Source organism: Benincasa hispida, chromosome 4 (assembly GCF_027475165.1).
Source record: "Benincasa hispida cultivar pf3 chromosome 4, pf3_genome.v1.1, whole genome shotgun sequence".
Lineage (NCBI taxonomy): Eukaryota > Viridiplantae > Streptophyta > Magnoliopsida > Cucurbitales > Cucurbitaceae > Benincasa > Benincasa hispida.
In genome coordinates, this window is record NC_143481.1 from 31710031 (window position 1) to 31782119 (window position 72089).

The following is a 72089-nucleotide window of genomic DNA, read 5'->3' on the forward strand; positions in this document are numbered from 1 at the left end:
CTAACTACCTACGTGCACGTGGCCATACTAAGTACCATTATACCTTAGGTACTTCTGTTCAGATACCTTCTCAAATGTCCTTCAGTATCTAGTTGGTTTGGTACCTTCTCAAATGTCCTTCAGTATCTAGTTGGGCGGATACCTTCTCAAATGTCATTCGGTATTGCGTTTTAAGTAAAACTAGTCATAAATGACTTTCTCTCTTTAAAGTATGTAAAGTATAACACATAAAAACATGGCTTTAAAGGTACTGATGCATGCTGAGTATATTTAACACATATACATCTCTTTTCAACAATTTCTCACACATGCATGCATTTAAAACATAACTCATGGTATGCTTGGAAATTACTTTGTAAAACTAGCTGGCATGAGAATAATCTTCTTTAGAACATGCTTTCTATAACATGTTGTAATTAAACATTTTAAGCAAATGTTTTAGTCAAAACGTTTTAGCCACTCACCTTGATTGCTTAGGACTTTTCACTCTAGTAGCTCCCTTTTCTACCTCAGGCTCCCTTTTCACCCCTAGAATCCAGATTCAATTTGCAGCTTAGATTTCTCATAGTTCTGGACCTTATTTTGAGATACTTCCTTCTACAAACATATTCTAAAATATCTCAGGAAGCTTACCCCAAATGTTTAGCTCAGAACTTCTCGTGGTTTGGCCGAAATCACAGAATCTTCAAGACTGGCTCAAACTGATCTGACAGCCTGACCCTTCTATCTTCTTCTTAGTTTACAGCCCGATCCCTTCGAGCTTTTCCTCCGGAAGCCCTACCCTGAAAACTAGACTCTTAGAGATTTCAGGTGGCTTTGAAATCACTCTAAACGCACAAGTAAATTGGGAGAACTCTTCGTCCCAATTTGATGCGTCCTCTTCAGACTTCACTGTCCAATGCGTCCTCTATGACTAACGCATGGATTTGGCTCCAACGCAAGGTTTGCTCTCTCTCCCACTCTTTTTACGGTATTTCTGAATTGTGAACTAAAAATGAAGTCTCTTGGCTCTATTTATAGGCGTCCAAACCTTTTCCAGAGTTGACACCACCTACTTGGCTGCATGGCCAAGTGTCTCCTTCTCACCCCATCAACGCAATGCTATGGTCATCACAAGCTAAGTGTCTTCCTCCTGTGTAGCCAACACATGAGCTTCCAATCAGATGCCACCACCTCAAATTCTTAAGGCTTAAGGCTTTCCTTCCAAGATGACACATGGTTTTGATGATGTTCTCCTACTGATCTCATCCCTTGTATGCATCCAACTCTTGGATGTTCAACACATAATCCATACTCAACGCATAACCTATCATCAATGCATAACAAGCCAAATCACTACCATCAAAATTCAACTTAGCCATCGCAAGAGCTAACCATCACCAAGGCATAGGGTGATCGTCCATCCTCTACGCATGGCTCACTAGGTAGCATCGCACGGCTTGCTTGGCATGGGCGCATGATGCTGACCACCAATGCATAGGCGCGCTGCATAGGCTGGTCGCTCGACGCATGGGCGCGCTGGTCGCTCAACGCATTGGGCGTGCTTGGCCGCATGGGCTGCACGCGGTGCCTTGATGCTTGGTCGGGTGCTTTGGCGCATAGGCGTACTGCTTCGACACATGGGCGTGCGACGTATGCTGGCCATCGCTCGCTCGCTCGGCCGCATGGGCGTGCTTTGCCGCATGGGCTGCGCACTTGGTTGCATGGCAGGGCACCTTGACGCACGGCATGGCTGCTCGACAGGGCGCTCAATGCATGGGCATGCCCGCTCGACGCATTAGTAGGGCGTCTGACCGAGGCTGCTCGATGCATGGGCAAGGCATCTGGCCGAGGCTACTCGATGCATGGCATGGGCGCTGGCCGAGGCTGCTCGATGCATGGCATGGGCGCTGGCTGAGGCTGCTCGACGCATGAGCTGCCTTTCCATGCATGCCTCGCCTACTCGTGTGCCTTCCAATGCATCATCACCCTTTTCCTTCTTCAACTGCATGCCTTCACCAACAACCCTTCCAACGTATCAACACCACCCACACAAAATTCTATACTTAGCCAAATTTTCCAAATTTTCCCCAAAAGTCAAATTTCCAAATTTCCTCTTTTCTTCTAATTTTCCACTCTTTTCTCTGCCATTCACACTAGTTTCCACATCAACCTACTCATCACACTGATCTCAATAGGGAATATACTCAAGTAGAGAAATTAGGATTTAGGGTTCACACCATAGGTATGTCCCCCTATGCACTGGTATTTGGTAAGGCATGTCATTTGCCTTTAGAGCTGGAGTATAAGGCACTGTGGGTGGTAAAGAAGCTGAATTTTGATTTGAAGAAGGCAGGGGAAGCGCAAAAAATGCAATATGTCGAGCTAGAAGAATGGAAGAACAACACATATGAAAATGCGAAGATTTATAAAAAACACACCAAGCGCTGGCATGATCAACGCATATGCGGTAAGAACCTCCAAGTCGGGCAAAAAGTCTTACTCTTCAACTCACGTCTACGACTCTTCCCGGGAAAGCTAAAGTCACGTTGGTCCAGACCGTTTATAATCAAACAAGTATTTCTGAATGGCGCGGTTGAATTATCAAATGATGACGGAACCAACATATTCAAAGTCAATGAGTAGCGAGTAAAGGCATATCATGGAGAAGGTTGGCATCGCCAAGTCGACTCCGTGGAACTAAAAGAACTTTGAATAAAGAAGGAAGTAGGTGGTCCCTACGTTATCAAATGATCGCAATCTCTCAGGGACGCAGGTTTTGGGAAACATTGATTCTTCAACTCTTCTCCATTATTCGGAATTTTTACTATATCTTTTCAATCTTGATCTATCCTTACTTTACTATCACTATCTTCTATTTATAAAAAAAAATGCGATCACAAGTTTTATTTTGTTTAAAATAATTTGACCCTCTCTTTGTTTTTCTTGCAACGATCGAGGCATTGGATTGCAAAGATGTTACGCGATAAAGTATTTATCTTACTCCATCACTACAATTCAAAGAAGAGAGATCGCCGCAAAGATGGATGCATCAATACAATATGGGCGACAATGCAAAATTTGGGGGTGTACTCTTCCTTATCTTTATTTCCAATTTTGCGCTATCACATTGCATTTTAGTCTTCAAAGTTTTATCACCGCATCCTCTTTAATTACCGCAATCATTTGACATAGATAAATTTAGTGAGTTATTGCATTCTGTTTCTTTGCCAAGTATGATTTCAATGATGAAAAATATGCTTATATTTCTTTTGTATACATTAGAGTCAACTTAATCTTAAGATAGTCACCTCATGAAATATTTCTTGAAGTTAGGGTTTTGCTAGCTTTCTTTCAAACTCTCTTTACAACGCATTCTATGACTATCGCATGACTTATTTTAATCTTTTGGCAATAAAGACATTGCCGCATTTGAAATTTGGGGTGGGGTATTTGTTTTCGACCTTGTTACTACAAAAAAAATTGAGAATAACAACTCCACTGTCAACGTAATGGAAACCCATGTTGATAAGAGTTAAGTTGTGAAAGGCACTTACCCGTAGTTGGATGTCCGCATGACACACGCGGGGGCAAGCCAAAACGAAAGTAAGTCACCAGAATCAACGCATAAATCAATGACTGCAACTCCACTGCCAAATTGGTATGAGTTTAGTCTAAGAAAGAGTGCATTGCTCGTAGTTGAATGTCCGCATGACACACGTGGGGGCAAGCCAAAACAAAGGCAAGGCACTCGGATCAGCGCAAGGTCAGGAAAAAATAGCAATGAAGAAAATTTTTGTGCAAGGATAAAATCATTTGACACCCGGTAGAAAATTTTCTTTTTGAAATAAATCATGCGATGTTCCGGAATTTAGTAAAGTCCTTTTGAATGTTAAGCTTGCAATCCCTAGGTCTTAGAAATATTTTAAGAAGAGACTTGAATAAGACTTAAGGAAGTTTTGGTATATAGGATTTGAATGAAGTATCCTTGAGAAATCTAGGAAAAAACTTTGCGGTTGACTTTCTAAACGAATCTTTAGCCTATGCTTGAGGACAAGCATTGTTTAAATTTGGGGGTGTGATAACGGGCAGAAATGCACGTTATCATAGTGCTAAGTTCTTAAACAATGTTGGATTGCGTTGATGAAATTCTAAATTGCATCCATTAAGCATAAATTCTATAATATTGCGGTCGCATGCGTTCAGCGCATTAGAACTATTGATTTTTGTATTTTTGTGCAAAATATGCATTAACACAATGCAAAGATTGCGATCATAGGAATTCATTGGTCGAGCGCAACTTCACCGCAAGGCTTTGCGTTGATTGTGCTCGCAAACATTCGCCCAAGAAGGATCGCCGCAACTTGATCAGCGCAACATGGTGGGCACATCCGGGTGAAAGGATAATTAAGAGCGATGGGATAGAAAGCTGATGACAGTCGAATCCAAATTAAGTTGACAGCCGATAACGGTCACAAAGTACATTCAGTTTTATCGGTAACAATTATCTGGCACATCAGTCAGGAATTAAAGCTGTCCCATCTGTACAACTAGGAGAGAGAAGCCGCCTTTCACTATGGATGCTCTATAAATACCAAGGGCATTCTTCAGAGAAGGGGTTGATGAGTTAACCAATTGATTAGTTCATGCCTCTATCCATAGTTTTCTTACCATTTTAAGGCGGAGCAAGAGAAGAGTGGTGGCATCGGAGATCGCTCAGGGCAACTCAAGAGAGAACCTTGGGGCATAAGAGCAGAGAGCGGGCTGACTCTCGCGAGAGTGATATTATCTTTAGAGCACGAGTAGAAACAGTGTAAATGCCTGGCAGCAAGAAATTGCTACCAGGCTCTTTATTATACTTGCATTGTTATTTTGTACTTCATCTTCATATCTATTCAATGGAAGTTCTATTTCTACATCTGCTCACTCTCTTAATACGCATGAGTAGCTAAACTAGTCGAATAGGTTGAGAAGAACTAAGCTAACATGACCTAGGAAGTTCATTGCTTGCGATTGTCTTGTTTTATGCTGTGCAAAATACCCTTTAGAGTTACTCGAGAGAGAGTCTAAAGAAAAAACCTAATGTCTCGAGAGAGCTAGGTTAGAATCTGGACTTGAGAAAGCAAGATTAGAATTGCATAAACAAGAGATAGGGACTTAGAGATAAGCTCTGTCTATCAACTTGCATCGCATGCATCCTAGAGATGGAAATGATATTATATGGTCGCATATTTGTGTGGTTGTCATGTTGCCATCGCATAAATAGAAATAGAGGTTTATGTGTAAACCCTATAGACTTATCGCATGTATCGCATGCATTCTAGCCTTAGAAGCCGTGGTATTCACACCGAGAGGTGGTTTACTGTTGTATGCATGTTGCATGATCGCAAGCATGAACGCATTCTAGGGAGTGTTAGCCGAAACCTTTCTCAACTCGTTCACCGCATATTCATCGCATTTCCCATTTACCAACTCTTTTCAAACTTCGCTGCATTTGTTATTTATTTTTCAACGTAAATAACAACCCATCAATTTATTTATTTAACCAGTTACCGCAAAGTCTTCATAAAAATCACCAACGCAATCTATTTTCATAAGTCCCTGTGTTCGATCCTAGACTTACCAGGAAACTCAGAAGAATTTACCCTTGAATTCCGCTGGGGAAACTTGAGTGCACAACGCAAATCCATCAACGCATATCATCCATATTTCCACTTCATAAATACGAGCATCAGTTATGCCTCTAAATGACCTTCTCTCATTTTGTTGCTAGAATCTAGTGCCACACAACCTTAGGGTTGATGGAACATACACATGCACAACGGAAGCAATTAAGGATCTTTAGACTCTAATTAGGTTAATTTCATAAGAATAAGCATGTACTTTAACATAAATTAACGGGTTTAAGAGTACAACCTTTGTAGCTCCAAATTGACCGCCAATTCCACTCCAATCTCCTCACGAGCCGGCTGTGAACCACCACGACAGCCTTCCCAATTATTCTCCGATCTTAGAATGGGATGGTGGGATCTGGTGAGTGACTAAATTAGGGATGAATTTAGTATAGAAATTGAGAGAGAATTGAGGACTTAAATACCAAAACTCTTTTAGAATCTCTAAATTGCCAAGAAAAAATGTTTATCAACTAACTTGAAAATCTTTCACTAAAATATCCAAGAAGATTAAATTTCACATAATCACTCAATTTATAGTGCAATTACATGCAATTCATGCAAAATTGAGTTAACCACATTTTGACACTTCAAAATGCACTCAATTTTAGTGGGATTAGTAGCTTGTCGTAGAATCAACGCCCAGTAAATGGAATTACTCATAATTTCATTAAAATAGGATTTTCTCACTCAATAAAATTGTTGTATTTTTCCACTAAGTGAAGTCAATTTTTGATCTTTGACTTTTGGAGTCAACATTTGACTTTAGTCAAATTTTAATTAAATACAATTTTAATTTGAAATTAATTCAAAAATGATTTTGGAACTTCCCACTTAGTGTAGTCAACTTTGATTTATGAATTTTAAAGCTTGGTGAAGTCAACATTTTGACTTTTAACGTACTTTGACTAATTCTATTTAATTTCAAAATTAATTCTAATAATTAATTTAAAATTAAATTAATATTAAATAATTAATTAAATAATTTAATTGATTTATAATTATTAAATCCAACGCTAGTCCCTATCAATATGAATCTCTATTCATAGTATTGATATTTAAATCTTATATAAATATCTCCAACTCTCTCTTTATCATTCAATTCCCAATTGAATGATACGTTGTTAAATATATCGCACATATTTAACACACCTATTCCCTAATTTGAATTCGAACACTTCGAATTCACTTGTCACACTATTCTAAGGTTTAGTCCGATATGAGCTAGTAGAGGGACCTCAAGGACCTATAGATCATGAATTCCAACGATCTGAGATTAACCGGCTAAACTCTTTAACCCAATTAACTAGTATTCATTAACTATCGAGTCACTCCACTAAAGTCCAGTAGTTACACTCCCTCACTGTAGATATATTTTTGTCCACTCAATATAACTATAATCAATGAGTCAACTATTCACAAGTTGTTTGTAATAACAGTTGGGTCAAAAATTATTTTACCTCTGAGATTATGTCTTGCTCCTTAAGTCCCATTGATCCTCTAATGAACAATTGGTTTGTGATCCAATCACCAAACCTAATCCCTCTTGGGCTAATGAGAGGGTGAGGCCCCTTGTTTAAGACCTAGAGTCAATACTTAAGGGAACAACCTCTCTATTATCCCTAAAAACGAGTAGGAGTAAATTCCATCTTGCACCTTATGTCCCCAGCTATCTATCCGGTCTTATCCCTGAAATGGGGGGCTTATTGAGTCGGCGCTGATGAGTCAACCCTCACCCATGCAAATCTAAGGATAATCCTGAATAAATAGGAGTTCATAGTTAGCTCAGGATTAAGGTCAAGTTAACTAGGTCATCGCTTTGAAATAGTCAATCTTAAACAGTAAACAACGTTATGAAGTAAGAGTGACTTATTTCTTGGTCCGGTCTTGTACAAAATCTTTGCACAGGATGCCCCCACTCGCAAGTCTCTACATGAGTGGTTCAGGATCACATCGTTTGTAGCACTTTACAACAATTGTAATAACTACAAAGTGAGTCGCATCCAATAGTATCCTCAAGATAGGGTGTCCAACCTTATCCATATACTATAGATCGTTTTGGCTATCTACTCAAACTTGATCCACTCTTATGTCTCCAAATAAAGTCCAAGTATGCATGTTAGCCATGGATCTTAGTTTATTGGATTTAGGTTCTTTCTAAAACGAAATGAGCAATTCATACATTCAATAAAAATTTTATTGAGTAAACCTCAGTAACATCTTTATTGATAACAAAATAAGTTTATTGTTTACGAACCACGAGGTTTAAGACATAAAACCCAACAAGGGTATACGTCCAAGCTTCCATTTATACCTAGTATGTGCCCAATTGCTCCCATTTCTCAAAGCATGCATCCAAGAAGTCTTCCTAGGGTTTCTTGGTGCAACTCTCCTCAAGGTAGTTGTTTCATGCTTTGTTTATACTTCTCATGTGCCCAAGATAGTATTCAAATAATCTTCTAGGCATCCACATTTCCATCCATGCATCCAACATAGTCCCTCTATGGACTTACTCACTTTGATGAGTTGAACCTACTTATGTGATGTCCAACACTCAGCCAACTTTAACTATGTATCCAATACACCCTTACTATGCATCCAAATAGCATGTTCAATCCATCCTTCCTTCATTTATGTATCCAAGACCAATCTCTTAAGGTTATGCTCCCAAAGTGATCCATCATGTGGTCCAATATAGTGACCTATGCATCCAATTCAACCCTAGGCATCCAAATTGGTCCAACCATGCGACCACACATATAGTGACCTGCGTCCAATTCAACCCTAGGCATCCAAATTGGTTCAACCATGCGTCCAAGTGATCCTTTCCTTGACCAAACTTGTGTCCCATGCTTTCAAGAAGTAACCTAAGTTCTCTTGATAAGTATTTTCTTCGTCTACAAGGTTTGAACTCGACTTACTTTAACTATGCTCTCAACCTTGGGATGATCAGTTGAATCTCCTCAACTACGCTTCCAATCTTAGGATGATGAGTTGAACTTCCTCAACTACGCTACAAGTTGAACCTTCTCAACTACGCTACGAGTTCAACTTCCTCGATTATGCTATGAGTTGAACTTACGAGTTGACTTGTTCAACTATGCTACCAATGTTGAGTCCTACTCCTTTCTTACTAACACTTAGTCAAATTTCTAACTTCCTACTTCACTATTGTGCTATGTGTTCAACTCTTCTGAAAAAAGTGCTCTCTGAACCGAACGTGAAAGTTGTTTTCCATCATATGGTTGTTTCTGTAACTCCACTCTTGACCTTCCAATCTTCTCCTATGTTCAAAGCATAGTTTGATCACTTAATCAAGATTATGACTTCATCCTATAATGCTTCCAACTTTTGCATCCCAACCTTTCCTCCCAATATTTAATCAAAATTTTCTCCTTCTTCTCTTCTAGTTCAAAGCATACTTCACTCATAAGTTCAACCACATAGTCCCAACACTTAGAAATTTTCCAAGTACCACTGCTTCCTTCAAAGCATAGTTTGGACACTTAGCCAAATCTTTACCTTTCAAAATCTCAGCATGCCTTCCGACTAAGTATCCTTAACTCCAATGATTGTTTAGTGATCTTTAGACCTAGGTGGAGGGAAAAGAGATCAAAGGCTTACAAGATAGACATTTGTCATAAAAAGGTCTATTAGGTATAGACCTCAGATAGTGATACGTAGTAATTGAAGTTAAAACTTTGTCATATTTGCACATAATTTGTGCTAAAGTTGCTATTGTTTAATTTTGTATTATATTGTCATGTATAGAAATGCCCCTAAAGTGTAAAAACCATGGTCTTAAAAAAGATTTGAAAAATAATCAAAGTCTTTCCTATTTTGTAATAGTTGGCCATTAGGATTGAAAATGGCTGGAATGGTATTCTTATTATGTTGTTGGATTGCTGAACATGACATCATTAAAGTCGTTTTTGGTTCAGGAGTTCTCAAACTCACCGTTAGCCACATGAATTTTTGAACATCGATTCCATGATTTATTAATTCCCCACACCATGGTTCTATGACTAACAATTCTAATCATGGGCCCAAATACTTCCCAAGTATTTTGATCATCCTATAGTAATTAATCCTTCTCAAATCTTTATTTTCCATACATCTTTTCCTCATAGATAATAATCTCTAGACATTTCTCTTCATGCTTTAGTAATATTTGAGAGTGATTTTGTAATTGTTAAAATCATTTTTGTCATATTCAAAATCTTTCTGAAATACAGGTTCGATATCTCTCAAGTTAGTTTTATATTTAACTTTACACTTTTAAATACATTTTTCTTATTTGTCAAAATTGTTTTTTAATGGTAAAAATATATTTTGATATAATTTTGAAAATCATTTTAACTATTTTTTAATCATTCAATAAACTGGAATTGCTTTCACATTTAATAAAAAAAACTTATATACATATTAAATTGAACAAAATTAATTGCATTATCATAAATCTCTTTTTATGGCTATTAAGTAATAATTATTTATGAGCTAAACAAATTTAATTTCTAATGAAAACAAATTATTTTAAATGATAAATTTATTGAACATATTTATAAATAATAGTAAAATATCCTGAGAGTGTGATAAACTATTATTGTATTTATTAGATATAAATAGATATAGATAAACAGTATAATAGACATTAAAATTTTGCTAGATTATTTTTCTATTTTCGAAAACCTCTTGAGAAACCAAAATTAATTCCATAATATCATTAGTTCGTAAATTAAAATGGGAACTAGAAGGGTTTGGAAAAACGAATATGCGTGCCTGATGTCCCGATTCTCAAGGCCTCATTAGACCACAAATCAACGGCCACCAAGCCGCGTCACACCGAGTACAAGATCCAACGGTTCAGATAAACTTTATTTTTTTCTTCCATCGGCGTTCGTTTTTATTTTTATTTCGTCATTATATTTCAAGGGCCAGCCTTCACCACGATTTCCTGTTCTACCTCTCTGCCGAAGCTCTTCAATCTCGTCTTCTCCGAAAAGCCATGGGGAAAGGTCCAGGTCTCTACTCCGACATCGGCAAGAAAGCTAGAGGTTCCGTCATTTCTTCTTCATTCTCTTGTTCTTGTTCTGTTTCTCTTTGTATTTACTGTTCTTGAATTCGTTGAAATGATTTTTCTTTCCCACAGATCTTCTTTACAAGGATTACCAGAGCGACCATAAATTCACCATCACTACTTACACTTCCGGTGGAGTTGTGAGTTTCTGATTTTTTGTTTTTTTGTTTGCATTAGATTTTCAATCGGATTTTGTTGCTTTGGCAGTGTTCTTTATTGCAATCAACGAATCGTTGTTCCTTCTCTATGCTGTAATTCTTTGTGTATCGTTTGTGTTTGGTTCTTGAGAAACGTCTGCAATGGAAAACTAACCGACTCACTGAACGACCGTCGGACCGACTGACCTCGCTTCTTTCTATGTAATTAATATTCGTTCCTTGGTAGGTAGGTCGGAAGAGCCTAATATTTTTTTGGAAGATTCAAGAATTTATTTCTGTTAGTCTTGTCATTTTCAAACCGGGTGTCGATTTTCTTTTTAATTTCTCTTTAGTAAGTGCTACGGCAGAGAAATTAGGAGCTGGAGGATTCTTGGCATTCGTGTCAAGTGTGTTACGTAGTGTTTGTTAGAGGCTGTTGAAGAAAGAATGAAAGCATTAAAAGATTAGCTATGTACTTTCGTTTTTTCGTTGTATTGGATGGTTTAATATTTTATAATAGACATTTGTGTTTGCGTTAAATATGGTGCACCATTTTCTTAAATTACTTAAGCCGAGTGCAATGTTTTTCACGAGCACTCCCAAGGAAAAGCCCCTTTTTAGCTAACCACAAGAATTTTGATACATTGAAAGCTCCCGTTTGTCTAAATAATCTCTAACGCAAAGCTCTAATTTCTTTAAATTCTCATTATATTTAGATATTCTTAAGATTGTTTTTGTTTTCATATATATATAATAATAGGCATATATGGTGAATGCCATAATTTATTTCAGGACATAATGTATAACCCGCATTTATGAATTTGTTGTGAGACTATCATTTGATTCTCTGACCCTTAAATGATGCAAGTATGTGTCATCTTTGGTCTTTGTATTTCCTTTCTTTTATTACTAAACTTTCTCTTTGATTCACTTTTTAGGCTATCAGTTCAACTGGAGTTAAGAAAGGTGAGATATTTTTGGCAGATGTAAGCACTCAGCTGAAGAACAACAACATCACAACTGATGTAAAAGTTGACACCAACTCCAATGTAAGTTTAAATGAGTAAACATTTTATAAGGTTTCCATATGTTTTGAAAATATAGGTTCACTGAATAAGTTTGTATAATAAGATGATCAGAAGTTTTTGGTACGTAAATAGTTTCCTTTGTATTATGTTAGAAAAACTAGCTTGTGTAGCTGCTGATGTGAAGTCTTAAAGTTAAATGTTTATTTTTGCTTGAGCTGTAGGTTCACACTACTGTTACTATTGATGAACCGGCTCCAGGGTTGAAGACAATTTTTAGCTTCCGTGTTCCTGACCAGAGATCTGGCAAGGTAGTAATAAATTTACTTCTTAAATTATGTAATGTTACTAGGACAACATCTAGATGATCTTTTGTAGTTTGCTAATAATTGGTTGAGATGGGGATGAATTCTTCATTCCCCATCGGCCATCCTTGCCCGCAAAAAGAACTCCTATCTTCCAAGAAAGTCTTCTTAAGATGAGGCCTGCATGGGGAGCGGCTCTTGTGGATAATTTATTGGAATGTCTTGCAAGCATATTTTTTCCTATTATTATATAATTTTATTGAAAGAATTAGTTAAGTTGGTTTATATTTTCAACTATGTTGAACATCTAATAATTTGTGTGTAATTTACTTTCATTTCTGAATGTGCGTACTGCATATTAGATAGACTATATACTAAAATATAAACTATCATGTAGCATTGATTATTAAACAATTTACACGCCGATGGGCACATGTTGATATTCTTGTATCTGATTTATGATCACTTGTTCAGGTTGAACTTCAATATCAACATGAATATGCTGGAATAAGCACTGGCATTGGTCTGACTGCCAGCCCCATTGTTAACTTCTCTGGTGTTGTTGGAAATGACAAACTCTCACTTGGGACGGATTTGTCATTCGACACTGCTTCAGGAAACATTACTAAATTGAATGCAGGCTTGAGTTACATTCATTCTGACCTTATTGCGGCACTTACCTTGTAAGAAAACAAGCTCTTTCCTTTTACCTCTATTTTTATACCTTTGTTTATTAATTGGAATTTGACTTTCATCAAGGGGAAAATGAAAGAATACACTGTCAATATCCACAAAAAGTAGGCAACCTAAAACAAAAGGACTTCCATAAAGAGATTCCCTTCCAACAGTTGTTTTTATCCTCATTCTCAAAATGATATTCTTTCAACAGAATGACAAAAATGGAGCACTTTTACTCGGATAAATCAATTCTTAGTGAGAGATTTATGCTCTCTTCAAAAGATGAACTCTTAATTTGGAATCCTTCACTTCAGAACAAAGTTTTTTTTTTAAAAAAAATAAAAAATAAAAAACAAACTACTTTGCATGTTGTATGTCATATGTGCCACAGAAAGAGGCCATAGCAAAAGAAACCAATAGAACTTAAAGCTCTTCTGTCATAATCAAGACCATACATATGATATAAGGCAATTTGTGTTGATTTACAGGAACGACAAAGGTGATGCTCTCACTGCATCCTACTACCACCTGGTTAGCCCATTGAGCAACACGGCTGTTGGTGCAGAGCTGTCACACAGCTTTTCGAGCAATGAGAACACTCTCACTATAGGCACACAGCATGCTCTTGACCCCCTGACTTCAGTAAAGGCTCGGGTGAACAACTATGGTAGGGCAAGCGCTCTAATCCAGCACGAATGGCGCCCAAAATCCTTGTTCACCATTTCAGGAGAAGTGGACACACGGGCTATCGAAAAGAGTGCAAAGATCGGTCTGGCATTGGCTCTCAAGCCTTAGGAAATCGGTTCCTCCTTGGAGTTTAATGTGGGAGGGTAATAATAAGGTTTTATACAGCATAGAGACTTTCTTTCTCATATTTTCAATTTTTCCCTGCCCCAACTGGAACATTGATTGATCTTTTCCGCTAAGTTTTTCAATTGGTTGCATCTGTTGGAGGTCTTGGGTTGTGAAAATGATTGACATCAACAATCAGTGTTCTTTTGCCGCTGATGTGAACTTCGCGGTAGTTTTTAAGTTCAATTGAAATCATTCACCTCAGGCTACACACTTTCAGAGGCTGTTTAACTAATTCCCCAATACAAAGCCACCTGACAACAAAAGTCGGCATTAGACCATTGTCTCAAATTGATGTCGAAAATTGTTGGTTTTGAAAGGTTTTGAGATGCCTATTGTGACCACAATGGTTCGTAGTCGGTACCAAGAAAGAAAAAAGAAAAATGTGAATAAGAAAGAGAAAGTAAAGGTGAATTACTGCAAATGAAGTGGTGCAAAAAGAGAGATGGAGAATGGAGAAGGAAAAGAGTGAAAACAGAAAAAAGGTTAAATTACCAATTGACTTTTAGGTTTGGTTACATTGCAAATTTACAATGATTTCAAAGTAGTTAATCTTGTTTCTACTAGTAAATTTCAATTTTTTAAAATTTGTAATTAATAGGTATTTGATGTATTCAATATCTGAAAAAGTTGATTAAAATTTGATCTATTAGTTATATAATTGAATTTTATGTCTTAAATTACCTGGTTAAATAAATTACAAATTTACAATGGTTTAAAAATTGTCAAATTCTGTAATTAAATAGGTATTTGATATATTCAATATTTAAAAAAGTTATTTATTAACTGTTCTACTTATAAAATTAAATTTTATGTCTTAAAGGAATTTTAAATTTTAAATTTAATGTTTAATGGATGAATTTTGGTATAAAATCGAGAAATTTAGGCCTGTTTGGTTCAATTATGTCTATGTTTCGTGAACATGTTTGGTAGGTAATTCGAATTTTGTTTCTAAAAATCTTTTTCAAAATTTGTTTCTAAAATCTATTTCGAATTTTGTGATCTAAATGGTAGAAATTTTGAAAATAACATTTTTATGCTTTCTTGTATCTAAAATTTGAATTTTAAAATTTAAATAATCTTAAAAACATTTAGAATTATAGTATATGTCATGTTATAAATTCAATTCAATTTTTAAAAAGTTAAAATATCTATCATGTAATATACTATAAATTAGGTTAGATTCCGAATTCGATCCCTATAGCTAGGATAAAGTTAAAAGTTAGTTCATAGGTTTTAAATTTTAGATTTTAGTTTTTATGGTTTGATAGATCTTCAATTCAAATTAATTTTAAGATCTAAATTTTAACTTCTTCCATGTTATAGCGACAAATTTTTCAATTTATCCTATAGATTATATATTATTACATAATAATAATTTTACGATTTTTTTAACATAAAATAACTAATTTTACGATTTATGTTCGTAAATAAATTAATAATAGTTTATTATCCACTAATATTTAGTATGTAATTATAACTAATATGCAATTATTTAAATTAGAATTCAATTTCTGAATTTTGCTATGAAACATGATTTTTATTTAATATATTGTTTTCAATACCTTGTGTTCAAATTTTTCGTTTTCAGATTTTCTACCAAACAAGTCCTAGGCATTTAATCAACACAAAAATTGAAAGTTCAATTATTTCTTCGTTAGGCATTTTCGAATAGTGAAATGAGGAGAAATAAATACAAATTTAAAAAACAAAACTGCAATCAAATGTTTTCAAAAGATACAAATTAATTTTAAAAAATTAAAACAATGCAAATTAATCATTTTTAGGTCTCATTTAGTAACTATTTAATTTAATTGTTATTTATCATGATCTTCATTTTTCCAACTAAACATTTAGATGGTTAGTCAAACTCTTAAAACATAAACAAATTTTAAAGTACTATCTTTTACAAAAAAAATTAGCTTGATTTTTAAATATACATCTAAAAAGTAAGATTTTTTTTAAATAATATTTTTTAATAAATAATGACAAAAATAGAGTTGGGGGGAAAGTATTCCCAAAAATAGGTGTTTAAGTCGTGTATTGGGTACACGATTACACCTAAATCATGTACCGGATACACGATAAGGCCTAAATCGTGTACCGGGTACACGATTTCCTGCCCACCTGGCACGCCCAATCTGGTGTGGCAGTCATGCAGGTTTGACTGAGAAAATCGTGTACTGGGTACATGATTCTCTCGCATTAAAACGTCCGCCAAACCCTTCTTCTTCCTCACCGAAACGACGATTCTTATTCCCTACAGCCGTTTTCCCTCACTGAAACCATCGATCCCTCATCGAAACCATCATTGATTTTCCTCACCGAAGGCTCTATTTCACCGAAATCTTCCAAATTTTCGATTTTGCTCAACTTTCAGTCCTCCATTTGATCTTCACCGAATCTAGTGGTCGTGTTGCTCGATTTTCCTATATTTTTTGCTGCCGAATTTTGCTTGGTATATTTCTTTCTCTAGTTGGGCTGATCTGTATTTATATATATGTTTTTGCATGTTTTTGGGCTGAATTTTTCTTGGTATATTCCTACATTTTTGTATAGTTTATGTATAGTTATAGTTTATGTATGTATAAATAGTTATAATTTATGTATGTATAAATAGTTATAGTTTATGTATAGTTATAGTTTATGTATGTATAGTTTATGTAAAGTTTATGTATGTATAATTTATGTATAGTTTATGTATAGGGTATTATGTAGTTTATGTTGTACAGTTTTGTGTATGATTTAGTTTATATATAGTTTGTGTGTGATTTAATTTATGTATTATTTAGTTTATGTATAGTTTATGTATGATTTAGTTTATGTATTATTTAGTTTATGTATGATTTAGCTTATGTATGATTTTGGGCTGATCTTACATTTTTTTAATTTTTTTAGATTGATTTAAACTTAAAAATCTTATATGTATAGCTTATGTATGATTTAGTTTATATATATGATTGATTAAACTTAGAAAACTTGGAAAACTTAGAAATTAGAGTTTGTTGGGTTAACATATTAACATATTTTTTTGTCAACTATAACAGTTGAAAAAAACATAATAAATATGTCGATGTGTCCTGAAGATTTAGTAATTCTTAAACCTGGAAATGATGGAGATAGTGACATCGACGTTGAAGTGGATGAATTATTTGGAAACGACGGTAGTGGTGAACAAGATCTTGAGTTGGTACCGTCGGAAATGTTCAACCAAATAGATGGGGAAATGAAAAATTCAACATTTGAACTAGGGTCTACTTTGGAAGAAAGGAATGTAGGAGTAGATAACTATATTTTAATACAGAAAGAAATGTTATTTAATACCAAAGAAGATTTACAGCTTGCTGTAAAAAAATATTGTGTGACGGAACACTACCAAATTGTCGTAGTGGAATCAAATCAGGACCTTTGGTATGTTAAATGTAAATCCTGGAGTGACGGGTGTGCTTGGAGGCTATGGGCATGTCAGCGCAAAACTCATGGGATGTTCGAAATTACAAAACTTCAAGGAGAACAATCATGTTTGTTTTCAGAGTTGACACAGGATCATTCATAGCTGGATTCAAATTTCATGAGTATCGAAATTCAAAATTTGGTTAGAGTTGATCCTGGAGTACCTGTGGCCCTACTTCAAGAAGCCAATATGGTTATAATGTCAATTATAGACGAGTGTGGCAAACCGAGAGAAAAGCGTTAATTGCTGTGTTTGGCGACTGAGAGAAATCATATTCGGAGCTTCCATATTGGCTGAGTGTTGTTGTTCATTACAACCCAGGAACACGAACATACTGGTTTTTCCTTCCCTCTGATGTGACAGGTACAACTATTTTTGGACGAGTTTTTTGGTCTTTTGGTCCTACAAGAGAAGGGTTCAATCATTGTAGGCCATTAATCCAGATTGATGGAACTCATCTATACGAAAAGTATAAGGGGAAATTATTGACAGCCTTATCTGTTGATGCAAATGGACATATATTTCCCCTTGCTTTTGCTATCGTAGAAGGTGAGAATTCGTCCAGTTGATCATGGTTTTTGTGGGCATTGCGTGAATATGTTATCCAAAGGGTATTTGTTTGATTTCTAACAGATATAAGGGTATTCTTGCTACAATTAATAATGAAGAAATTAGTTGGAGTGAGCCCAGAGTGTACCATCGATATTGTCTTTGCCATGTTGCCAATAATTTCAATACAAAATACAAATCGAAGCAACTAAAAAATTTGGTGTTTAAGGCCGGAAATCAACACCAAAGGCGTAAGTTCATTCGGTGCATGAAAGAATTGAAACAATTGCACCCTGAATGTCTTGAATTTTTTTCATACATTGACTTAGAAAAATGGACACAGTCACATGACGGTGGGTACCGCTATGGGTGGATGACCAACAATGCAGCTGAATGCTTGAACGACGTTTTTAAAGGTGCTAGAATGTTACCCATTACTTCTTTGGTTAGGGTAATATTCTATCCCACAATATTGTATTTTGAACGCTGGAGACAAGAAATCAGTGAAGCACTCGATCGTGGGGACATATATACAGAATATGCCCTAAAGAAACTGAAGAGGTGGGAAAAACGAGCATCGGCACATACGGTAACATCCATTGACAGGGAAAGTTAAACTTTCGAAGTACAAACGGGCATAAGTATGATTTCTCCCTACAAAGGACGGCACACCCAAGTTTTAAGCTTGAAAGAAGGGATATGTTCTAATTGCAGTTTGTAATTACATGCATATGACATACCTACCACTTATTGATGAATGCTACAAATTGTCCAATTTCAAGCGTTGTTATGAAGGCCGCTTCCATCCAATTCAACACCCAAATTATTGGCCAGAATTATCATTTACGAAAGTTCGTCCAAATGCAGACTTACTCAGAGAACAAGGTCGGCCAAAAAGTATGCGAATTCATAATGAAATGGATTGGAGAGAAGCAAGCCAAAAAGTGCGATGTACAATTTGTAAAAGAGAAGGACATAACAAACGCACTTGTCCACACCATACACTGGGTGCTTCATCGTCTTCGGGTCATTAGGATTTTTATTTTTATTTTTTTACTTGTATTCTTTATGTAATTATAATTTTCATGTAATTGTATATTTCACGTATTTGTATTCTTTATGTATTTATAATTTTCATGTAATTGTATATTTCACGTATTTGTATTCTTTATGTATTTATAATTTTCATGTAATTGTATATTTCATGTATTTGTATTTTTTATGTATTTATAATGAATTTATTTAATGGATTTATTTAATAAACTTATTTAAGTAATTTGATTTTCTTATGTACTTTTTATGTATCTTTTATGTTATCGATTCTATTATGTAATATAATTTGAACTTTTTAGGAAATGGAGCCTGGTCCTTCTAATCTTATCCAATTGTACCAACAAGACACGGATCGTTCACAGGTAGTATAGGATAGTTTGTCCACTATAGTGTTGAGTTGTCAGAGGAGGGAGGCGACTGCACAAAGTACTATCCCATTTGATCATCGCATTATTCCATACGTTCAAGAGGCTGGTTTTCTTGGGGATGCACAGATTGGTTTCCTCTAGCTTGATTGGCACCTGATTATTGCTCTAATTGAGCGTTGGAGACCAGAGACCCACACATTTCACCTACCCTGTGGGGAATGCACTATTACGCTATAGGATGTTGCCGTATAATTTTGGTTAAGAGTGGACCGGCAACCACTGACAGGCTCACTATAGTATGACTGGAAGAACGTTTGTGAAGAGCTCTTAGGCGTTCTACCAGAGGATCTGAAGGGATTAAGATTGAGTATCCCTTGGTTGATGTCCCAATTTCCCGAATTACCTCCCGATGCCGACGACATCAGCGTACGTAGGTACGCACAAGCGTACATCCTGCAGCTTATTGGAGGATTTTTATTTGCCGACAAGTCAAATACTCTGGTGCATCTCATGTTTCTCCCATTATTGTCTAATTTCGAGCACGCTGATACATACTCGTGGGGTAGTGCATGTCTTGCATGGTTGTACAGAGAACTTTGTCGGGCTTCCAATGCACAAGCGTTGGAAATAGCGGGGCCACTGATACTATTACAAGTGTGGGCTTATAATCGATTTCCAATCGTAGCACCACAAATCCAACTACACGCCCCAGATCAATGGCCAGTTAATGCCAGACATTATTTTATTTATATATTTATTTCATTACCATTTTATGTAAGAATATAAATTAATTGTATTTTTTATAATTTTAGATGGAGTGATGTATTAGCTGCCTCTGAACAGTCAATAAATATGTTGCTCGTGTATAGGAAAACATTCGACATGCTGACGCCCAATCAGGTAGTAAATATATATATAAAGAATATTTTAAAAAAATTATATGTATACTTATTATTATTATTATTTTTTGTCAGGTTATTTGGACGCCATACTCACAGATTTGGTCATCCTTACCTAATTATTGTCGTGATGGTGAAGACATTTGGTTGACTGTTAGCCCTCTTATATGCTTCCATATAGTAGAGTGGGTGTGAAACCCGGATCTCCATTTTCCTACTTAAGTAAGTGATTAAGGGGTTAATTAGGAGGAAGTTAAATCCTATGTTATGTAAATAATCTAATAATTTTACGATTGTCATAATAACTGTAATAATTGTCACCTTCTGTGGATCAACAATTAGTAAGAGTGAATGTAAACTATAATGGTTAGGTATTATAGTTATGATAACCATATTTGATCCTGGAGTACGAATAGAGAGGACCCTAAAAGGATAAAAAGAAGAGAAAACCTTGAAGACTTAAATCCTGAATAGTGAAGAAAGGATTGAAGAACTGAGGAAAATATAGAAAATTATTTGGGAAAATTCGGGTGGAAGTTGCACGGAGATAAACCATATTCACAGTAGCTAACGAGATTGGAGAGAAGATGGAGAGAAAATGGAGAGAAAGCGAGATTGGAAAGAATGAGATTGGAGAGAGTAGTTTGAGTGAGAGTTTGAGCGAGAAAGTGGGGGAGAGCGAGAGTTTGAGCGAAAGGGGAGAGAGCGAGACAAGCGAGAAAGTTGGAGAGAGCGAGAGTGAAGAAAGCGAGAAAGTGGGAGGGAGCGGGAGTTTGAGCGAGATAGTTGGAGAGAGCGAGATTGTGAGTGAGAAAGTGGAAGAGAGCGAAAGCAGCCTGAACGCCTCATTCGAACATCACGCCTACGCGATCGAAGGAAATCGCCTGTGCATCGAACGGGCGGGCATTTATGCATTGAACTTGGCCACGATTTTATAGATTATGCATTGAAAACCCTAAATTGAATACAAACAAAGATTGAAGATGCAAGGACAAACGTCAACCAAAATTAGGTGTCTTATTAAGAGAAATTTTTAAACCCTAAGAAATTGTGGTGGATTTATATGGAAAGAACACCTTAAGCCAAAGTAAGGTAAGCTTGTGTTGATGAGAGGAGAAGTAACCACTTGCCCATGCAACTAAGTAAGTGGTGTCAATACCATAGGAGGTTTGGACGCCTATAATAGAGCCTTTGGGATTTCATTTTCAAATCACAAATCATAAAATTCGTAAAAAAGAGGGGGAGAGTAGAGTGCATTGGACAGTAAAGGTGAAGAAGAATGCATCAACTTGAGACGAGAAGATCTCCCAATCTACTCGAGCGTTTGATGTAATTCCAAAGCCATCTGAAAGATAAGAGAGTCTAGTTTTCATGGTGAGGCTGCCGGAGAAGAAGCTCTAAGGAATTTGGCTGGAGAATGAGAAAAAGACAGAGGGGTCGAGCTATCGGGTAAGCTGGGCCAATCTTGATGTTTGGATGATACCGGCTAAACCACGAAGAGTTATGAGCTAAGATTTTATGGGGTAAAAAGGGAGTTCGAGGTAGAAAAGGGAACTATTAGAAAGGCTCTTAACAAATTAAGGTGAGTGTTATAGCTTTGATAATTAACATATAGTGTGAGTGTTATAGCTTTGATAATTAACACATAGCGTGAGTATTATAGCGTTATAGTTTCAATATATCGTGAGTGTTAGGTTGCTTTGATAAATAAATGCATAGTAGGAGTGTTATTATAGCTTGGATACGTATTGTGATTGTCATATAACTTTGATATATTATGAGTATTATATAACTTTGGTACGTATGATGAATATTATATAGCTTTAGTATGTGAAAGCATATTGTGAATATTATATTATATAGCTTGATAAATAAAGAATATTGTGTGTTTATACAGTGTTGATAGTAAATGCATACTATGAGTATTCAATTAGCTTTATACTCTGATATTGGAGTATATGCATATGTAGATGCAAATTACATGCTTTGGTAATATGATGTTGCCATGATATTGTTTGTGTGTGACTATGGAAACTGCGATTATGCCTGGGATGTGGTTAGCATGCTTAACAAAAGGTGCTTGGTGGGAAAAATTGGTCGGCTTCGGTCAGCGGGAAATATTTGTCAGCTTCGGTCGGCGGAAAATAATAGTCGGTGACAACCGACGGGAAATATGGTCAAGTACCTAAGCATGACTAGCGGGATAAATAAAATGTCGATGTACACATTGGCGGGAATTGGGGTCATAGGAAGGTTTCCATAGATGATTGTATTGACTGATGATATGATATGCATGCTATGTGTAGCTTTTGGGATAAAGACTACTAGTTGCATGATTATATCTTTGACTGTGCATGAGTTATAATGCGAGTGTTGGCATGTGATTGATTTCCCAAAAATGATGATTTTCAAAGTGAATTTCATCTTAAAAGAACCACTCACTGGGCTTGGTAGCTCACACTATTCAAAATGTTTTCTTAATCCTCCTCCCCCCCCCCAAGGTAGCAGAAGATGAGGAGTTCCAGGGTGCTGCTAAGGTTAAGGTTTGCCACGTGCCCCATACTTCCGGAGAGTTTCTACAGTTGTCGTTGTAAACTTTGTTGTTAAGTTCTTAAGTTGTATAAACATTATATCACTATCGTAATAAAAGATGGGCCTATTTAATCCGTTATAGTTTATCTCTTTGACTTAATCATTCCGCTGTGTATAAGGTATAGTATGGTATCAGAGTTATTCCGCAAGAATCATTAGGCAATAAGTGTCAGCTCAAGGGTTGATAACTACTGCAGTCACATCCCTCTTCCAGGCTGAGAAGGTGGTCTGGGGGCGGGGTGTGACAGTGGCATCATTCAGATCATGTGCAGTTCGAGATGCGACAAACAATACCTTCGTTGACTTATACACTCCCAGAACTACACCAGATCGATTTAAGAGGTAAGCACGACTAAGTCTGGCGTCGAATCCATGCGGAGTATTTATCCTACTAGCATGGACGACATGATAGTTGTGCACAGGGAGAATTAACAGATGGGTCAGCTGTATCAAACGACTACTTTCCTTGGTACAATTCGATCACAAGGCGATTTATCTCACCAGACGACGCTTACTACATGGTAAGATATTTCAAATCATACATTTTCCATATATATAATATGAATATTGTTTAATATTTTTTTTTATTCTACATAATAATTTTATCGGCGAAGTTCAACAATATTCAGTGGAGAACAACCTTCCAGAATTGGGTTCAATGTGTCAGCAAACATTGATGAACGTAGAAAGTATTATTCAACAAACAAGACGACTCAATGTTGCTGACGCCGATCGAAAACATATTCGTCGTAGACGACAGCGACAACGGGTGAACCTAATTTAGAGGGACACGAAGACAACCCCATGAGAAGTAAGGGCCAGGGGGTCGTTTTTAAATCCCATATTGTATCATTTTCAAATTGCAAATCTCAAAAAAACTAATTGTAAATATTATTTAATATCATGGTATTTTTTTTTTAAATATGAGTGCAAGATGTTTTCATTGTAGATTAAATATATAATTAAGTTTAATAATGAAAGAATTAAGTTTAATCATTAAGTTTAACAATTAAAAAAAACATAAGAAACAATGAAGGAATTAAGTTTTAACAATTAACTTTTAGAAAAACAAGAAAAAAAATTATAAGCGAACTCGTGTACTAGTACACAAGTTTGCTTGACCGGTCAACCAGTCAGCTGACACTGACTGGTCAGCTGATTGAATTAAATGGTACTCGGATACACGAGTATGCCACAACCCTATTTTTGTCATTATTTATTAAAAAAACATTATTTAAAAAAAATTTCAAAAAGTAATTACAAAATAAAAAAATCAATTAACTTAAATTTTTAATTGAATTAGTCGGAGATCAAAATAAAAATTTTATTTTAGAAAAATCAAAATAAAATAATTAAATTAAAAAAAATAAAAAGGGGAGACCTAGGTAAGCCAGTACCCCACCGCTTTCATCTTCATCACTCTCAGCGGAGTCCATCTTCTCTTCACGCCGGTCCCCTCCCTTTCAGCAGCTCCGTTGCCGCCACCGCCACCGCCACCGCCGCCGTACTATCTCTTCCCACTCGTCCCGCCTCCTAGCAGTTTGTTACTCGTATCCCTCTGGCACTCCCGTCGTCCCAAATTGGACTGAAACTTCAAATGTTGACGAGCGCAAGACTGTACCATCTCCGGCGGCTGGAAATGGTGTTTTGACGGTACACATCCCTTGCTAGATCTGAATTTCCCTCCATTTCTCATTCTCTCCCTCTCTCTCTCTTTGTTAACTTTAGCTATTAAATTTATCTCTCTCTCTCTCTCTCTCTCTCTCTCGATTGGCCTTTTCTGGTGCCGTAACGGTGATGATTCTTTTTCCCGACTTGTGTTATTATTACGAACATGATGGGAGAAATTTGTGTTTATGAAAACTGCAAGAGTCTAGAAAGTGTATATTGCTGTGTTGTGTTCAGAGTAGAAAAGGGGGCTTTTAATTCTATTTTCTTGAATTGTTTCTATCTTAAAATGCCTGCTCGATAATCGGTTATAGGACAGGTCCAGCCTTAGAATATCACTTGCTGTTTTCTTCATGAATGGCTTCACTATTTTATTTTATTTTTTCTGTACTTTTGGAGGTTTCCAGTTAACAATGAAATTCACATTTGACTATTTATGCTCGATTTTGTTTCTCATTTGTGTTATCTTAACTAATTTTTAGGAGCTTGATTGTAGAGAACGAATGAAAAGAGGAACTTAATATCTAGGATAAGCTAGTATTGATTAGAAGTTTCCATTTCCAAGCGAGCTATCATGGAAGTTGATGATCAAAACCCTGCATCAACTGCTGCGGAATCTCCTGAAACCCTTCCTGGAGGTGAAAATGAGGATCTTGATAATCCAGCAGAACCAATTCAACCTGCAGCTACATCAGTTATTCCACCTTCAGTTGTTCCTTCCATTGCTCCTATCCCTCCTCCAATTATCCGTCCATTGGCCCCTCTTCCGAGCCGACCTCCCCACTTTAGGCCCCCTGTAACACAAAATGGTGAGATGAGAACAAGTGACTCAGACTCGGAACATGATGAATTGGCTCCTTCCCGAACAGCTGGAGGTTCAACTGCAGAATATGAAGTATCGGAAGAGAGCAGACAGGTAAGGGAGCGTCAGGAAAAAGCCATGCAGGAATTTCTGATGAAGCGTCGTGCTTCTGCTCTAGCAGTGCCTACTAATGACATGGCTGTTCGAGCTCGCCTTCGTCGTCTTGGTGAACCCATAACTCTTTTTGGAGAAAGAGAAATGGAAAGACGGGACAGGTTACGGTCAATAATGGCACGATTGGATGCTGAAGGGCAATTAGAAAAGCTGATGAAAGTTCACGAGGAAGAGGAGGCTGCAGCTACTGGTGGAACTGAGGAGGCTGAGGAGGAAGTGCTTCAGTATCCCTTTTATACTGAGGGATCCAAAGCTCTCTTGGATGCAAGAATTGATATTGCAAAGTATTCCATCCTAAGAGCAGCTTCACGTCTTGAACGTGCAAAGAGGAAAAGGGATGACCCAGATGAAGATGTGGAAGCTGAAATGGATTGGGCCCTGAGGCAGGCTGGAAGTTTGGTCCTGGACTGCAGTGAGATAGGAGATGATCGACCACTTTCTGGTTGTTCTTTCTCATCTGATGGAAAATTCCTTGCCACCAGGTAAACCTTCTCATTTTTGTAGTTAAAGATTTTTAGTTACTATACTGGTTTCTCATTTCCAATATCATCACCCCCATTTCACCTCCTGATAGAAGGGGAAAAAAGAAGAAAAAGAAATTGGAATTAATCGTTGTGGCAATAGATTAGCTATCATCTTCCTACTTAACTTCAATTCCTCAGTTGCACAAGAGACCAAAGATAATATACAAGTGAATGTTTTTCCTTATTCCATTCCAATATTTGATAAGCTTTATAAGCTTTGTATTTAGCTTTCATTTTACTTTTCTGAATACTTCTACTGGCTTTGCATTTGATGGTTTGTATTTTTCTTCTTCTTATTTCTGTAGTTCGTTAAGTGGAGTTGCCAAATTATGGAGCATGCCTCAAGTAAGGAAGGTTTCCAACTTTAAGGGACACACAGAGCGTGTTACTGATGTAATATTTTCTCCAGTGAATGAGTGTTTAGCAACTGCCTCTGCTGACCGAACTGCAAGGTTGTGGTCTGCTGAAGGATCTCTCCTTAAAACATTCGAGGGCCATCTGGATCGCCTTGCACGAATTGCCTTCCACCCATCAGGCAAGTACTTGGGTACAACTAGCTTTGACAAGACGTGGAGATTATGGGACGTTGAAACTGGTGTAGAGTTACTTCTTCAAGAAGGTCATAGTAGAAGTGTCTATGGAATAGCTTTCCACCATGATGGATCATTGGTATCATCTTGTGGACTTGATGCACTTGCTCGTGTTTGGGATCTTCGAACGGGTAGAAGTGTTCTTGCCTTAGAAGGCCACGTCAAGCCGGTAAATCTCTCTTTTTTCTTTCAATGGGACTGTAGAACGTTTATTTTTGATAAATTTGGCTTGTTTGCTCCTTACTGATACCTTGCTTTTCAATGGATTCCATATATCTTTGATGTTATAACCAGGTCCTTGGAGTCAGTTTTTCACCCAATGGTTATCATTTAGCTACTGGTGGCGAAGATAACACTTGTAGGATATGGGATTTAAGGAAGAAAAAATCTCTTTACATAATACCTGCACATTCAAACCTAGTTTCACAGGTGAAATATGAGCCTCAAGAGGGGTACTTCTTGGTTACTGCATCATTTGATATGACAGCAAAGGTGATCTTGAACACTCTTAGGATGATATAATACTGTAATTGTTGCTTCATCTCACTTGCGATCTTATGTTTCATTTACTAAATTTTTTTTGGCAGATTTGGTCTGCTCGAGATTTTAAGCCTGTGAAGACACTCTCTGGTCACGAAGCAAAAGTTACATCTTTGGATATAATTTCAGGTCAGTTATTTATCAACTCCTAGGTCATTACTATTGTTGTTGTTGTTTATACGCAGATTACCACCCAGATTATTATTGTACACCATTTTGCATCCTTTGATGGTCTTCCATGCATATCCTGTATATAGCCTGAACATGGGTTGATAGATATCACTTGGGAAATTTTAGCTTATGCTTTTACTAGCATGGAGCTGGTTCTTGTAGCTCTGTTGTAAGGAACGGATGACAGACACTAGTCACATACATGTTTTTTATGTACTTGTTTTTGAAAGATTCAATGTCAATAATTTTCTTGGTATAATGAACTAATGTGCTTGAAAGCATTTCTGACTGGAAGGATGATAATCTGTTGGGATTGATGACGTATGCCTTGCTTGCAGTCTACAAGATAGGGTGTGGTTAGGATTTCCAGATTGCAAAACCCCAACCCTTTGCTCTTGGATGGTCATTTCATATCACCAAAATCTTCCCTTCAAAACGTCGTCCTTTTGACCCCTGTGAGAATCCCCCTCTCTCCCGGGAAATGGAAAAAAAACTGGGCCACAAAATTTCTGAAAATATACTAGGAGTTCTAAAAATCCCGAAAAGTTTAGTCATTAGTTTTACTTTGCTTTTGAAGTTGGCCCTACCTGTTCTTGCTGGGTTTGGATATCTTGTTTAGAATAGTATTCTACTTGAGAAGGATAGGGGGGACTTCCTTCAGGGGTTTCTGGTGGGAAGGGCATGGTAAGGGATATGGTTTTACTGTCGGTTTGAAGATGGCACAGTCTTCTTTTACTTTTGTTGGGGGAAGGGTCTTTTGTTAATCTAAGCTATATCTTGTCTCTTTTTGAGTCTATATGGTCCGAAGATAAACAGAAACAATCAAGGAGGAATGCAAGTCTTTTCAAGTATGTCCAATTCTTTTGTTTATTTTTGTGATCTTATACAATTCATAGTCTCTAATTGGAGTAACCAACACAAGTTCTTTTGTATTTACTCTACTTTTTTCATCAACTTAGCTTGGAAGGTTTTTTTTTGTTATGTAGAATCTCTCGTATTTTTTTAGTAAGGAACCTTGTTTTCATTAAGAGAAATGAAAGAATATACAGGGCATAAAAGGAAGAAAGCTCAATAGGAAAAGGTAGTTGGACTCTTTAACTACAAAAATGGACTTCAATTCAAAGGAACAAGATCTAGGTCATTACAAAAAGACCTAGTGATTAACACCCATAAAGAGGTGGCGAACCTAGCTACATCCCAAACTTCCTCACCTGATCTTTCTACCTCTAAAAATTATATTATTCCTTTCAAGCTAAATTCCCAACAAAATTTCAAAGAAGCTAGCTCTTCTCCCTGTGGAAGAACTCTGAAGCACCTCCTCCAGTAGTGTATTGGATAAGAAACAATTTCATTGATCAAAATGAAATATCCAAAGACATACAAAAGAGCCCATTTTATAGGGCATACAAAAACGTTTCCAATTTGTAACATGAAAGGAAAAATTATGGCTTTGAAATGTTGGTAAAGATTTACACCAAAAGATTGCACTGAAGATGACAGATTCAAGAACATCCCCGGATGAATTGGATTTGTTCTGAAAAATTCGAGCGTTTCTCTCATCCCATTTTTTGAAGCACCTCCTCTAGTTGAGCCCTGCCATCTCCATTCCAAGCCCTACAAACACTAAACGATCTCAGACAACAACTTCGAGGGTGGTGAGCAAACAGACAGTCTCAAACCAAATGATTCAAGTCCTTATATCTCCTACAAATAATGCACCATTGCGAGAACTAAACATTGGAAGAGTGCCTTTGAAGGCAGTCCATGGTATTATCTCTTGCAGTTTGTTTTGTGTATTGTGGATGAGGGGGCTCGATAGCTACTTTTGGGAGAATAGGTTGGTTGGAAGGTGTTTGGAATTTTCTTGCCTTTAAGGACGTCAACCATAGAAGAATCTATCCATTTCTCTTTGGTTTTAATGTGAATGGTTAGTGATACATCTTTGACACTAAGCTCTGAGTATGTTTGTTCATTGTATGCTCAAAATACTTTTTGGAACTTGACCCTCTGCATATCTGCTGTGCTGATATCTTGATATTGTTTTTGTTCATTAACAGATGGACAATGTATTGCAACTGTCTCACATGATCGGACCATAAAGCTCTGGTCTGTCAATAGTAAAGATGAACAAACTATGGACATTGATTGACTTTCATAGCATCAACGTGGGAGATGGATGTCTCGAAACTTTGCTGCCTTGGTCATAAAGAGCTTGGATCAGATGATCTCCTTTCTAATTATGTAGTATCATGCATCTGATTGAATGCTGAATAGTGAGCCATTTCAAAATTCCTAGGCAAAATCCCCCACATTTTTTTTTCTAGATAAGCAATGAAAGGATTATATCAATGGAGGTCGTACAAAAAAGGGGGGAGATGAGATATTCCCGCATGTTGAGGTTACAAATGCACACCAAAATTAGAGGTAAAAATTGATTAGTAAATGATATGTAGTTTTCTTTAGCTTTTGGTTAGAAATGGTTTGTGCACAAATTACCCTTTACTTGGTTAAAACACATTTTTAGTTTGTGTTTTGACTTATGTGACTTTATTTTTTGTGTAATGATTTAGGCGACGATGGAGTTAACGTAAAAAGTGGTGTTGTAATTGTAATGAGTGGACGAGGAAGTTTATTGATTTACATGTTCGTGTTTTATATAGGTTGCTTAAGGAAAAAAAGTTGTGATAGAAATTTTCATTATAATTGAAGCTTTTAAAACTTTGGAGCCAAAATTGAAATCCAGTACCAATATTAAGTGCAAAAACATAAACTAAACGAATTATTCAAAATGTCCTAAGATATTTGTTGAATTTTGGTCCACATGCAAAATTCTTTCAATGGCTTTTTTGGTTTGTTTTTTGAATTTGGTACGTTTTGACAGATATTATATATATATAATATAATTATGCATGTTGGTTGGTTGTTTATTTTTTTATTTTTTATTTTTTATTTATTTTTTTTTTCCCTAGAAGATAGTGGAAGAAACGTTGGTGGAGAGAAAACAATAAAACAATAAAACAATAGAGAGAATTTTTAGAAAGTAAATTTAGAGTAAATTTCGAGGAAAAGAAGAAAAATCGTACCAGCCCTCCTTAAAAGTTTGTTATGATTATACTTGTGAATTTTTATTTTCATATAGGATTAAATCTTATTTTGATCTTAGGATTTTGAATAATGTTCAATTTCAATTTCTAAATTTTTAAAAATATTTATTTTAAATCCTAAACTGTAGTGTGAATAGTGCACTTGGTTTTTAGTGAAATGATAGTAGTTAATGGATGTTGGATAATTGATTTTTTTTTAAAAGAATTTTTTTTAATAAATAAATATAGGGTTGGGAGAAAGTATTCCAAAAAATAGGTGTTTAAATCGTGTACATACCTAAGTCATGTATCGGGTACACGATAAGGCCTAAATCGTGTATTGGGTACACGAGTCCCTGGCCACCTGGCACGTCCAGTCTAACGTGGCAGTCGTGCAGGTTTGACTGAGGGAATCGTGTCTCGGCTACACGATTATCCTAAGTCGTGTACCCGGTACACGACTTTCACGCCTTAAAAGCTCCGTCCAAATCCTTTTTCTTTCTCACCGAAATGCCTTTGTTATTCTTCATCGTCGCTTATAATCGTTTTCTCTCACCGAATCCATCGATTCCTCCCTTCTACCTATCAAAATCTCGTTGATTTTCCTCATCGAACCCTCTATTTCACCGAAATCTTCCAAAATTTCGATTTTGCTCGACTTTCAGTCCTCCATTTGATCCTCCTCGAATCCTCCATTGTAGCGGTCGTGTTGCTCGATTTTCCTACATTTTTGGCTATCGAATTTTGCTTGGTATATTTCTTTCTCTAGTTGGGCTGATTTGTATTTATATGTATGTTTTTGCATGTTTTTTGGCTGAATTTTGTTTGGTATATTCCTACATTTTTGTATAGTTTATGTATAATGTATGTATAGTTTATGTATGTATAATTTATGTATAGTTTATGTATGTATAGTTTATATATAGTTTGTGTATAATTTAGTTTATGTATAGTTTGTGTATGATTTAGTTTATGTATTATTTAGTTTATGTATAGTTTATGTATGATTTAGTTTATGTATTATTTAGTTTATGTATGTTTTTGGGTTGATCTTACATTTTTTTTTATTTGTTTGGATTGATTTAAACTTAGAAATCTTATATATATAGCTTATGTATGATTTAGTTTATGTATGATTGATTTAAACATAGAAAACTTAAAAAAATTAGAAAAATTAGAAATTAGAGTTTGTTGGGTTGACATATTAACATATTTTTTGTCAACTATAACAATTGAAAAAAAACATAATAAATATGTCGATGCGTCCTGAAGATTTAGTAATTCTTGAATTTGGAAATGATGGAGATAGTAACATCGATGTTGAAGTGGATGAATTATTTGGAAATGACGGTAGTGGTGAACAAGATCTTGAGTTGGTACCGTCGGCAATGTTCAACCAAATAGATTGAGAAAGGACAAATTCAACGTTTGAACTAGGGTCTACTTTGGAAGAAAGGAATGTAGGAGTAGATAACTGTAGGGAATGTTGTTTAATACCAAAGAAGATTTACAGCTTGCTGTAAAAAAATATTGTGTAACAGAACACTACGAAATTGTAATAGTAGAATCAAATCAGGACCTTTGGTATATTAAATGTAAATCCTGGAGTGACGGTTGTGCTTGAAGGCTACGGGCATGTCGGTGCAAAACTCATGGGATGTTCGAAATCACAAAACTTCAAGGAGAACACTCACATTTGTTTTCAGAGTTGACACAGGATCATTCACAGCTGGATTCAAATTTCATGAGTATCGAAATTCAGAATTTGGTTAGAGCTGATCCTGGAGTACTGTGGCTCTACTTCAAGAAGCCATTAAAAGACAATATGACTATAATGTCAATTATAGATGGGTGTGGCAAATCGAGAGAAAAGCGTTAATTACTGTGTTTGGCAATTGGGAGAAATCATATTCGGAGCTTCTATATTGGCTGAGTGTTGTTGTTCATTACAGTCCAGGAACACAAACAGACTAGTTTTTCCTTCCCTCTGATGTGACAGGTACGACTATTTTTGGACGAGTTTTTTGGTCTTTTGGTCCTGCAAGAGAAGGGTTCAACCATTATAGGCCATTAATCGAGATTGATGGAACTCATCTATACTATAAGGGAAAATTATTGACAGCCTTATCTGTTGATGCAAACGGACATATATTTTCCCTTGCTTTTGCTATCGTAGAAGATGAGAATTCGTTCAGTTGGTCATGGTTTTTGTGGGCATTGCGTGAATATGTTACCCAAAGAGAGGATATTTGCTTGATTTCTGACAAACATAAGGGCATCCTTGCTGCAATTAATAATGAAGAAATTGGTTGGAGTGAACCCAGAGCGTACCATCGATATTGTTTTTGCCATGTTGTCAGTAATTTCAATACAAAATACAAATCGAAGCAACTAAAAAATTTAGTGTTTAAAGCCAGAAATCAACACCAAAGGCGTAAGTTCATTCGGTGTATGAAAGAATTGAAACAATTGTATGAAAGAATTGAAACAATTACACCCTGAATATCTTGAATTTTTTTCAGACATTGACTTAGAAAAATGGACACAGTCACATGACGGTGGATACCGCTATGGGTGGATGACCAGCAATACAGCTGAATGCATGAATGACGTTTTTAAAGGTGCTAGAATGTTACCCATTACTTCTTTGGTTAGGCTAACATTCTATTTTGAACGTCGGAGACAAGAAATCACTGAAGCACTCGATCGTAGGGACATATATACAGAATATGCCCTAAGAAACTGAAGAGGTGGGAAAAACGAGCATCGACACATACGGTGACATCCATTGACAGGGAAAGTCAAACTTTCAAAGTACAAACTGGCATAAGTATGATTTCTCCCTATAAATGACCACACCCAAGTTTTAAGCTTGAAAGTAGGGACATGTTCTTGCAATAAGTCACATTCATTTAAGATTCCATGCTCTCATGTAATTGTAGTTTTTAATTACATGCATATGACATACCTATCACTTATTGATGAATGCTACAAATTGTCCAATTTCAAGCATTGTTATGAAGGCCGCTTCCATCCAATTGAACACCCAGATTATTGGTAAGAATTATCATTTACGGAAGTTCATCCAAATGCGGACTTACTCAGAGAACAAGGTCGACCAAAAAGTACGCGAATTCATAATGAAATGGATTGGAAAGAAGCAAGCCAAAAAGTGCGATGTACAATTTGTAAAAGAGAAGGACATAACAGACGCACTTGTCCACACCGTACACTGGGTGCTTCGTCGTCTTTGGGTCATTAGGATTTTTATTTTTATTTTTTTACTTGTATTCTTTATGTATTTATAATTTTCATGTAATTGTATATTTCGTGTATTTATATTCTTTATATATTTATAATGAATTTATGTAATAAATTTATTTAATAAACTTATTTTATGTAATTGTATTTTCTTATGTACTTTTCATGTTATCGATTCTATCATGTAATATAATTTAACTTTTTAGGAAATGGAGCCTGGTCCTTCTAATCCTGTCCAATTATACTAACAAAACACGGATCGTTCACAAGTAGTATGGGATAGTTCATCCACTATAGTGTTGAGTTGTCAGAGGAGGGAGGCGACTGCACAAAGTACTATCCCATTTGATCATCGCATTATTCCATATGTTCAGGAGGCGGGTTTTCTTGGAGTTGCACAGATTGGTTTCATCCAGCTTGATTGGCACCTGATTACTGCTCTTGTTGAGCGTTGGAGACCAGAGACCCACACATTTCACCTGTCCTGTGAGGAATGCACTATTACGCTGAAGGATGTTGCCGTACAATTTGGGTTAAGAGTGGACGGGCAACCACTGACAGGCTCACTATAGTATGACTAGAAGAACACTTGTGAAGAGCTCTTAGGCGTTTTACCAGAGGACCTGAAGGGATCAAGATTGAGTATCCCTTGGTTGGCGTCCCAGTTTCCCGAATTACCTCCCGATGCCGACGACATCAGCATACGTAGGTACGCACGAGCATACATCCTGCAGCTTATTGGAGGATTTTTATTTGCCGACAAGTCAAATACTCTGGTGCATCTCATGTTCCTCCCATTATTGTCTGATTTTGAGCATGCTGGTACGTACTCGTGCGGTGGTGCATGTCTTGCATAGTTGTACAGAGAACTTTGTCGGGCTTCCAATGCACAAGCATTGAAAATAGCGGGGCCACTGATACTATTACAAGTATGGGCTTATAATCGATTTCCAATTGTAGCACCACAAGTCCAATTACAGGTCCCAGATTATATCGTCCACTTAGTGTTAGGTATTATTTTATTTATATATTTATTTCGTTACCATTTTATGTAAGAATATAAATTAATTGTATTTTTTTATAATTTTTGATGGAGTGGTGTATTAACTGCCTCTGAACAGTCAGCAAATATGTTGTTCATGTACAGAAAAACATTCGACATGCTGACGCCCAATCAGGTAGTAAATATGTATATAAATGAATATTTTAAAAATTTTATATGTATACTTATTATTATTTTTTTGTCAGGTTATTTGAACGCCATACTCACAGATTTGGTCATCCTTACCTAATTATTGTCGTGATGGTGAAGACATCTGGTTGATTTTTAGCCCTCTTATATGCTTCCATATAATAGAGTGGCATATCCAGATAGTGTGTTGAGACAGTTCGGGATGCGACAAACGATATCTTCGTTGTCCTATACACTCCCAGAACTACACCAGATCGATTTAAGAGATAAGCACGACCAAGACTGGTGTCAAATCCATGCAGAGTATTTATCCTACTAGCATGGATGACATGATCGTTGTGCATAGGGAGAATTGCCGGATGGGCCAACTGTATCCGACAACAACTTTTCCTGGTACAATTCGATCACGAGGCGATTTATCTCACCAGAAGGCGCTTACTATTACTGCATGGTAAGAGATTTAAAATCAGACATTTTCCATATATATAATATAAATATTGTTTAATATTTTTTTTATTCTACAGAATAATTTTATCGGCGATGTTCAACAATATTCAGTGCAGAACAACCTACCAGAATTAGGTTCAATGTGTTAGCAAACATTGATCAATGTAGAAAGTATTATTCAACAAACAAGACGACTCAATGTTGCTGACACCGATCGAAGACGTATTCGTCGTAGATGACAATGACAACGGGGTGAACCTAATTTAGAAGGACACGAAGACAACCCGCATGAGGAGTAAGGGCCAGGGGGGGTCGTTTTTAAATCCCACTTTGTATCATTTTCAAATTGCAAATCTCAAAAGAACTAATTGTAAATATTATTTAATATCATGGTATTTTTTTTTTTTTAATATGAGTGCAAGATGTTTTCATTGTAGATTAAATATATAATTAAGTTTAATAATGAAAGAATTAAGTTTAACAATTAAAAAAAAATATAAGCAACAATGAAGGAATTAAGTTTTAACAATTAACTTTAAAAAAAAGAAAAAAAGAATTTATAAGCGAATTGTGTACCAAGTACACGAGTTCGCTTGACCGGTCAACCAGTCAGTTGAATGTCAGCTGACTGGATTAAATGGTACTCTTGTACCTAGTAACGAGTATGCCACATGGAAATCATGTACCGGGTACACGATTTCACTACCCAAAATCTGTCAATACTTTCCCAAAACACCTATTTTTTAAAATACTTTCCCCAACCTTATTTTTGTCATTATTTATTAAAAAAATATTATTTTAAAAAAATTCTGGATAGTTTAATTAATTTAATTAAAGTAGTTTTATTAATTATCTAAGTAGCATTGGAGTTTCAATTAGATCCATAAAGTCTTCTTTGTAGTTCAACAAGGATTATTGAGAATTAATTTTAGATTAATTTGAATAGTTCAAATGTTATTTTAAATTAATTATATGTGATATAATTAATATAATGTATTTAATACACTATAATATAAAGTTTATTTTCAGAGGAATTAAATATTTGAATATGATTCAAATGTTAATTATATGGATGAAATTCATATCATTAATTATAAATGATTGAGAGAATTCAAACTATAGATTATATTGTATTTGATACAATATAAATACTAGATTTTATGTTTTATTAGATATACGATATAGTATAATATATATATTATATAGTAAAGTGGTTATTATATAATTGTATATTTTTAATTAAATTAAAATACGTTTAATTTAGTTTGAATTTAAGAGGGAGTTATAACTTCCTCCTCTGGTTTCTCTCTAATCACATACGTGGGAATGAGAGGTTACAAGAGATCTTCTTCCTCTTACTTCTCGTGCAGAGAAGGTTTGCTGGTTACTCTTTGGTCTTGATCTCCCAGGAGATCTTCTTCTTCCGCATTGGACCTCACAGTTCTTCAGACTATAAATTATTTTTGTTCATTAGAGGAATTTATGGTACTTAAAGAGTTAGGATGTAATATAAGAGTAAAACAATAATTTGTTTTTTTTAAAGTGGGTTAAGGAAAAGATCTAATTAGAGTTAATACTATTTTCCTTCTATTATTATTATTATTTATTTATTTTATTATCATTATTATTATTACTATTATTATTAGTATATTTTTTAAAATAAAAAGGGCCCCCTCTCACCTCCTCCCTCACCCACGCGAGCCCCCTCCGTTTTCTTCTTCCTTGCCGCACACTCAGTCGCCACACTCCCAGACGCCATGCACCTCCAATCGACCACCGTTCGTCGACCTCGAAGCACCGCACGTCCGCTTTCAACCGGTCACACCACTGGATCTAGCCCCCCGCGTGCCACCAGTCGCCCAGCCGTCAACCTCCCTCCAACTACGTTGCTCGCCATTCGTGGGTTTCGGCCGGTCAGACCACACCGCTCACCGTCGCGTCATCCCTTTTAGCCGTTTGTTCTGTCCGTGAGCAACCAGAAGCTCTCCAGCCGCTGCCGTGAGCCTCCGTCCAGCCGGGCCGCTCATCCAAATTCCCTCCAGCCACGTGTTCGCCACCCCAGGCTCACCACTGCCGGTCGCCGTCGTCCCTGCCGCTTCGGGTCCGCTTTGGTCTTTGTCGAAATCTTGGATTAAGGGTAAGTGTAAATTGTTTTGACTGGATTCCTTGAGGATTTTGAGCAGTCACTAGAGTTTGGCCTTAAATCGTTGGTACACGTCATGTTTTGGATGTAGGGCAAAATGTTAGGTTGCTAAAGTCGTCGTCCAGCCGAGTAAAGGGGTAGTCGACGAATCTTGGTGAAGAGTAAGGCTTTAAACTTATGTGGGTTGTTAAGCATGTTGTATGTTTATGATTTTCTCGATTTAAATTTGACTGAACCATGGACTGCGGCCTAAAATAATTTGCCATGATGTTGGCTGTTAGGTTTGGATCTTGAGGTGTCCTGGTGTCTTTGTTTTAGGTGATTTTAAGTTTGATCCTGTGGGCTTTCAGTTTTGTTGGACAAGGAAGAGGTTGAGCTTGCTAGTTTCTGGAGTTTGCGAGTAAAGGTAAGTAATCTTATCATTGGAACTGCCCACGGGCCAGGCTCTAGTTGTATGCTAGCATGATAAGTGTATGTTATGGTAAATGTTAGCATATTGATTGACAGTATGACTTGAATCAAAGTATGTTCTGGCACAAATTCTGATTTGTTTACATACACATCTAAGTGCCTGATCGTTAGTATGTGATAGTATGTGTTTTCATATGTCGATGTCTGATCTGCTGGGGTTGAGGCATACCTGTATGTTGTGGCTTTATGATATAAGTTATACATGGATGATGTATAATATATTGTTAAGAATTATGGGTATGTGATGCAACCATGATATTAAGGATTGTTATGTATGCTTTAAAACCGTACAATGTTGAATCTTAGCACGTTAAGACTGTGTAAATATCCTCATTGATTAGTTAGATGCTCACCAGTTTGTGTTTCCTTCGGGATTCACCAGTTTGTGTTTCCTTCGGGATTCATCAGTTTGTGTTTCCTTCGGGATTCACCAGTTTTTGTTTCCTTCGGGATCCACCAATTTGTCTTTCCTTCGGGATCCACCAGTTTTGTGTCTCCTTCGAGATTCACCAGATTTGTGGGCATACTTAACTACAATAGGATAGGACTCAGTCTCTTATATGTTACATGTATTTATGTGTCATAGGCGGGTATCTAAAGGACATAGATGCCTAGCCTGACCCCAGTGGTGGAGTTACTTACTGAGTATTTCATACTCATTCTTTCTTTTGTTGATGTTTCAGGTAAGGGTAGAGATGCACCGGTGATGGCGCAACGGAATTCATGATCGAGCCACCGAGACTAGTTTTTACGCTTCCGCATCCTGAGATTTAGAGTTCTTTTCATGTTTCCCTTAATGTTTAGTTTTGATGTTTGAAACTTATTATTAAGAATTGTTTTTCATATGTACTTATTAACCTTTATGATTTATGGGTACCTTATTATTGTTTTTAACAATTGCGTTTAATAAATGTCTTTTGAACTTCTCTTGTTTTTAATTAGCATTTATAGCGTCGTTTTAAATTCTTTGCATGCATTTATTTTAGTAATGGCCTTACCTAAGTCCTAGGGGGTTAGGTCGTTACAATAATAATAAGTAAAAACAAAGAGGATCTATTAAGAAAAAAAAATAGAAAGTAGAAAGAGGTAAACAAAATACGAAGGAATATGAGGATAAAATAAAAATAATTGGAAGATCACAAAAAATAAAATAAAATAAAATAAAAGGAATATTGTGAAAGAGAAAAAATAAAAATAAATAACAAGAAAAGTACATATAAACATAATGAAGAGAGACAATTTGGGAGGGAAATTAGGCATTTCAAAGGTCTTAAGGGTAAAAATGGAAATCTAAATATTATCTCCTCCTCGTGCGTAGATATGTCCAATTTCTCCATGGGGACGGATCCTGTGGAAAGGAGTGGGGATTCTCCAATTAGGCGGGGAATGGGGGAAAAAATTTCCCATGAGCTAAATGGGGACGGGATTCCTCGTCCCCGACCCCGCCTCGTTCCCTATCCCGCCTCGATTAGCTTTTACATATTTATTTAGTATAGTTATCTAATGTTATGTTGTTATTATTATTATATAAATATTACATTTAAATTTCAAATTTGATTATTTATTGGGAAAGATAATGAATCTGTTTAAATTTAGATTATATATGTGAATAATTTGATTTATATTTATTTCTTTCTACTTAAAAAAATTAATTAGTTTTTTTAGGCCAAAATTTAAGTAATTTATCTTTAAATTCAAATTTTCATATAAAACTAACCATAATAAATAATTTAGTGATAAAATTAATTATTTAATTAAATTTTGCCCACATTAATGATTTAAATTAATTAATTTTTTATAAAAAAAATAACGGAAAAATTTTTTCTATAAAATTGGAAAATGAAATGGAGAGCAGAGATAGAGATAGAGAATAGCATCTCGATTCCATGTCGTCCACTCTACTCATGCGTATATAATAAAATTAAGAAAAGGAAATTGAAATTGTCTTCGTTCCTAATGCCAGCGCCAAACACGTGCAAAGAATTTGAACAAACTCCAATGTGGATGCTTTAAATACAAAATTATTTTCTCAAGAAGATTTAGTCAAACATGTCACGCAATTAAATAAAGGAAGAAAATGATAAGTATAAAAATACTCAATTACACAAAATTTCCAATACCATGCAATGCTACTGCACACGAAAAGAAGCCTTCAAGAATTAGGTGAGCTTTATAAAAATCAAATAATGTTCCTACAACGGTGGATTCTCAAATTTGATTGACAGAAGAATTTATATAATTTAATAAAAATAAATATAGTTAGTGAGAGTTAAACTTGGATTTAAAAGAAGTTAAAAAGCAAATTTACCATTAAGTTAGCTAATAGTTTTGATATTATATTAGTTATATACTATGAAGTACATATATTTCATGTGACGCAAAGAGTTCGTATTAGACACTTCTCATATACGTATCTAATATACGATTTGACGTATCTATTTCTACTTTTATTTTATTTTTTTTAAAAAAGATAAACAACTCATCTAATCTTTCTCAATCTAAAATTAAGCAGCCCATTTAAAAAGTTAGTCCAAAACTAAAAAGAAAAAAAAAAAAATCAAAATCTAGAATCATCTAATTTTCATCTTCACATTTGAGTCTCTAAAAAGTTCACCAAAATATAACCCACTTGAATATCTTCAACAATTTAATGAAGAAATTTTTCATTTATCTTCATAGGTACTTCTCTCTCTAATCTTTTTTTTCTTCTCTGATCAATACGAATAACTTTTTTATTGCATTTTATTGACTATTTTACTTCAACGTCTTATATATTGTTTTTTGTATTGTATTTCAGTGTTTCGTATTGTATTTTGTACTATTGTCATTAATTTATATGCTAAATCATCTACATCCTAGATTTTTCTTAAAAAAAAGAAAACGTATCAGTACCCTAATCTTTTTAGAAATTAGTGTATTGCCGTATCCTATTGTATCAATATCTCGTATTTGTATCTGTGTCTATACTTCATAGGTTATATATATATATATATATATAAAAAGAACATAGTTGAGGGCCTCAAACCCCTTTGAGCCCATAATAAATCCATGCCCAAATGTAGGATTGTAGTATTAGATTTTTTCTTAAAAATTGTAACTTTAAGCTTTATATACCGGTAATCATTAAACTTTTCATTCCTATTTGATAAACTTTTGAACTTAAAAAAATTGTGAAAAAAAGTTTTTAACAAACTTATTTTTGTTTCTTAAAATAATTGAAATGTTTAATGAAATCCATGCAACAGAAATAGCGAAAAAAATATATAAAAAAATCAAGATTCTCTTTGCTAACTATTTTGTTTTTATTTTTAGTTTTTTAAAAATTAAATATATAAATATCAAATTTACCTTTATTTTTTTTAATTTGTTATCTATTTTTTTTTTTATATTTTCAAAATCCAAGCTAAATTTTGAAAATTAAAAAAATGTAGTTTTTGTTTTTAGAATTTGATTAAGAATTTAATTCCTTTATTTAAAAAAGAAGCAAAATATTGACAAATTGAAAAGAAATAAACTTACCTTTCAAAAATCAAATGGTTATCTAACTATTTAATTTTTGAGAATTAAACTTATAAACACTATTCGTATATATTAGTTCCAAAATTCTATTATCTACATTATTTTGAGAAATCAACCCAAGTTGTGAAAAGTAATTTTTTTTACATTCATACAATGATAAAAGTAGTGTCAATACTATAGTTGTCAAGAATTTTGAGGAAGTTTCTTTTGGTTATTATACACAATGAAAAAGCAAATAGCGCAACAAAAGTGGAAATTTGGAGAAATTGACATTGTGGAATTTTGTGGAGAATTGAGGCGATGACTTTGCATTAAGGCAACAAAACCCACTCAATCAAGGTTATCATATTCCTCCTTCGTTATTCCCCCAATGGGAACCCTACTTTTCTCTTTTACTTTTTCTCCATTTCTTCTCCCTTCCCTTCCCTTCCATTTCAATTCCCCAGTTTCTCTTTTCAAGCTTTCCATTTTGCCTCTCATATCTCCGCCCAATGGGTAATTGCTTAGGTTCTTCTGCTAAAGTTCAAAATGCCCACACCTCCCAAGGGACTCTCGGTAACACTCTTTTCTCCATTCTTCTCTATATGTTAAATCTTAGCTTTTGTTCTCTTATTATGTATGTTTTTGCTCTCCTTTGGCCTTATGGTTTCTGGGTTTTCCTTGGATTTTTCATTCCTTCCATGTTCGATCTTGTGCTTGGTTTAGTTTCTCGAAATTTTTGGTTCATTCTGCTGTTTCTGGTTTTAGCAAATTTGAAATGAGGTTGCTAGTTTGATGATATTGGTTGAAGCTTCAAATTCTTTATTCTGTTAGGCAAGAAAAGAAAGGTTTAGAGTTAAGTGTAATTTATTGAAGTCAATGTAATTAATATAGTTTTTTTATTTGGAGCTTTATAGGAAAAGGGAAGAAAGTAATGTGTTTTGGGTTTACTGATATTACCTTTCTGACCTTGATTAATTAATTGAAAAATTTAGTATGACAAAGTTGAATTAGAAATTTGTTTTAAATCTTTTAAGAAATCAACTTTGGTCAAAGTGAGTATAACTCAAGTAGCATATACTATGTGTTCAAATCCCCTACTCCGTCAAAGTGAGTATAACTCAAGTAGCATATACTATGTGTTCAAATCCCCTACTCCCTACCTAGCTAAGCTATTGTATATATATATATATTTTTTTTTTAAATCCAACCATTTTTATCACATACTCCTAAAAAGTAATAACAAGAATTCAAATTCTTATTCAAGAGATAACACATTTGAAAATTTTCAAAATTTTGCTTAAAAAAACATGCATGATAACCATTTAGTTTTTATTTTTTTGGTTAAGTGTCTATTTAGTTCTTAATTTCTGATACCTTAAATAGTTTCATTGAACATTTATTTTATATTTTGTTTTATAGGTCCCTACATTAATTTCATTAGTTTATCGCTATTTGGGTTTTAATTTTTATTTTTTTAAAGTTAAACTTATAGACATTACTTCTACTCATAAGTTTATATGTTTTATTATTTACTTTCTACTAATATTTTCAAAAACCAAGTAAAGTTTTGAAAATTAAAAAGGTTGTTTTTGTTTTTAGAATCTTATTCAAAATTCAAATGTTTCTTTAAGTAAGATGAAAACCATAATTGAGAAATTAGGAGGTAAACAGAAAACTAAATCTGAAATCTTTAGCAAACGAAGTCTTAATAATTATACCTTTGTATACTGAAACTTGCTTGGAATTAGTTGTAAGGTAAGAGTGAAAAAGGAATGAATCTGTCTTATTTTAAAATGCTGTACAAAAGTTACAAATTTTAATTTTTTCTTTCGTTTGCCTCTCTAAATTTTCAAAGTTAAAAGATTATATATATATAGATATATATAGATATATATATAACTTAAGAAGGTAAAATTTTTTCTTAACTGGTTTTGTTATTCTAAAATAATTGTGTCAGTATCTTTGAAAGCATTAAAGGACTATTAACAGATACCTAGATACAGATATTTAAAAATGAAAAGTTTAGAGATTTATTAATTACTTTTTAACATACAGTGTCCAAAAGAATGCAACTTTAAAAATTTATAGATATTTTGAAAACTTTTTAAAATTAACGCCAGGAACCTATTAGATATATATAATTAAAAGGTCATAGATTTATTAATAGCTTTTTGAAGTGCAATGTACAAGAAGTTGCAACTTTAAAAATTTGGAGATATTTTAAAACATTTTGAAATACAGAAACTAAATAGATACAACTTTAGTTTCAAGTGCCGAAGTTGTAATTTAATCTTAAAATTTCATTCATAGGGCGTTAATATTAATGCATTCCAATATGATATAAGTAATGAATCCCTGACACTGTTTTTGTTTCCCTTTATGGATCAGAAATCTCCCAAAGTTCAAGCAAGAAACGTCATCCATTAGTTCCTTCCAATCTCCCTAACTCATTGGTGGATAGGAATAACAATGTATTGGGTCTTCCCACGCCTAAAACAGAAGGTGAAATATTGTCATCTTCAAATTTGAAGCCTTTCTCTTTCAATGAGCTCAGGAATGCTACTAGGAATTTTCGACCTGACAGCCTGCTAGGTGAAGGGGGATTTGGTTATGTTTTCAAAGGATGGATTGATGAAAACACATGGGCTGCTGCGAGGCCTGGATTGGGAATGGTTGTTGCAGTCAAGAAGCTAAAGCCTGAAGCTTCCCAAGGCCACAAAGAGTGGTTGGTGCGTAGCCTAGTTGATATTATTTTCTTTCACTTTTTCATGTGTTCCTTTTCTGTTTTATATGCTTGTGTCTGCAACTAACTGCATATAAAATTCAGACAGAAGTTAATTATTTGGGCAAATTTCATCATCCAAATCTAGTTAAGCTGATTGGGTATTGCTTGGAAGGTGAAAATCGGTTATTGGTATATGAGTTTATGCCGAGAGGGAGCTTGGAGAATCATCTCTTTAGAAGTAAGTTTTGTATAAATTAGATGTACAAAGTGGAAAAACGGCCTTTACCTTGCTTCTGTTCTGTGGATGCGTCATATGGTTGACTCTGCTTGATCTCATACAATGCCATTGACTCTGTTTCTTGAACATTCTTCTATGAAATATGTTTGTCTCTCTCTCTCTCTCAAATGCTATAATTATCAGTTGTCACATTGTAAAGAAAATTAACAGTTCATTCATGTTCTCTGATATGAACTGGATTAGGAGTACTCAAAGTGTTAAAAATTGTTGCCTTTGCATCTTGAAGTCCGATTACATCTGACCCTCTTTATAAACTTTTCTTTCTCTTATTAAAGTTTTATAGTGAAGAAAGTGCTTACATGAGTTTGGATTTGATATGAATAGAATATCATATGAAGCACTCCCATTTTATTTTGGCTTGTAATAAATGTAATTCAACAATCTCACATGCCTTCTGTTGTGCAGGGGGTTCACAACCTCTTTCTTGGGCATTGAGGATCAAAGTGGCCATAGCTGCTGCCAGAGGGCTTTCCTTTCTTCATGAAGCCGAATCGCCTGTCATATATCGCGATTTCAAGGCATCCAACATCCTACTCGATGCGGTAAGAAAGCAATTCTTTTAGAGAAAAACACCCACGTCTGTTCTGCACAAATGATAGACAATCTTAGTACAAGAAGTGCTGTTGGTAATGCAGGAATTTAATGCAAAGCTTTCTGATTTTGGTTTGGCGAAGGCTGGTCCCACTGGAGATAGAACTCATGTAACTACTCAAGTTATGGGGACCCGTGGCTATGCTGCACCTGAATATATTGCTACAGGTTTGTAACATACCCTATACTGCAGTTCTGCACTATGTACATAAGCTGATATGTATGCTTATCACCTAATCTTTTTTTTATTTTTTTATTTTTTTTAATATATATATTGAAAACAATCACTTTTATTGAGAAAAAATGAAAGAATACAAGGACAACCAAAAAACCAGCCCTCAAAAAGGAGGAGAACCCTCTCTCCAATTATGCAGAATAACACCTATTGAATAGTTACAAAAGGCATTCAAATTTGAAACCTAAAAGAAACATGATAACGCACAAGGGACCAAGTCTCACAAGGGTCCCTCTCCACCCCTCTCCAAATTCTATTGTTCCGCTCACCCTGCAACACCCACAAAATAGCACACCAAACTTGTAATTCACCCTAGAAATAAAACCAAATAAAACAATGATCAAATAGGTTGTATATTAGATGTAAATTATTAAAAAAATCATGCTCCGTAGGGTTTTTTTTGTTTTTTTTTATATATATATATTTTATTTATTTTAAAATTCATGAATGTCCAAGTTAGTTTATGTGCACCTTGACTAATCTCACGCGATAATCCGCTCGAGCCTACAACATTTGAATGTCAAGGAAACTCCTAGGATATTAAATCCTAGATAGTGGCCACCATGGATTGAACCTATCCCTTAATACCCTTTATTTACCACTAAGCCAATCCATAATGGTGATGACATGTACTTCTAATAGGTGTCCGGTTATGTGATATGTTTATGTTTCTTGAATGAGTTGAGCTAAGTTTTTGTGTGCGATTAAATCTACTTGATCTCCATATCAATACTAAAAAGAGGGAGTAAACATTGGAGAAACTATGAACTTGTCATAAAATGTGCACACAGAATACTAGCTTTTACATACATTATACATATAATTGAGGTTTCTGATTTATGCTGTATTCTTACTTTTTATGAAAAAGATTTATGGCAATTAACCGTTTAAACTGCAACATCCACTTCTCTCTAGGTCGCCTGACATCCAAAAGTGATGTTTATAGCTTTGGAGTTGTGTTGCTCGAATTGTTGTCGGGTCAACGTGCTGAGGACAATCTTGTAGACTGGGCAACACCATATTTGGGTGATAAAAGAAAGTTATTCCGAATTATGGACACCAAACTTGAAGGACGATATTCTAAAAAAGGAGCTTATGTAGCTGCAAATTTAGTTTCACAATGCCTTAGGAGTGAACCGAGGGCCCGACCTCGAATGGCAGAAATTTTGGGTGCATTGGAGGAAATCGAATCCCCCAAAACTCTAGCCAGAATCTCGCATCCAGTTCAACGAACTACTCCTACTTTGTCAAACTCGAATGTTGATGGATCACTTTCGACATCGCATCAGAAGTCACCACGACGATAATAATGAAGATGTATAGTATAGATCATAGTAAGATTTAAGCTGGGTAAAAATCTCTCATAACATCCATGCTCTGCCAAATATTGATAGATTTTTTGTATGTATATTATGGTTTTTCAGTGAAGTAAAAATAGAAGAAATTGAATGGTTTCTAAATAATAATTTCTTGCAGGTTGATTGTTACTACAAAGTGACATGTAGCGATGGTAAGGTAAAATTGCCATTATGCTCTTTTAACTGGCCCTCTTATATCAGCCTTTTTTAATTTTTTATTTGGCGTTGATGATTGAATTAGTTCCATTAAGTTGAATCGATCAGCTCAAAATTTCAGGTGTCCAAAAAATACTCTTTAATCGACATCCCAATCTAACTCAATTTATGTACAACTCTAGATTCTTTTTAGATTAAAAAAGACATGTATATTATTATAAATTATTACCCAAGTTGAAAATCAACAAACAAAGTATCTATTTGAGAAATAGTTAGCAAAATGGACCTTCTTTTTTCAAATGTTTCTTACCATTATGCTCCTAATGGAATTTATCTCTATATAATTGAATAAATTGATTCATTTAATTATTCTTTAAATTTCATGTAATACTTATATGCCAACTAAAATTATCACAGCAACCTTTTTAATTTTATTTTTAAAAGTTGTCTATTACCCTACTTTATATAACACTTGAGTACATTGAATCTTACTTGAATTAAGACTAATTTGGATTGAATTTGGTTCTGGCCTAGGATTGCCTAGAAAAAAACCTCCATAAAAAAGTTTGTGTCCGGTCATTTGTTGCATAGTAATTTTGGAAGTTACGATAAGAAAAAAAAAAAAAAAATCTTAAATGTCATAAAAATGGGAGGAGAGATAATATAAATAGTTTAAAGATGTCATGTATTTTAAATTCTTCTGTTTAGATTTGTTTACATATGTCAAACAAAAATTTTTCAACTTGGAATCTAATGGCAAAAACTATTTCTTTTGAAACAAACTTCACACCTCAAATTTTAGGTATATTTCAAACCAATGTATTTTGATATTTTTCTTGAAACCAATGTATTTTGATAATTTTAACCTAAAATTAATATATCCATAAACCAAGTAGGTAAAGAAAGCGCATAAAAGTTTCCTAATAGACCTTTGCAAAAAGAAAAAAAAAGTGATTATAATATGAAATACTTTACGTCGAAATAGATATCCTAACTTAACTACTTGAGATTATTAATTTTACAATTTAATAAAATTTTAAATTTAATTTAAAGTAATTATTTCAAATTAAAAAAAAATTCTTATAAATAGAAAAATCTAAAAAATATTTAGACTTTATGATAAAAAATTTGAAAATTGGTCTAAGCTTTTAAACTTTTTGCTATAAAGTGAAAATATTTTAAAATATATTTTTATATTTAAAAAGGCCCCTTAAATAATTCAGTACTATGTAAATATTTTAAAAATAAGTGAAATTTGAATAAGCAAAAAGACCAGCAACTGATTTGGTTTAGTTTAAATTTAGAGTTTATCCCAAAATCTTGGCCTTATCTTACTTCCAAATTAAGATTCTGCATTGAAGTAGGAATTATCCTCGTTTATGAGTTGTATATCCAAACAATTCACATATATATCTTAAGAACTGTGAACTGATTTAATCTATCCCGTAACCTTTCTGATTCTCTTGATTTGAAAATTTCAATGGAGCACTTGTCTCTGCCCGATAAATCTTACTTTCTTGGATTCGACAGTTCTACGCAGTAAGTTCATTGAGATTCTTTGTTTCTACTACTGGATTGAATTTTGATTTCGTCTCATTCGCTATTGAGTTTGTCGAAATTGGAAATTTTCAATTGACGCATTTTTTAACAATTACGAGAATTTTTCGTTTAATGAAATTTCAATTCAGATAGATTGTTTTCATCTTCTTCCTAACGTTGTGATGTGCTATTTGATTGCCTGCTCGACGTTTGAATCGTTAATGTATCTGCATTTCCCTTTTATCTTTTTCACTGAACTGATTTTTCTGTTAGGTCTCTGAAAGCAACTGTGTTAGACTCCAATCTCAACATTGTTGCCTCAGAATTAGTTCATTTTGATTCTGAACTGTCCCATTACAAAACCCAAGATGGAGTTTACCGTGATTCTTCTATCAATGGTCGAATCGTTTCCCCCACATCCATGTGGGTGGAGGCTCTGGATCTCATGCTACAAAAGCTATCGAAATCGAAATTGGATTTCGGTAATATTGCTGCAGTCTCTGGCAGTGGACAACAACATGGTAGTGTTTACTGGAAAACTGGAAGTTCTACAATCTTATCTTCATTGGATCCTCAGAAGCCGTTAGTAGATCAGCTGGTGGATGCCTTTTCCATTAAAGAATCACCCATATGGATGGATAGCAGCACTACTACTCAATGTCGGCAGATCGAGGAAGCGGTCGGGGGAGCTTTAGAATTGTCTAGACTTACTGGCTCGCGAGCTTATGAAAGATATACTGGACCCCAGATCAAGAAGATATATGAAACTCAGCCTGAAGTTTATCAAAATACTGAAAGGATTTCCCTTGTTAGTTCTTTTGTGGCGTCTCTTCTTATTGGAGCTTATGCCTCCATTGATGAAACTGATGGTGCAGGAATGAATTTAATGGATATTAAGCAAAGAGTCTGGTCTAAGAAAGTATTAGAGGTACAATGTGTTGAAACTATGATTATGCAATTAATATAATCTGTTAGTTTCTCTTAATCATAAATCTTGGAGACATCGTAAGTTCCAATATTCCTATTCACTTTCTTTTTTCTTGATTTTATTCTTAATTCCACCAATACCCTAGGCCACTGCCCCTGGTTTGGAGGAGAAACTTGGGAAGCTAGCCCCTGCCTATTGTGTGGCTGGTTATATTGCTCCATATTTTGTTAAGAGGTTAGTCTTTTTAAGACCTGCAAAAAGGAAGATAGTAACATTCTTTTTTTTGTTAATCTTGGATCTAATGCATCTTAGATAACTAAGTTTTTATTATTGAAGTATTTTTTTTATTTTTTTTTTTTTGCTAAAAGTACTTATTCTAGAAACATTCATAGTTACTAGTTAGTTCAATTGCTGAAGATTTTAAAATCTTGGTGTAGATATAACTTTAATCACAATTGCTTGGTTGTTCAGTGGTCAGGAGACAATCCCAACAGCCTTGCAGGTGCTTAACATCATCTTTTCCTTTTGTAACTTTCCTCCCTTCAGTTGTGCAGGCTATTTTCTTTCTCTGCTTAATATATGAATGATTTCTGTTGAAACATATGCGTACTTGCTTTGTATTTGTAATGCTGGTTTGGTCTGGATATATTACATTAATTCCTAAATTTTATGTAGTTCACCAATTACCCCAATCCATGATCAGTTCAATTTACTTTCTAGATTTAAAGGCTATTAGTTTGGGTTAGAACTAGTAAATGAAGGTATGTTGTGTCGGATCTTATGGCTGTTCTGGTGCAATTTAAACCAATTCCACTTTAGCTTATTTAAGTGAGAAGGAACACAGAGGAATCTTATTATGATGCTAGGTTTTCCATATTTCAAGGTTCACAACTATTGGGGTGAAAAGCATTAATGGCTTCTTCCAGTGTAGTCCAAATTTTGTATATTTTTCTTCCATATTTTTCCCTTTTAGCTACTTTATTTTGTTTTCTCCCCTACTTTGGGAACATGCAGGTCTAACTCTTAATACTCCTGGGGATCTTGCAATTAGTCTTGGCACAAGTGACACTGTGAGTTCATCTATTGTTTTAGTAAATTCATAATCTGGGATTTTGGTTTGAGTTGCACTGGGCTGGGGGCTGGCTGGCAGGGCACCAACCTAATTAGTGTTCTACTTTATTTAAAGCTTGAAAACTCATGGGAGAATATTAAAAGAGTGTTTGGAGTTTTTAAAAAACTGCCTTTTAAACCTAATCAATTTTTCTATATCGCCTATAGAAAATAATAATATAAGGGTACGTTTGGGAGTGAGTTTAAAACGATTAAGGTTAACTCTTTCCATGTTCATAATTATTTTGAAACATGTCTTTAATGTTTCAAAGTCAATTTAATATTTGATTTTACATGACTTTTATACTATCACAATTGATGTTAGTCATTAAAAGTATGTTTTGGAGTGATTTTGAATATGACAAAATTGATTTTAACCATTTTGAAAACACCCCATACATGCACCAAGTGTATTTGGTATAGCTTATTGAGTGATTCTAAATGATCGTGTTGTGTTTTAAAACCACTTCAATAACAATTTTTGAAGAAACACTTGAGAGTTAGATCATTAAAAATTGACTTTAAATGATTGATAGAAAATCCTTCAAACATGTAGCAAGGAAAAATAACATATTTCTTATTTAAAAATCACTTTTGGATGGCAACAAAAGAAACTATTCTTTAAAACACTTCTTTTGAAAAAATTTAAGTTATATAATAAATATGATTGATTTTATTTTTATTTTTATTTTTTTAGAAAAAGGTGCTTAAACTAGAAGGTATTCTAAACACACCCTAATACATTTCCTTTTATTAATGTATAAAAGCTTTTACAACTCTTACTCCATTCTTGTAGTTTGTAAACAGTTTGTGCATGTTATTTAGGTATTTGGGATTACTAGTGATCCACAACCTAGGTTAGAGGGACATGTTTTTCCAAACCCTGTAGACCCAGAGAGCTACATGGTAATGTTGGTTTACAAGAATGGATCATTGACACGTGAAGGTGGTGCAATTTCCTTTGCCTTTATTGTAAGAGTTGTTTTGTATGATTGTACCTCTAAATTTAAGCTAAATAATTCCGTCAGATGTTCGCAACCGCTATGCAGAGAAGTCTTGGGATACATTCAATAAATTTCTGCAGCAAACACCTCCTCTAAATGGTTTACGACATGCTCTTTTTCAACTTGTATTATTAGTCGTTTCATTTATTTTTCCTTATCTTGAGCTGTACTGTAGGTGGAAAGATTGGATTTTACTTTAAGGAACATGAAATTCTTCCACCTCTTCCAGGTAGGACTCCCCTCATTGCTCACACTTTTACTTTGATGATTGCTAAGGCAACAGCATATGGATGTGTTCAATCAAACTCTAATGTGATCATAAATCTAAAATTGTAGCTGATGACGTATACTTCTTTTGGTTTCAGTTGGTTTTCATCGGTATAGCCTTGAAAATTTCAAGGTTAACACTGTAGAGGGAGTGACCGAAAATGAGGTGGATGAATTTGATCCTCCTTCAGAGGTTAGGATTACTAAGAGAAATATCATTGTTTGATTGCACAAATTCAATTGTCTTGAAGTCTTACTAAAATGGCCTAAATAAAATTACAAACAAACTAATATTTCAGGTACGAGCACTGATTGAAGGCCAAATCGTGTCGATGCGAGCTCATGCTGAAAGATTTGGGATGCCTTCACCTCCAAATCGGATCATTGCAACTGGAGGAGCTTCAGCAAATGAGACCATCCTTTCCTCCATAGCTTCAATATTTGGCTGTGATGTCTATACAGTTCAAAGATCTGGTATGTTATTAATATATTACCTCTATAATGACATTTTCTAACCGGTAAAATCAACTCAGTCTATTTCGAAGGACGATCAAAATTTTCATCCTTGAGTATATGATCCAAAATGATTTTGAAAAATTTGAAAATAATTGTAATGAATATGGGATGAATATTTACTTGTGTTTTTAGAATTTTCAAATTTATTAGTTGATTATTCAAGTAAATGCTATGTAAATCTTGAAAATGGTTTCTTGGTTAAAAATCAGTTTTCACCCCTCAAAAAGTTATCCAAAATTCATTCTAAAGAATACTTTAAACTTTGAGCATTTCTCCCAGCTGTGTTTATAGAAAACATACTCTCCAAAGTCATTTCAAACTTTTTTTTTTTTACTACTTAGAAAGTCAATTTAAATAGACCTTATTCTTGAGGTTAATTTAAGATGGATTTTTCCATTTTGGTAAAGGTGCGGTAAAGAATAAAGTTATTTTTATACAAAATTTATGAAAGATAAATGCAGATGTTAGAATTTTCATAGTTATTTTTTAGCATCTAACAAAACTAAAAACGTACTCTCCAAAGTCATCCCAAAGATTTTTCAAGCACTTGTCAATTTAACAAAGTCAATGTACTTTTCATCATTCCGGAAGTGATTTGAAACTCAGCTTTGGCATAATAGTGATATGTCCTCTTCAACACTAGGCTCTTTTGTTGCATTTTTTGTCAATCTTGGAATGGCCAACTGGGATCCAGTTCTATGAACCTTTCAGCTCTCAATCCTCACTGAAAAATCTCATATTTATGTGATTTTTTTTTGGATTGTTTCCAGATTCGGCTTCGCTCGGGGCAGCATTGAGGGCTGCTCATGGTTGGTTGTGCCACAAGAAGGGGAATTTTGTACCTATCTCTATCATTTACAAGGACAAGTTAGAGAAGACATCTCTGGCCTGCAAGCTTTCAGTGGCTGCTGGAGATCAGGATCTGGTTTCCAAATATGCTCTTTTGATGAAGAAGAGAATCGAAATTGAGAACCGTCTTGTCCAGAAGTTTGGACGATGCTGAAACTATGGAAGGCTGCTGCTCATTCTTGTTTATAGATTATGAATGGAATTCCAATGAAACGCCTTCCATTGGGCCATAGGAATAATATCAATCAAAGAGAGCAATTTGGTCAGTAGGAATGAATAAAAAGCTTAGTGTTTACTTCAGCGGTAAATAAAAGAATGCCTTTTCTTTTGGAAAGCTTTGGGACTAATGATTGGTTTCTCATTCAGTTATTTATGTATATAATAACAAGTTATTTGTGCTTCATTCTATCTTCTGGCGTAAGTGCTTTATTACCCATCTCTCTGTATTTGTTAGGTACAATGCACTTAAAAAAGAGGTATTTGGCCTGCAAGTTTGGAATTAGAAGCTTGAGAATCCAAAGTCTCAAGTTTATTTGAAGGGTTCCACTTAGATTTGGATTATTCTCACTAAAAAGATTCACATTTAATCTATTCATTTTAAAATAAAAATTCTATGTTTGCACTCTTAATTAATTTATTTCTTTTCCTACTGTGATTTCCATGAAAAAAAAACAAGAATGTTAATTGATCATAAATATAGGTATTTTGATTTTTATGAGCTGAAAATATAAAGTTGAGAAATATGAAAAATAGGTTAAACTTAATTTTTTTTAAAAAAGAAAAACATATTAAAATACAATTAGGGTTCTAGGTTTCTCTCTGAGTTACCTTGGAACATTGGTGTCATACCGTAGGTGCTGATGAATTTGGCTTGAATTGTGCTGATATTGTGTCTGGTGTGGCTGTTGATTCGTACAATGGATGCAGATGAGCTTGTGAAATTAATGGACGTGCTTTGGCTCTTAAATCACTAATTGATATATAATTCAATTTGTCATGTGTTCAACCTGCTTTGATATCATCTTTTAACGTAGGCTAATAGAGTTGGGGATTAATTTGGTCTAATGAGTTTAGCCGACTCCCTACTAGCTCTATTAGCCCCTAGAATTAAGGGAACAGTAATTATATGAGATATAATTATATGTTTTAATTTTAGAATTAAACGGAATAGGAGAATTTATATATTTAAATATGGAATAGGAGAATTTATATATTTAAATATGATTTAAATATATAAAGATGGATGTGTTAAAAATATTTGATATTACAATTAATTAAAATTTATTTAATAATTAATTTATGAAATTAATTAAATTTTCATTTTAAAAATCAAAATAGATTTTTTAAATCAAAATTTTGATTTTGAGATAAAATTGAAAAAGGAAAAGAAAACAAAAACACATAATGGAAAAATGGATTTTTACATTATCCATCACCTAACTAACTCACACATATTACAATGTCTTGCCTTTGTTTTCTCCAAGCATGAGCTGCAACTCATGCAACTCTTTTCTTTACATGTTGATTTGCAATATAATGAAGAGATGGATGTTGATTTGCAATATAATGAAGAGATTGGAGTGAAAATCGGGCATGCAATCTATAGAGTTTTGAGAGAAAATTCAGTTTGAAGAAAGGTTAAGAGAATAGTGGGGAAGATGAAGAAAGGTTAAGAGAATAGTGGGGAAGATCTTGAGGTGGTCTACAAGATATGGAGAAGATTGCAGTTGGAGAAGGAGTTTTGAAGAAGTTCTAGTATGTATTGAAACCCATTTTTCTGCAGAAGCATACCTTATATTATGCCAAAATTAGTGAATTTGAATGCTTAGAAGCATCCTACAATTGGTATCAGAGCATCAAATAAGCATTCAATTCGGTTTAATTTTGGTTTGGTAAGTGTTTTATATGAGAAATATGAAACTGGTGCACTGATATGGTTTTCTGAGTTTTGGCTGTTTAATTCTTTTTAATTTCTCATTTAAATTTGTAATTGACTCTTGCTTGATGAGCTTTAATGTGTTCCCAAGAGTCTGTAATTTATTTGGAGTCGTTATAGTTGAAATTAAGCTGTAAATCAAAGAAACAAGCGAAGAGGCTGAGTTGTAGTTCCAGAAAATCAGCCTCTGTTCTTATCGTCGCTGAGGTTCCAGTTGCTAAATGATCGTCTAGCTCCAGACGCTACACGATGTGAAGAAAAGCTAGACGATCGTATAACAATGGGCGCTGGTCATTGTGATGTTGAATGCTAGACGATCGTGTACCTACGAGAGCTAAACGATGCGTTCAATTTGCTATACGATAGCATTAAGCGATTGTTTAGCTTTGGCGTGGGAACTAAACGATACGTTGAATTTACTATACGATGGTACTATGCGATTGTTTAGAAACGATGCGCGCTAAGCGATGTGATGAAGTGCTACGCGATAGCGCTGAGGAATCGTTTAGATGCGGAGCTAAGTGATCGTATAGACGAAGTGTTAAACAAGGTGTTAAAGTTTCTATGTGATGGAACTAAACAAATCTCTTACCTACGATGCTGAATGACATAATGATGTTCTATACGATGGAGCTAAGCGATTGTTTAAGCTACGATGGATACTAAACGATGACATGCAATGCTAGACGATGGTGTTAAGCGATCATTTGGTTCTATATGATAGAACTAAGCGATAGTGATGACGAGCTATTCGATAGCCTTGAGCGATTGCTTACTTCGATTTTTTATCTTTGATTGGGAGCTAAATGATGTGTTGAGTTGCTATGCAATAGCACTATGCGATTGTTTACCTCTATGCGGGAGATAGGCGATGCGTCGAGTTACTATGCGATAGCACTACGTGATCGTTTAACTCTATGCGGGAGCTAGGTGATGCAACAAGTTGCTATGCGATAACACTACACAATCACATACCTTTGTGCAGTGGCTGGGTGATGCGTTGAATGCTATGCGATGGCATTAAATGATCATTTACCTTTTCGCGCGCTAAATGATCAAGGTAAATGGTCAACCTATGTCATTGCTAAACGATGAGACTTAGAGAAATGTTGAACATGTGCAAGGGATACCGGTTCGACCGGTTCTCTTGTGGTCTGGTCTGGTTCAACTTCGAATGGTTCTTGGCTGGTTCGATTCAGATGGTTCGGGTCCGGTTCAAGCTACTTGAATTTGTTTTGGAGCGGTTTGGAAGCTGTTTTGTAATAGTTAGGCTTCTATTTGCTTTTTTTTTGCCAAAACTAAAATCATATCCGTTTGTATTTAATTATTTATGCATTTGATGTATGTTATAATTAAATAAGTCTTGTATGTGCATATAGTATGCCATTTAGATTCACCATAGGAAGCATGTAACATACATTAAAAGTATGTTATAATTGTTATAATATATAGTATGCATGTTAGGGTTTCTCGTATTTAATATAAATGATATATTAAATGTTGAATGCCTACGTATGTTGTGGATGTTTAACATGTCTAAAATTTTATAAGTTGTTATAAAATTGGGTTAGACATTTAAAATCCATAAACAACAGCTGCATGTTCACGTAGGTTGACCACATGTTTTAATTGTTAAAAATTATAAAACCTAGGTTACAAACTCAATCGGTATATAATCCTGTTTAAGGCTAGGGTACTTAAGTTGACAAGTTACGGAACACCTCCTACCTGGGGATTATGGCCGAATAATTGAGCGTTGGTAACCAGTTTTATGAGCATACATGAGTGATGTGAGGTAATAAAATGGTTTATCAACTAGACATCGTATGTTAAAATCCAATTATAAGAGTTATACTTGGATAAATCACATAGACTTAGGGTTGTTTTATTAGCCGAAAAGAACCTAAGTATAAATCTACCCAAAATAGAACACTTCAGCGGCAGTTTAATAACTTCTATATGATAGAGTTATTAGAAAACTTCAGTGGGAGATTAATAACATATACGATACATTATTTTAGCTCTCACGTCTCTAAGAGTTCACAATCCAGATTTAAGCGGTACTTCGTGTCACTTTGGAAGTGACCTCCATTCGGAAAGTATTTTTTAGCTTAAATCTAGACTTTGGTGAATAAGAGGAAGTTGTTCAAATATAAGTCTATTATACGATATATATATTTCAACTGCCACGTCTCCACATAGTTTACACCGTGAGATTCATATGACGCTTCGTGTCACCCTGAAAGTGGCCTCCATGCGGAAAGTGTTTTATATGAGTCAATATCAAGGTAAATGGAGGAAGTAGTTCATAGTAAGTGGGTGAAGGATATGTGTCAATATATCCTAAAGTCTCTTCCATTAGTCTGAACCATGAGATTCCTATGTTGTGCCTGCTGGTTTGCTTTAGGCAGCCCTTTGCTAGTCGTTTAGCGACGGCTATCCCCTCGGAGGGTTGTAACATAGGATTCAGAACAACCCAGGCTTCAGTAAAATGAATAGGGTCTTATAGTTCCATCTTGGATGTTGTCTTCTATTTCGGAGGCAAATTCATACCGTCCTATAGGATTTGAAAATGACGGGCCATACTCACAAGAATTACTAAGTTGTTAGTAAAGATCTTGATTGAAAACGATAACTAAACGACTATAGGAATAAGAGTTATTCCAGGGATAGTTTGGTCAAAATTGTTTGTTTTAGTAAAGGAGTATCTGACTGCCCCTTGGTAGTACATATTTTGACTCACTAAAATATCGTTGCAAGTAAATAATGGTTATGGGTACATTATTACTTTTTGCTAAAACTTGACTTTGGATTTAGTTATAATTTGTTAATTAGAATTTTTTTGAATTTTATCAGCATGTCGAGTTCTAGAATACTCGTTTCCGATGTACATAACAGTAAAATCAAATCAACAAACAAATTACTAGTGGTTGATTATACCAAAAGAGTTTTAACAGAGGATTGTCCTCTATCTCCCATCTCATCTGAAATTATGAATTATGAGAATGCTGAATTCGAACAACAAGATAAATATGATTTACTTGATATCGAATCATGTTTAGTAGAAAACGATAAAATCTGGATAATTGATTCAGGTGCTGCTAATCATGTATGTACTATCTCACAGGAAACAAGTTCCTGGAGACAGTTGACAGAAGGTGAAACAATCTTTAAGGTAGGGATGGGGAGATTATTTCAGCCAAAGCAGTGGGAGATATGAAGTTATTTATAGGAGATAAGTACATTTATTTGAAAAATGTATATTATATTCCTTCTATGAAAAGGAATCTAATTTTTATCTCCTGTTTGCTAGAACAAAATTATAAAGTTTATTTCGAAAATGGTGAAGTGTTCATCAAAATGGGAAATAAACAGATTTGCTCTACAAAATTAGGAAATAACTTGTATATATTAAAACTAATTGAAATCAAAGCTGTTTTGAACATAGAGATATTTAAAACTGGTGGGACTCATAAGAAGAGGAAGATTTCTCCAAATGCCTATCTTTGGCGCTTGAGACTGGGTCACATAAATCTCAACAGGACTGAGAGATTGGTTAAGAACGGTCATCTAAATAAGTTGGAAGATAGTTCATTACCACCATGTGAGTCTTGTCTTGAGGGTAAAATGACAAAAAGATCTTTTTCTGGAAAAGGTCTTAGAGCCAAAGAACCCCTAGAGCTGATTCATTCAGACCTTTGTGGGCCTCTAAATATTAGAGCAAGAGGAAGGTATGAATATTTCATTACTTTTATAAATGAATATTCTAGGTATGGGCATGTTTACCTAATACACCAAAAGTCTGAAACTTTTGAAAAGTTCAAAGAGTATAAGGCTGAGGTTCAGAACCAATTAAGTAAAAAGATTAAAACACTTCGATCGGATCAAGGTGGTGAGTATATGGACACAGAATTCCAGAACTATTTGATAGAACATGGAATTCAGTCTCAACTCACAGCCCCTGGCACACCCCAGTAGAATGGTGTGGTAGAGAGGAGAAACAGAACCTTGTTGGACATGGTTCGTTCCATGATGAGTTACGCTTAGTTACCAAATTCTTTTTGGGGACACGCAGTTGAGACTGCGATATATATTTTGAACATGGTTCCCTTGAAAAGTGTTTTTGAAACACCTTACGAGCTCTGAAGAGGATGTAAAGGAAATTTATATTACTTCAGAATTTGGGGTTGTCCAGCACATGTGTTGGTGCAAAATCCTAAAAAGTTGGAATACCGTTCAAAAGTATGTCTATTTGTAGGCGACCCAAAAGAAACAAAATGTGGTTTTTTTTATGATCCACAGGAAGATAAATTGTTTATATCGAAAAATGCAACCTTCCTGGAGGAAGATTATATAAAGAACCATCAACCTCGCAGTAAGCTAGTAATAGAAGAAATGTACAGAGAAACGACTTATGTATCAGTAAGAGTTGTTGATCGAGCAGGTCTTTCAACAAGAGTTGTTGATAGAGCAGGTCCATCAACAAGAGTTGTTGATGAAACTGATACTTCACATCCTTCTCAAGAGTTAAGAATGCCTCGTCGTAGTGGGAGGGTTGTGCAACAGCTTGACCGGTACATGGGTTTAACTGAAACTCAAGTCATCATACTAGATGATGGTTTAGAGGATCCGTTGTCTTTTAATCAAGCAATGAATGATGTAGACAAAAACCAATGGATTAAAGCTATGGACCTTGAAATGGAATCTATGTATTTCAATTATGTATGGGATCTTGTAGATCAACCGGAAGGGGTAAAACCCATCGGTTGCAAATGGATCTACAAGAGAAAAAGAGACCAAGTTGGTAAGGTACAGACCTGTTGGGGTTGATGCCCTAAAGTCTCGTGTCCTGTAATTTGTAAACAGTATGTACGAACACTTGTGTTGTTAATATATGATATTTACTTCACATCTTGTATTTTGCTCAGTTAATTGTTTTATTTGTTTTACCACAAACCAATAAACATAAAATCCCTGATTATCTGTATGTGACTCAAGCATGTATGTGTTGACATACAAGTGGATCATGTCTTGAGTGATAACTAAAATGGTCTGTAGTAAATGGATAAAGGAGGGAAACCTTATCCTGGTAACACCACGAACGCGACCCGCTTTGTGGAATGGTCACAAGTGTTGTGACTAGTCACATATGGTCTGATCCTGATCATTCATGTTGAGGACATGCGAGCGGGGGCATCCTATACAAAGAGTTTGTATAAGACCAGACCAAAAAATGTTAACGTCTCATTATATAACACCATTCATGATTGAGACTTCACTTCACTAGGATGACCATAGGTAACATGACCTCAATCCTGATTGAGTTGGGAACTCCTGCCATTGAGAGCGGTCCTTTGATTTGTATAGGTGTGAGTGGCCAGGTCGCTGATTCAAACCTACCATTTTGAGGATTCGTCTGATTTGGGAGCTGGGAACTCAGCTACACAAAATGGAATTCACTCCTTCCCCGAGGCAAAGGTAAGTAGATAGATAGCTCCCTTAAGGGCTGATTCCGGGGCTTGAACGATGTGGCGCCACACACCTTCTCTTGGCCCGAGAGGTGTTCACACATAGTTGGACTATGTTGTATTATTCATTAGAGGAATTAGTGGTACTTAAGGAGTGAGATGTAACCACAGGGGCAAAACGGTAAATTGGCCCAACTGTCTTACGAGCATCTGTGAAGGGTCATCATACTCATAATTGGTTATATTCGATGGACACAGAAATATATCTGTGGTAAGAAGAGTTCATAGAAATATATTTGTGGTAAGAAGAGTTCAACTGTTGGTCTTTAGTGGAATCACTGGTAGTTAATGGATGGTGGATCTCGTGGTTAAAGAGTTTTGTCAGCTATTCACGTACCATTAGAGCTTTGAGCCACAGGTTCATTAGGTCCCCTGGGTAGCTTGGATAAAGTCGAGAACCAATGTTTGGGTTAATTTGAAATGTTTAAATTGACAAGAGGAAGTTCAATTATATATGATTTAACTTGTAGAAATACAAGTTATTTATACCATTTTATTTAGATTATGCGGCAAAAAGAAGGGAAAAGTTGTGTCGACCGTATATAAATTGGCTTAAAAACGCGAAAATTGTAAAGTGTCGTAAGCACACCCGCTAACCCCATTGCGATGGAAAAATGGAATGTCCAAGTCTTTGTTTTGCAGGAAACAGGTCACCGCATGCAACAACCGCTCGAGGATAAAGAAAGAACAATGCATTATTACTACATGCGACAATCGATCAAGAACGAAAAAGAACAACGCAATTGTAGCGCATGCGACGATCGATCATTGATGCAAACGACCAACGCATTTGCACCACATGCGGCAATCGATAAAAAGATCAAAGCAATTACACCGCATGCGGTGATCGATCGTAGATATAAAGAGTGACGCATTCGCAAGGACTTTTGAAATTGTACAACTTTTCTATTGTACGATTCTAACAAATTAAATGTGGAGCAGAGCGGACGTTTCCACCAAGCCATGGCAGGAAAAATTATCTTTTCAGAGCGGGACCATTGATACAGAAGGTGCCAAGATCTATAAATAGCTTCATCAAATTCAAAGAAACGAGGTTGGTTTGAAGAAACAACTTAGAGAAAATCCAGGGAGAAAGACGAGACAAGACTGAAAGGTAAGTCTTTAAAGTAAGCAATTCATTCCCATTCTCAAAGAAGAAGCTCTGTGCAAAGATCACTTCTACCTGGAAAACAAGCTTGAGAAAGAAGTTCTCCACTCCATTCTTCCCACACACCGACAAGCACATCGTCTCTGATCGGGATCCATGTCAAGACTTTGACACGCTTTCCTTATCTATTCTTACTTTCTATTCTATTCATCAACTGTGTTCATTTCTAATCTTTCATCATTATCTGTAACAAATTCTTATCTTTAGATTTTAATATCATTATCGTATTCATCATCATATCTCCGTTCTTCACTATACATTCATCATCCATTTCCTTCACCATGTGTAACTAATCCCCAGGGTATAGGGGAACGATTAAGTGAGTAAGTTAATCTTTGTTGAAGAAATCGGCTGAGTTTAGCTAAAGGATGCTCAACGACATCTTCACCTATGAGAGCAGAAGTGAAGATGTTATTCCACCTCTCGAAAGAAGGTAGAAAGAATGCATTAACTAAAGCGAGAAGTATTTCTAGAGATGGAAACAACCTTGCGTTTACCACGTTCATCCCCGTTTCACCATAGACATATGGGAACACGACTGATCACTAAAAGGTGTAAGCCAAGGGAAAGTGGAATCTTAGTTGCGTCCTCAACAAGATTGACGAACTTGCGATGTCCTTTCCCTCAACCCACTCTCTTTCTGACACATTACACAAGACTTGCCACTGCATTCATCAGATACTTTTGCACATCTTCACAACCAGTCCTCAATTTGTATATTTAATTGTTTATTCATTTATTTGTTATCGCATTCTATTTTATCACCGCAATTTATTTATCATCGCAATTTATTATTGCACTTTATTTATCATTGCATGTTATTTTATAGCATTTTGCTTTTCATCGCATTTTACTTTTCTCAAATCAATTCATTATTATTTTGTTTCCCGGTCACATATATCACATCAGTATCGCATTAATCACCGCAATCCCCATGTTCGACCTCAGATCACTCTAAGAAACTTACGTTGGAATTATACTTGGTTCCAACGTAAGAAAACTTGTGACACGTGCTACTACACGAACACATCTCATTACCATCGCATACATTTAGAACGTAGTATCGCATATTATCATTATCGCAAAGTGCATACGTCATCAACCTCATAAGTTGTTGGCAATACACGATCAATGAATCAACCAATCAATTCAAGCTAACAAGTTTTTGGGGCCATTGCTGGGGATTGGCGGCTTTTAGTGTTGAATATTTTTGTGGTATTTTGCAAGAAAGATTTCTATTGTACAGTCTGTTTATGCAAAGAGCAGGCTGATGGTGTATGAGTACTGGGACTGAACCAGAATTCGATGCCGACCTAAAGATCGAGCGAACCTTTCATGCAAGAGCATGCCAGAACCGAACGAGGCGAAGAAGAAACATGGCAAACAACAATGATAGGCCCGAGGGGAATCAAGGAATAAATCGGCCGGTGCAAGACCCAGTTTTTCTGGCTGCTGACTGCAATATTCCCATAAGGAACTATGTGGCACCTAATTTATATGACTTCTCGCCTGGAATTGCAAGACCTACGGTGGAGGAGAATGCAAGATTTGAAATAAAGCCGGTCATGCTCCAAATGATTCAGAATGTGGGGCAGTTTGGAGGTATACAAGGAGAGGACCCACATGCACATTTGACCAGCTTTATAGAGATGTGCAATACATTCTCCATCCCTGGCGTGACTCCTGAAGGAATTAGACTATATCTCTTCCCGTATACACTTCGGGATGAGGCAAAGAGGTGGGCTCATTCATTGGAGCCAAATGAAATCAATTCTTGGGATCAGTTGGTTGAACGATTTATGAAGAAATTCCTCCCCCCCGCAGTCAATGCAAGAAGACAAAGGGACGTGTTAAATTTTGAGCAAATGGAGAATGAGACTCTGAGCACCGCATGGGTGCAATTTAGAAGACTGGTGAAGAACTGTCCGCATATCGGGATTTTCGATTGCATTCTAATGGAAACCTTTTATAATGGCCTGGATAGATTGACACAAGCAGTTGCTGACGCCTCCACGGCAGGAGGGTTATGGATAAGACGTACACTGAAACAAAGGTCATCTTAGATCATATCTCGCGAAATACAGATGACAGGATGGATGATGGGTATGGAGGAAGAGGCCCAAAGCGAAGAAAAACAGAAAGCACCATTGTACCTGCTGATACAATGACCACATTGGCCACCCAAATGGCCGCAGTTACCTCGCTCCTCCAAATGATGGCTATTAATCAAGGAATTCTCTCCCAGGGTGCAGTGCAAGCCAATGCGCTAACGCAAGTGGCAACAATAAGTTGTGTACAATGCGGAGGGGTTCATTAAGTGGAAATGTGCCCATCAAATCAATAGACAGTGTACTCGATCCAGAACAAACCGTTCAACAACACGTACAACCCAGGTTGGAGGAACCATCCCAACTTCAGTTGGGGAGGAAACAACAACCAAGGGGGCCAGAACGATGCATAACAGTCATTCCGAGAATCGAGGAAATCCTTTGGCTTTTCATCAGGGTCAAAATCAGAGCAATTATCAGAATAGGAAATCGCACAACCAACCGTCCTCATCTAACACCTCAGCGAATTTGTCGTCCTTGGAAGCTTTGCTCAAGCAATATATAGAAAAAAAAATGACGTGATCATGCAATCGCAAGCATCTTCCATAAGGAACTTGGAGGTCTGATGCGTTATTTTATTAAGTGGAAATATGGATGATATGCATTGATGGGTTGCGTTGTGCACTCAAGTTCCCCCAGCGGAACTCAAGTGTAAATTCCTCTGAGTTTCTGGTAAGTCCAAGGTCGATCACAGAGACTTGTGAAAATAGTTGCATTGGTAATGTTTATGAAAACTTTGTGGTAACCAAGTAAATAAATAAAGTGTGGGTGTGTTGTTGCGTTGATGAAAAAAGAAGTAAATAAAGGCGGCGGATTTGAGAAATATAGTTGCATTGATAGATGCAATGAGTATGCGATGAACGGGTTGAGAAGATCTTTAGCTAGCGTTACTCAAGAATGCGTCAAACTTTGCGATCATGTTACAACCATGAACAACAAGTCATTTCCCAATGTAAATGCGATGCTCCTAAGTCTAGGACGCATGTGTTAAATGCAAAATGTCCATAGAGATTATCCCTAAGTCTCTACTCTTGTCCTATGCGTTGATGCAAAATGCATGAAAGCAAGGTGACTGCATACAATCATATCTTATTGCTAAGATGCATGCAATGCATTAATAACAAATATTGCTCATTCCTAAGCGCCTATCTCCCGTTTATGCGTGCTAATCTGGTTCTTCCAAACCTAGATTCTGACCTGACCTTCCCAAGTCTTGATCCTGTCTTTAGACTACCCTCCCGAGTATCTCTAATAGACGAATGAAGTATACATAAACAAGATAATCGCAAAGATGAAGATTCCCTCGTTATGCTAGCTAATTACTTCTCAACTCATTCAACTAATTTAGCTACTCATGCTGAATAACAGAGAGTGAATAGATATAGAGAAAGACATTCCATTCTTATAACTGAGTTGAGTACAAAATGACAATGGAAAGTAAAGGTAGAGAGTCTGGTAGCAATTCCTTGCTGACCGAGGCTTTTTACACCGAATCTCTATTCTGATCTACAAATGTTCCCGCTTCTGCAGGCTCGGCCCTCTCTCAGTCTTGGAGCTTTTGTGCTCTCCCAAACTTTCCAGAACGATCTACCGACACACCTTCTTCCTCGCGTCCGCTTAAAATGAAAGAAAACTATGGACAAAGGCGTGAAGTTGTAAAGTGATGAAGTAATCGACTGCTTAACCCCTTCTTTGAAGAATGCACTTAGTATTTATAGAGTTTCCATGGTGAAAGGCGGCTTCTCTCTCCTGGTTGTACAGATGGGACAGCTTTAATTCCTGACTGATGTGTCGGATAATTGTCACCGATAAAGCTGAATGTAATTCGTGACTGTTATCAGCTGTCAACTTAATTTGGATTCGACTGCCGTCAGCTTTTTGTCCCATCGCTCTTAATTGTCCTTTCACCGGATGCGCCCACCATGTTGCACTGACCAAGTTGCGGTGATTCTTCTTGGGCAAATGTTTGCGAGCACGATCAATGCAAAGTCTTGCGGTGAAGTTGCGCTCGACCAATGTATTCCTATGATTTCAATCTCTGCATTGTGTTAACGCATATTCTGCACAAAAATGTAAAGTTCAACTACTCTAATGCGTTGGACGCATGTGACCGCAATATTATAGAATTTATGCTTAATGGACGCAATTTAACATATTTCATCAATGCAATCCAACATTGTTTAAGAACTTAGTACTATGATAACGTGCATTTCTACCCATTATCAAGGTCCAGGTCGGGCAGCTGGCGGCCGAGCTTAGAAACAGAACACCTGGTATGCTGCCCAGTAACTCAGAAGCCCTTGGATGGAGTGGGAAGGAACAATGTCAAGAAGTAACATTGGGCAGGTAAGTCTGATCGCCTGCGGGGATGCGGTTGCGATAACCCTGAAGACCCTCTTTAAAACAACATCCCTAATATCTATCTTTACTGCTTTATTTACTGCTTTTCTTTTTATTGAATTTGTTGATTTAGTTTCCCTGTCTATTTGAATTTATTTCTATCTCAGCTTGCATTAATTTAGTTTCCTGCCTAGTTGAATTTATTTCCATTCCAGTCTCAGTTTGCGTTGATCTTAATTTTCTGTGAATGAATGATGAAAGTGAACACCGCAATTTCTTAACAATTTGGTTTTGGGATAAGCGTTGCGATGTTAGTGATACATAGTAACGTCAGGTATGCATTGCGACGACGGATGTATCTTGCATTAATAGATACATTTTGCACCCGTCTTCTAAAAAATGCATTGCGTTGACGGATGAATTTCGCTCGTATGTACATTGTGCTCGTCCTCTACAAATATGCATTATGTTGATGGATGTGTTACGCTAGTAGAAATACTTTGCGCCCGTCCTCCAAAAATGCTTTGCATTGATGGTTGTGTTGCGCTAATACATACACTGCACCCCTCTTCCGCAAATATTCATTTGTGATAATGGATGCATTGTGTTAACAACTTAACATTGCGCTCGTCCTATTAAATAAAAAAATGATAAAATATTCGCGGAGAGGGTAGTCGAATCGCTTCAGTGGTGCGCGGTAAATTAGAAGTTAATTTTACTCCACAACCCAAATCCCCTTGGACGCGTTATGCGATGCATGTTCCTAAAATATGCGTTGATGGTCATGCATTGGAATGAAAATGCGCCAACAAATGTATGCGATGACCATGCGTCCTGCCACAAGTTTTCTTGCGCTCATGCCAAGTATAACATGAACGCAAGTTTCTCGGGTAATTCGAGGTCGAACACAGAGACTTGTAACTATATGTTTGCGGTGATGTGCATGCGGCGGTATAAATAAAAGAATGGAGGGGATATTGCTAAGTTAATTCTACTCCTACTCCTATCTAACAGACAACGCAATGAGAATATGCATGAAAGGTAGAGATTCGACAAACCTTGACATGAAATAAATGTGTGGGAAAATAGATAAAATGTGGAGATGTTTTCATTGTAGAACTTAAGAGTGATCGCAAAGGCAACCCTAGTCAACACAATCCATGCAATCGTGCAATCATGCAACCCACATACAATAGTAAACCACCTCTCGGTGCGAATGCTACGGCTTCTAATGCTAGAATGCATGCGATATATGTGCTAAGTCTACAGGGCCTACACATAAGCCTCTATTCCTATTTATGTGATGACAAAATGACATCCACACAAATAGGCGACCACATAATATCATTCCTATTCCTAGGGTGCATGCGATGCAGTGTTGACAAACAGAGCTTATCACTAAGATCCCCATTCTTGCCTATGTGTTCCAATCCGCTCTCTCGAGTCTTAGATTTGGGTTTTAGAATACTCTCTCAAGTATGCCTAAATGATGAATGAGCGCTTATAGGACAAGGTAACTGCATGAACTTGGTTGACACAAGGTTGTTACTATCCCTAGTGAACAACACAAACATTGCTTAATGTGACCAATCACTTACCCTCCCAGGTAGTTGGTTATTGTTGACTTTACTCATAGACAAACATTGCGTTAGCCTATAGACAGGCATTGCCTGTTGGACTCAATATGTATGCGATGCTTAGATGATGTGCTACAAGCTCATGTTGCCATAAACTTGTAATGCTAGATTTATGCGATGACATGCACGCACGGTTCAAGTCCAATGTTATGCACTAATGACCTGACTTGACTTAATTCATGCAATACTACTTCTAGACATGCATTAGTAATAAATGTTCTTGTAGTATGCTATACGTTGTCACAAGTTTCCTTGCGTTGGAACCAAGTATAATTCCACCGCAAGTTTCTCGGTGTGATCCGAGGTCGAACACAGGGACTGTTTAAGGTTATTGCGTTATGTTATTGGTATATGCGACCGGGTTTTTCAATTTAATAAAAGGATTTGTGTACAAGAATATAAAGTTGCGATAAAGTAAAGGAAAGCAGTAAAAATGTGATAATAAAATAAAGTGCAATAAACCTAAGCTAAGATGGTACAAGATACAGGCTTTATGTTACAAGATACTGAGGTCAAGGTTGGTTGTGAAGATTATACACGGGTCATGTGATGCGATGGCGAGTCTTATGTACGAAGCAGAAAGAGAAAGATAACTAGTATAAACATCGCAAGTTCTTTAATTGCATTAAAGTGATAAACACGATTCTGTTTTTCCCTTGGCATACACCTCTCGGTGATCGACCGCGTTCCCACATCTTTGTGGAGAAACAGGGATGAACGTAATGAACGCAAGGTTGCTTCCATCTTTGGAAGTACTACTCGCTTTAGTTAACGCATTCTTCTAACCTTCTCTCGACAGATTAGAATGGCATCTTCATTTCTGCTCTCACAAGTGAAGATGCCGTCTAGCATGCCTTAACTAAACGTAATTATCTCTTTAACACCGATTAAGTACTCGTTTAATTCATATTAACTACTAGGGGATTAAGAACACTTCATGAAAAAAGTGATAAACGGAGGAACGAAAATAGATAGAGAAGTGGTAATGAAAGCGATCAAGACATTCAATATATCTATTTAGCGTCTGATACATGGTGTGTGAATGAAGGTGTAAAGAAGATGAAATACAATGATGAAAAAAGATAGAAACAAATGCAATCAAGTGCCAACGTCTCGACATCGATTTGGATGGAGATTTTCTTGCCGATATGGATGGATAGTGTGGATGAATGAGCTTCCCTCTCAGGTTTGCTCAATCGGTAGCAGGGATGTGAGTATAGAGCTTCGCGGCGGGGATCTGACAGATTAACACTGAGACTCAGCTCTCAGTCTTGTCTCTTCTTCTTCCCGAATTTCTTCAGTTTAACACTCAGCTCAGCCTTTCTCTCAATGACCTAATATCAATTCGCCCCATATCCAGTAACCATCCTTTTTCTGTGAATTCTATGGGGTATTTATAGGTGAAGATCTTTGACTCTGGCCTTGCGGTCCCCACTTTTGTTATGGAAAGTCCGAAGATGGAGGGATATTATTCCTTCTGTTATGCAATCGGACCGTCAAATTTGCACAACCATTAGCTGTACATGTGTCACAATCCTCTGCTTTTGCGTTGCTCAGCTGTATCTTTCGATCGAGTGATCGCATGCAGTGTTTTTTTTTATTACCGCATGCGGTTGAAAGTCAGCTCTGGATCGACTGTTGCATTGTGCCATCATTGCGTTAATCATCTATTCATTGTGGATTGACGGGCACAATGTGATATAGATGCGTTGGTCATTTTGTCTTAAGCCTTGACCGCAAGCGGTGACTTAGTTTCCTGCAAAAACAGAGTAGAAATCTCATTTTCTACAATTGGCACATATTTATTCTCATTTGGCCGCAATATCTAGATAAGGTAGTATAAATAACTTGTATTTCTACAAGTTATCATTGCCGCAACTTCACACTAAGCAAATAAGGTTACTCACACACTCACGCAACGCACACCTCTCGGTAGGTTGCTACATGTTTCATATCCCTAATCCACATGACTAAGTATGCAATACCCAAGAAATCTCACTAAGTGTTGCAATGAAAGTAAAGATTCTAAGCAAAGAAGATGGAGATGGAGTTGAAGGAATATAGAAATGCATTGAAAACACATTGTGTTAATTTCTTAATTCAAAATGTTATACAATACAATATAGGAAAAGAAAAGAAAAAGAAATGACCGACTGGAAGTAAAACTTTGCTTCTAGCGAATGTGTGTCAAGGCTGCCGGTGGTGCCATGGATGGGTGGAGGAGCTGACTCTCTCGAGATCTAGCTCCGGTCGAAGGCTTCGGTCGTCACTTGGAATGGATAAAGGAGGTGAACAACTCTCAAGCGTCTTCTCACGCATTTTGTCTGGATCACGGGGAAAGTCCCCAGTTCACAAGGATCCTCTCTCGAATGACTTGGAATTTTGCTCATCGGCTTCTATTTATAGAGTTTAGACCGCCGACAACATTAATTGGACTGCTCTGAGTTTGACGTTCGGCGCGTTAGTCTTTTCTGAACCTCTGCCACCAACGGCGTGGTAGGTGAAATGTCAACATCAGCTTTGGATTTTCTCGATGTAGATGCGTTGATGCGTTCATTCCACCTACCTTGTGTTGATCCCATTAGAATGCGTTGTCGCATAGCCGCAATCATTCAATGGCCGCATTCACTTAACACTGCAACTCTACATGATGACTGCAATCTCTTGAGGAGCACAACTCCCATGCGATGGACACATACGAATGATTACCACAACGTCCATGCGTTGATCAACGTATTCGATATTGCAATGGAGTGTTTCTCCGCATGCGGTTGTCTATGCGGTGGTCCGGTTTTCGCGTTTGTGTTCATTTCCTACATTAGCTACAAAAATAGAACATTGAACGCATAATTAACGCAAAGTAATGGGTTAGCTGAGATTCGACATGTTGATCGACGCAAGCTTATATTCTCATGAGTTCCTATCATGATCGACGCAATTTCTGCCTAACAACCTTCTTAATTCTAAGTAAAAGGACTAAGATGACATGCATTTTTGCATGTCATCATTCAGCTCTCGAGAAAGTTATTACTTAGCAGACGAAAGGACGTCCTTTCCTGCTAAGTCATAATGGAAGGTGCGCGACAGGCATTTTGGAATACAAAAGCCTGCCACACAGCGATCGCATTGGGCCCATCAAGGCCCAACCTATAAATTGTACCTTCTTAAGCCCGAGGAGCTCACTTTCGTCTCTTCGCGAAAAACCCTCAGCAAAAAATCTCTCTACATACCATCATCCCCTTTCGAACTTTCTTCCAAAGAACAAGAAATTTCCAACCTCTTTCACTTGACCAAAGTAATGGCCGGACAATCATCCCATTCCTCTTCCCAGCCATCGTCCCCTTCCCATGCCCCCGTCATTGCACGGGATGCAGCCTTCCTCGCTGCCAGCCGTTGCCTCGCCACCCAGCCAAAACTATCCCCTAGAATCCCCAAAAACCCAGGTGAAAAAACTCTAGAGCTGTAATACCACCCACCCAGCGTGAGGGGCCGAGCACGGAGAGTGCTCCTGCCACCAGATCTGAGGTGGCACTCCCAATACCTTCAACCGAAACGAAAAGATAACAAGGAGGTATTCGAGAGTATTCTGAGCCATTTAGAAAGAGATGGGGGTTGCCGAAGGCAGGAGTAGTCAACCAGCCCCTGCCATTAGAGGAGGAGTTAACGGTGGCTTCGCCGAGAATGTCCCTGACCATTTCGGATCCTAAGGAGATTGCCCCAACAGACTCCAATGAGGGACCCATAAGGGCTATTTTGGAGGTTGTGGAGGTGAAGAAGCAGACGGAGAAGTCTGAAGAGAAGGAGAAGAGAAAAGTTGAAGAAAAACGAGCGGAAGAAGATGAAGTCACCCGACTGGAGAAGGAGAAGAAAGAAAAGAAGAGAAGTGAAATAACAACGCAGGCAAGAAGAGAAGTGCCTGAAGAAAGAGGAAGAAAGTAGGAAGAGGGCGGAAAGTTTAGATGTCGACGGAGAATTAACCACCGCAAGGGTGGAAGAGGGGGTGTTAGTGCAAGCTAAATCATCAACGCAACTACTAGCTTCATCGCTGCATTCAAGATTAGTTGCGTCAGACGACAAAGAAGATTCTGACATCTCCCCTCTAGTGCGGCATCGCAAGTAGAATGCACCGCAAGGGTCCATAAGTGACCCAACATTTTTTCAATGCATAAAGAAGGAAAAGGAAGAAAGAAAAAGACAATTAGAGGAGAAGGAAGAGAAGATGTCACGGGCGCGCCAAATCATCGCATCAGGCATGCTCACTTAGGTTTAATTCATGGTTTTAAAATGTTTTAAACATGGATCACATAGACCTACGATATTGGTTCTAATACGATTAACAACCCTAAGGTTTTAATATTTTAATCAGTTTAATAGGATTAAATTGGCTAATAAAAGTTTAAAGTGTAGCAAATCTATCTATAAGGGACCTTTTGTCTAAGATGGGTTCTGTCTAGGCTGGGGTATTTAAGTTGACGGAAACGTAACACTCTTACCTGGCAACTTACCATGAAAGGTGAATTAGATAGATTTGATGCATACATGAAAGTTAAGGACAATCCATTAAAGTGTTTAAATGTGACTACTTGAAC

At 36.0% G+C, this 72089-nt stretch overlaps 4 protein-coding genes and 1 long non-coding RNA gene across 7 annotated transcripts; all 5 read left to right on the forward strand.

Moving 5' to 3' along the window:
* The first annotated feature begins 10547 nt into the window (after positions 1 to 10547).
* Positions 10548 to 13936, forward strand: LOC120076887 (mitochondrial outer membrane protein porin of 36 kDa-like). The gene is made up of 6 exons (XM_039030837.2): positions 10548 to 10705; positions 10801 to 10868; positions 11804 to 11914; positions 12115 to 12201; positions 12670 to 12878; positions 13362 to 13936. The coding sequence occupies exons 1-6, from the start codon at positions 10657 to 10659 to the stop codon at positions 13666 to 13668; spliced, it is 831 nt and encodes a 276-aa protein (XP_038886765.1). The 5' UTR covers positions 10548 to 10656; the 3' UTR covers positions 13669 to 13936.
* A 10076-nt stretch (positions 13937 to 24012) lies between these two features.
* LIS (WD-40 repeat family protein / small nuclear ribonucleoprotein Prp4p-like protein) lies at positions 24013 to 29650 on the forward strand. Of its 2 annotated transcripts, none has more exons than XM_039029551.2 (6): positions 24013 to 24293; positions 24791 to 25766; positions 26114 to 26567; positions 26693 to 26890; positions 26986 to 27067; positions 29167 to 29650. In XM_039029551.2, the coding sequence occupies exons 2-6, from the start codon at positions 24883 to 24885 to the stop codon at positions 29256 to 29258; spliced, it is 1710 nt and encodes a 569-aa protein (XP_038885479.1). In that variant the 5' UTR covers positions 24013 to 24293; positions 24791 to 24882; the 3' UTR covers positions 29259 to 29650. The 2 variants fall into 2 exon arrangements, with proteins under 2 accessions (XP_038885479.1, XP_038885480.1); XM_039029552.2 differs by having other exon boundaries at positions 24036 to 24293; positions 24805 to 25766.
* A 2653-nt stretch (positions 29651 to 32303) lies between these two features.
* Positions 32304 to 35462, forward strand: LOC150036641 (uncharacterized). Of its 2 annotated transcripts, XR_016529337.1 has the most exons (4): positions 32304 to 34464; positions 34575 to 34631; positions 34702 to 35096; positions 35170 to 35462. It is a non-coding gene; the product is annotated as an uncharacterized LOC150036641 (long non-coding RNA). The 2 variants fall into 2 exon arrangements; XR_016529336.1 differs by having other exon boundaries at positions 32307 to 34631.
* A 6030-nt stretch (positions 35463 to 41492) lies between these two features.
* LOC120075546 (putative serine/threonine-protein kinase PBL3) lies at positions 41493 to 46550 on the forward strand. Its single transcript, XM_039029032.2, has 6 exons — positions 41493 to 41780; positions 43596 to 43936; positions 44035 to 44170; positions 44636 to 44772; positions 44866 to 44989; positions 45972 to 46550. Exons 1-6 carry the CDS (start codon positions 41717 to 41719, stop codon positions 46361 to 46363), a joined length of 1194 nt encoding a protein of 397 aa, XP_038884960.1. The 5' UTR covers positions 41493 to 41716; the 3' UTR covers positions 46364 to 46550.
* Positions 46551 to 47827: 1277 nt separating this feature from the next.
* Positions 47828 to 53204, forward strand: XK-2 (xylulose kinase-2). Its single transcript, XM_039029031.2, has 11 exons — positions 47828 to 48109; positions 48383 to 49037; positions 49183 to 49271; positions 49475 to 49539; positions 50052 to 50107; positions 50973 to 51093; positions 51176 to 51250; positions 51327 to 51380; positions 51517 to 51611; positions 51718 to 51892; positions 52705 to 53204. Exons 1-11 carry the CDS (start codon positions 48051 to 48053, stop codon positions 52935 to 52937), a joined length of 1677 nt encoding a protein of 558 aa, XP_038884959.1. The 5' UTR covers positions 47828 to 48050; the 3' UTR covers positions 52938 to 53204.
* Positions 53205 to 72089: the final 18885 nt, after the last annotated feature.

Excerpts from the sequence above, each read along its gene's own strand:
- LOC120076887 (XM_039030837.2), top strand. The coding sequence starts at position 10,657 with ATGGGGAAAGGTCCAGGTCTCTACTCCGACATCGGCAAGAAAGCTAGA. Across the intron at positions 10,706-10,800 it reads CATCGGCAAGAAAGCTAGAG|ATCTTCTTTACAAGGATTAC; the intron begins GTTCCGTCATTT and ends TCTTTCCCACAG. Across the intron at positions 11,915-12,114 it reads AAGTTGACACCAACTCCAAT|GTTCACACTACTGTTACTAT; the intron begins GTAAGTTTAAAT and ends CTTGAGCTGTAG.
- LIS (XM_039029551.2), top strand. The coding sequence starts at position 24,883 with ATGGAAGTTGATGATCAAAACCCTGCATCAACTGCTGCGGAATCTCCT. Across the intron at positions 26,891-26,985 it reads CATTTGATATGACAGCAAAG|ATTTGGTCTGCTCGAGATTT; the intron begins GTGATCTTGAAC and ends TTTTTTTGGCAG. Across the intron at positions 27,068-29,166 it reads ATCTTTGGATATAATTTCAG|ATGGACAATGTATTGCAACT; the intron begins GTCAGTTATTTA and ends GTTCATTAACAG.
- LOC120075546 (XM_039029032.2), top strand. The coding sequence starts at position 41,717 with ATGGGTAATTGCTTAGGTTCTTCTGCTAAAGTTCAAAATGCCCACACC. Across the intron at positions 44,171-44,635 it reads GGAGAATCATCTCTTTAGAA|GGGGTTCACAACCTCTTTCT; the intron begins GTAAGTTTTGTA and ends TCTGTTGTGCAG. Across the intron at positions 44,773-44,865 it reads CCAACATCCTACTCGATGCG|GAATTTAATGCAAAGCTTTC; the intron begins GTAAGAAAGCAA and ends TTGGTAATGCAG.
- XK-2 (XM_039029031.2), top strand. The coding sequence starts at position 48,051 with ATGGAGCACTTGTCTCTGCCCGATAAATCTTACTTTCTTGGATTCGAC. Across the intron at positions 51,251-51,326 it reads GCAAACACCTCCTCTAAATG|GTGGAAAGATTGGATTTTAC; the intron begins GTTTACGACATG and ends GCTGTACTGTAG. Across the intron at positions 51,381-51,516 it reads AATTCTTCCACCTCTTCCAG|TTGGTTTTCATCGGTATAGC; the intron begins GTAGGACTCCCC and ends TTTTGGTTTCAG.